Genomic DNA, 72,089 nt, shown 5'->3' with positions numbered 1-72,089 from the left:
ACTCAGTTAGGAACATACTTCTTTGGAATTTCATAGAATTGTAGAGTTTCAGAGTTGGGGGGAAGGTCATAAAGGTTAGCCAGATCCAATGAGATGATATTCCTACACCTTTCTGTAAACCTTAAAATACTATTTCAATGCTAGTTCTTATTGTCTAGGATAGGGGTGAGGATCCTCTGGCCTTGAGGACACATGTGGCTCTTTAGGTCCTCAAGTGTGGCCCTTTGACCAGATCCAAACTTCACAGAACATATCTCCCCTCCTCTCCCTTATCTTTTTATTTTTTTGATCTTGACCAGGGTCCTTCAGAGTACTTCTACAAACATTATCCTTCTCCAATTTCTTAGGACATGAAGTATTAAGTCACATTTTTGAGAAAGGAATGAAACCATGAGTGACTTGTTCAAACCACTGGGCTGCTTTGCCTCTTACCCCACCCTTCACCCTCTTCCACAGGCATCCACCCATTTCTACAGCTCTTTAGGGTGGAGTTCTGTATGAGGCACTGAGCCAGATGTTTTGTAAGGTTTGAAATTCTTTCCAAATAAAATATCAAAGTGGGCCGTCCTCATTGTCATAGGCAACATTCTCAGCTGTATAGCATCTGGCCAATGAGATCAGCTATGATAATAATAATGTTAACTATAACGAGTGATTTGTTTATAAAACACTTTATATTTACAAAACTTTACCTATTGTTTGACTATGTTTCCCTTCTCTACCATTCAACTTTGAACAGCCTGCCTTGGAGCTGGGTGACTGGTGAGTGAATGAAACCTCCTCCAGTCCTTTCTTCTTCCATCTCTCCCTCTCCCTTTTCACCTCTGATGCTGGGAACAGTTATCAAATCAATCATTCATTTGTTATTAGTTGTGTTGGACTCTTTGTGACTGGAAGAGTCCCACATGACTGAGAACAACTGAACATGATACTGGCATGGTTCACCATTTCCTTCTCTAGCTCATCTTACAGATGAGGCAACTGAGACAAACAGAGTTAAGTGATTTGTCCAGGGCCACACAGCTACTAAGTGTCTGAAGCTGGATTTGAACTCAGGAAGATGTGTCTTCCTGATTTCAGTCATGGGGTGTTTTATGCTCTATGGTCCCACCAAATGGCCCCATCAAATCAAAGCTACCATTTACTTTGGAAAAAAGCATGACAATTTGCGCTTGTGGCTCCACGCTGTGATGCTCAAGACAAAATCTCCTTTCCTGGACTACCTCCCTCTAGTATCTATTATTTCCCTCTGAGACAATATAAGTTCCTTGAGGGCAGGGCCTGTCTCATTTTTCTATTTATATTTCTAATGTCTAATACAGTGGCAGGAACATAGTAAGTGCTTAATGAATCCCTTTTCATTCGTTTATTTATTGTTGTAAAAACTTTCTTAGATAGGTAAAATAGATACTAATTAGTATCTGCCACTGTGCTAGACCTTGAGATACACCTAGAAAATGAAGTCGTCCCTGCCTTCAAAGAGCCCTATCAAGGGAGACAACACGTATGCATATAGGTGCTTGGAGGGGGAAGTTGGACCTTGACCGCCCTACCCTTGCAACCTAGAATGAAATCAAAGAAATAAGAGCTAGGTAATGAGTTGGCTCAGTCATGTCTGACTCTTTGTGACCCCATGTAGGGTTTTCTTGGCAAAAGCACTGGAGGGTTTGCCATTTCCTTCTCCAACCCATTTTACAGATGAGGAAACAGAGGTAAACAGGGTTAAGTGACTTGCCTAGAATCACACAGCTAGGAAGTACCTGAAGTTGGTTTTGAACTCAGGTCTTTCTGACTCTCTATCTACCATGCCACCTAACTGCCTCCAAAACTAAGTATAAAGATGTGTTTATACTCTGCATTCCTTTACAAAATGTGAAAAGATTGGTTTAATTAGATGAGCTAGCTGACTGGCTGAAGATCTGCACATCCCTGGTCTCCTTTAGAAATCTGCCCCTGCCAAGTCCCAGAGATAGTTTACAAACAGTTTGAGAGTCAAGGATAGTCGAGAGTCAGGGAGCAGCTCAGTGGAGGGGGAGCCCTGCACTGCTGCCCCATCTGAGCTGCAGAGGGGAACAGAGCCAGGCAACCTAGCTGAGCGACTTCCTCAGCAGAGAAGCTGTGCTCAAGGGTAGCAGGGCAAGGTCTCTGAGGAGAGAAGGGACAGTGTGACCCTGGAGGATCACAGTCGTGAACTGCTTTGGCTTCAGGTGTCTCACACATACACATACACACACATACTACATATACATATATGTATATATATATATATGCACACATACACATACACACACATGCACACACACACACATACACATACTATACATCTATATAGCCACATACATACATATAAACACATATTTACACACATGCTTATACACACATACATATATATGTTTCATTGATGGTGCACTTTAGAGTTCTGCTTATTCTTCCTTTGTGTGTATTTGTGGGAGAATGTGTCCCAGGGTCATGGAGGGAGGGGTAGGATTTCCCTCAGTTATTTTTCTTACCATGTCGTCCTAGCCAATACCTTTGCTTTAAGGTAATTGCATTTATTGGTTTACTAGGAAAGGTCAGCTGACCAATTGCAGGCTCATGCGCTATAATTTTGGGAGATCTACAAGGTGATCTTGAAACCCTTGAAATAGAGAATGGTGGCCCCTCTGGGAATTCAACATGTAGATTTCAAACTTCTTGAGAGAAGGGACTCTTCTTTGCTCCTTTTTGTATCCCCAGTGCTTAGCTCATTGCTTGACACACAGTAAGTGCTTCACAAATATTTATTGACTACATCTTTAGATAATAAGTGGGGTTGGGGTGTGCATGGTGATGGGAGCCCAGAGAGGAAACCACAATGTGGAGACTTCGTTTAGGGTATATTTGGATGTCCTCTATATTTGTAGGGAATGACTCAGAGATTCTCCATCTAAGACTCTTCTTGGGTGACCCAAGAGGTCAAGGATCCACTGGAGAAAAAGTAATGATTTTTTTCTCCTCTTCTATTTAGACTGTAACTGGACAGCTAATTTTCTGCTGTGTTTCCTTAACAAGACAGATCAGTTTTATTGAGATAACTTTTGCATGGTTGAATGATTAAGTACTGATACCAATGTATTACTTTGCATTTTATGAGTATGGAAGTTAATGTGCTTAGTGTCTATAAAGACACTAAGTCCTTAAAATACTGGTCCCTAGCAATGCCTCCAGAACCAAACAGGGGTCTCCTAGTTCCCACACCCATTACATCTGGCACCTTCCCTCCATAGCTGCCACCCCAATTTAGATCCTCATCCCCTTTTGCCAATAGAGTGCTGTGCCTGAAGTCAGAAAGACCCAAGTCCAAATCTTGCCTCCGATATTTACAAGCTGTCTAATCCTGAACAAGTCACTAGACCTTGGTTTAACTGTGAAATGAGGGTAGTAATAGCTTCTACTATGAGGGGGTTATGAGGATCAAATAAAATAATATTTGTGAAGTGCTTAGCACAGTGACTGGTAGATAGTAGGTGCTTAATAAATGCTTATGTCCTCTTCCCTCTGCCCCACTCTAATCAATCTTCCATGCAGCTGCCAAAAAGTGATTCTGTTTAAACTCACACCATTCCTCTACTCAGTATACTTCAGGGGCACTGTATCAAATATTAATTTATTTTTCTCTGTCCTTTTAAAATGTCTGTTTCTGTGTAAACTTTATAATATACACAATTGCAAATTATATAGTTGAATATAATTTATAAATATATAACATTATGTATAAATAATATGTTTCTATATGCATTAGGTATATATACAAATGCATATATCTTACATACATCATAAGAATATATTATAATTTCTAAATATATATTTCTAATATATAATTTATGAATAAGTAAAAATGCTCATATTAGTAGTAGTGTGCTCATAACTTTTTTTTTTAAGTGATGGAGAGCCTGATCCCACAGGTTTGGAGATCATGGTTCTCAAGAGAAATCCTGAGCTGTTCCAGGGCCACAGTAGTAGTTAGCCGCTGAACGCCCCGCAGGCTCTAGCTTCTTGGGAGTGACATCAGCAAAGTTCCCAGTTCTTCTGGCAGAGCTGGCTTGAGCTGTGTGTTTGTGTCTTGGGGGTTATTTGAGGTCACCACACAGTCAGCGCTCAAGTAGATGCCTTATGAGGTTTGCTGCTTTGTACAATGACTCCACAATTCAAATGTCAGAAAGCATTCTTCTTGTACTCTCATGTTCTGAAAGGACTCGCTGGTTTTGGTCCTGATAATGGCTGTCAGATCCACTGGGGTCTCTTTGATGGACCAAACATGTTTACCAAAAATTCTCCGTCCTTTAGCTTTTTCTCTTTGTCTCTGTTTCTATCTCTTTCTGGCTCTCTATTTCTTCTTCCTCTCCCTTCTTTTTTTTCTCTCTGCCTCTTTTTCTTTCTCTCTCAGCTGCCTCAGAAGAGGGAGCTTGGCTGAAAAGATACAATAGAATAAATGCTTGTTCAATGACTGAAACCGAATAAAAAGGCTTCTGGGTTTCAGTGCTGTCTTTGCCAACAATGTTGTCTCCTTAGAGCAAAGTTTCTTAATTTGGGGTCCATAAACATTTCTTTAAAAATTTTTTTTGATAACTATTTCAATATGATTAGTTTCTTCTGCAGTCCTCTTTCATCTTATTCATTGAAAAACATTAATCTGAGAAGTGGTCCATAGGCTTTACCAGACTGCCAAAGAGAGGTCCATGATGCAAAAAGAGCTCTTAACTCTTGTCTTAGAAGCTTTGCCTTGACTCTTATTTACAAATAATGACCTCCCTCATTCAGCAGGTCACTATAATTACTGGGCTCCAATCATTGTAATAGCCACTGGGCATTGTACCTCTATGGTCTTTTTCCATGGGTATCCCAAACACTTCATAGACACTATGTAATGAATCCCTGCAGGATTCTTGGTATTATCATTATACTTATTGATATAGAGGGAAATAGAGGACAGAGTGGTTAAGTGAATTGATTTAATACAATGTAGCGAAATCCTGGTAACACTTGGAATGACATTTTGCTCTTTTTTCACTTCCTTCTCCTATTATCAATTAGATAATTGTATTCAGTTCTGGGTACCATATTTTAAGGCAGAATCAACAAGTTGGAGCCAGAGGATGGTGGCCAGGATGATGAAAGGAAGCATAACCATGTCATTTGAAGATTAGATACAGAAATTGAGAATGTTTAACCCAGACAAGAAGAGAAGAGGAGGAAAGGGTTTGTTTGTATGGAAACTAGAATTGTCTTCAAGTTTTTGACAGGCTGTCAGAGGAAGAAGGATTGTCCTTATTTTGCATGGCACCAAGGATAGGACCATGACTAACAAAGTTACAAGGAGATATGTTGGAGCTTGGCATAAGGTGACTTTTTCTAGTGGTGTACGGATCTCATAAAGCTGTTACAGAGGTGGAAGGTACAGAGATGGGTCAGTAATTACTGATATATTCTTGGTTTTTTTTGGGGGGGGAGATAATAATAATATTCTTGAGTTTTTTCATTCTTTTAGAATCTTCTGTTTGAAGTATTTTGCAAATCAATCACATACACCAAGGTAAAATCCAAATAGATAAATGTGACATCAAAAATGAAAAAAATAACCTTTCAAATCTTTGGATGGGAAACAACAGTTCATGACCAAACAAGGGATAAGAGAGCATCAAGAAGATAAAATAGATAGTTTTGATCGCATATAATTAAAACATTTTTCACTAACAAAATGAACATGTTTAAAATCAGAAGTTGCATCAAGTTTACCTGATAAAGGCCTTTTTTATTAAAAAATTAAAATAATATTTTATTTTCTCCAATTGCATGGAAAAACAATTTTTAACATCTGTTTTTTAAAAAATGAGTATCAAATATTCTCCTTCCCTCTGTCCCTCCCTGAGATGATAAGCAATTTGATATGGGTTATACATGTGCAATCATGCAAAGCATATTTCACTTTTAGTCATGTTATGAAAGAAAACATAGACAAAAAAAAACTTCAGAAAAAAATAAAGTGAAGAATATTATGCTTTGATCTGCATATTCACACTCCATCAGTTATTTCTCTGGAGATGGATAGCATTTTTCATCACAAGTCCTTTGGAATTGTCTTGGATCAGTGTGTTGCAATCTTGTTGCTGTGTACAATGATTTCCTGGTTCTGCTCACTTCACTTTGCATCAGTTTATATATGTCTTCTCAGGTTTTTCTGGAACCATCCTGTTCACTATTTCTTATGGCACAATAATATTCCATCACAATCATATACCACAACTTGTTCAGTCATTCCTCAATTGATGGGCATCCTTTCAATTTCCAAATTTTTTTTGCTACCACAAAAAGAGCTGTTATAAATATCTCTGTAAAATAAGTCCCTTCTCTTTATTTTTTTTGAACTTTTTGAGATACAAACTTAGTAGTGATGTTGCTGTGTCAAAGGGTATGTACAGTTTTATAATCCTTTGGACATGTTCCAAATTGCTCTTCAGAATGACTGGTTCAGTTCACAACTCTACCAACAGTGCATTAGTGTTTCTATTTTCCTACATCCCCTCCAACATTAATCATTTTCTTTTCTGTTGCATTAACCAATCTGATAGGTATGAGGTGGTACCTTGGAGTTATTTTAATTGCATTTTTCTAATCCATGGTGATTTAGAGCATTTTTAAAATTTGCTTTCTTCTTCTGAAAACCGCCTATTCATATCCTTTGACCATTTATTAATTGGGGAATGACTCAAATTCCTAAAATTTGATTTACTTCTCTCTTGTTATATTTGAGAAATGAAGTAAAATCCTTATTTCTCAGATACATAAAGCAGTTTATTCAGATTTATAAGAATAAGAGCCATTCTCCAATTGGTAAATGTTCAAAGGATATGAACAGACAATTCTCAAAAGGAAGCAAATAATAACAAAACTCTCAATAATTGTAAAATGCTCTAAATTACAAAAAATTTTATAAGAGAAAATTAAATTAACTCTAGGGTTCTACCTAACTCACACCAGATTGGCAAAGTTGACAAAAAGAGAAAATACAAATGTTGGAGGGGCTACGAGAAAGTAGGCACTTTAATGTAACCTTGGTGGAATTGTGAATTAGTCCAACCATTATGGAAAGCAGATTGGAATTATGCTCCTAAAGGTACTATACTGCCCAACCTCTTTAGGTATCGGGACTCAGATGACTCTGGAGGAGAAGTGAGGCTGATGACTTGCACACCCTCCCTCACTCAAAACAAAGTCAAGTGCAAGTCATGCCATCATTCCTCTGATGGCGTGGTCTTCTTCGGCAATGAAGGACAAACACACAAAAAGGGATCAAAGAAAGAGGAAAAGAAATCATAAGTGTAAAAAATGTTTATTTAGTAGCTCTTTTTTGTGGTGGGAAAGATCTAGAAATTTATGGGGGTGCCCATCAATTGATCCAAATATGGTAGATGAAAATGGTGATAAGACTTTTGGGACACATAGTATTATGGAATACTATTGTACCATACAACAAAGATGTACGGACTGTTACACAATGAAATAAGCAGAACCAAGAGAATAGTTTATATCATAACAATTTTGTAAAAGGAACAACTTTGAAGACTATTACTCTGATCAATAGAAGGACTGCCATTATTGCTATGCCTGTTACCTACTCCCTGCTGGGCAGATAATGGATCAACTTATAGAATAAAATGCACACTTTTGGTTCTGACCAGTGTGGTGATTGGTTCTTCTGGGTTATGCATATTTGTTTTTAGTTTTCTTTTGTTTTGTTTTTGCAATGGGAGTGGGTAGGAGGGAGAGAAAAATAAATGCTTATTTGTTGAAAAATGTAATTAGGAAAAGAAAATCAGTCCTTGAAAGTTGTGCTGTCTACAAGCTGATTCTCCCCGTTCCCCACTTTGCCTTATGTATTTGCTTATGCTGCTTTCCCAGACTTGATCTTCTAGATGCTACAGTGAAAAGAGTGCTGGGCCTGGAGTCAGGAAGACCTGAGTTCAAAACCAGTGTCAGACACTAGTTGTGTGACCCTGGGCAAGTCACGTAATCCTGTTTGCCTCAGTTTCCTCATCTGTAAAATGAATTGGAGAAGGAAATGGCAAACTACTCTAGTATCTGTGCCAAAAAAAACCCTAAATGGGAGTCATGAAGAATCAGGTCATACCTGAAAAATAACTAAGCAACAAGGATTTTATCTCTTCTTATAGCACATTGAGAGCTGAAGTATTAAAGTCCAAATGTGGTGGTTCCAAAGGATGCAAGTAGATCACAATAGAAGCAATGACTAATTTGCTGTATTTCACATTCATTTGTTGTTTTCCTTTAGCTTTTTTTGTATATGTTCTTAGGTCTCTCTGGCTCAATGAGCTACATCAGTACCCATCCATTATTAAAAAGACCTAGAAGGTTTCAGGTGCATTTGATAGCTTTTTTATGAACACTTCACATGAGGATATGGCCCAGAATCAGACAGGAAGAGCAGGTATAAACCAGTTACTGTTCACGCTGTTCCAGAGTACCCACCTGTTGAAATCAGGGCTCCCATGAGCCTGGATGTCTCAAGTCCAGCTTTCCACAGGTTTGTTTCCCCCACACACTGGTTTTCCTTGTTTTGTGAGGTCATACTGCTCATCTCACATTGACCAATGTTTTTATTTTTAGCTATTTCCCCCTTTTCAATGGAAACAGCTTGTTTAAATAGATTGGATTGGGGTTGTTGCAATCTCTCGCTCTGTCCTCTCTTTATCTTTCCTTCTACCTTCAGTATTTGTTTTGACCTTTGTCCTAACCAGTCGATAATTGTGCACAGGCAACTGATTCTGAGTGACTTCCACACGAGAAACTAGGTTTGTATTTTTTTTAGCGTTGGAGATAAAAATCAATTTCTTTTTTCTTTTGTCTTGCTGTTCAGTGCTTACCTAGTTCAATATCTTCTGATTCTCTTGAAAAAAACAACCAAAATCAATCCTGTTCATATCAAGTCATGAGGCTTCTGATTAATCTATAAACCCTTGGTATACAGATTAATTCCTTAATCCGGAATCATATACCCATATTTGAAATGATGGTTTTGCTTCTGAAGCAAGTGGTCTAATAACTTACATTGGTAATGCACTTTATATTCATATTGTTTATAACATATATTATTTTCATCAGATTGTCCCAGCAATTGTCTGATAGCAGAAAGCATTTAATCCCCATTTTATTGATAAGGACACTGAGGCTCAGAGACGTTAGATAACTGATTAGCGTTATAACCACACAACTTGGAAGCAACCAAACTGAGTGTCTTACAATAGCCAAGAATTCTCCACAGAGCAAATATCATTTGATTAAGGAATGACTAACCAAATTGTGGTATTCAGATCTAATTATGAGGAGGGACTTGACTGAATCAATCACTCAAATCCCTCCTCCCATATACACAAACTTTTTTGTATGTATACACAATATACATAAATTTCTAAAAGCTATTAACTCTGGATGACATATATATGTCTATATGTAGTGCTAGCATTAGCATAGTACTTTAAGGTTTGTACTTCCCAAGTATCATTTCATTTTATTGATACAACAACCCGGGAAAGGAAGTGCTCTGATTATCCTCATTTTACAGATGAGGTAACTGAAGCAGACAGAAGCTATGTGACTTGCCCAAGCTAGTATGGGTCTGAAGTAGGATATAAACTCAGGTAGTTCTGATTTCAAATCTGGAGCTCCATTATCTATGAGCGTAGGACACAGGTGAGGTATGGTGAACCATAACCTTAGAAAAGATACTACCTCTTCCCCAACTCCTTAGGGCTGCCTCTAGAATCCTGAGGGGCCATATAGCAGCCTTGCTTTGGGGATCCAGCCTGTCACTGTGAGGGGAGATTGGAATGGTTGTCTCAGACCATGGACTGTAGTATATTATTATAAGAAATAATGAATATGAAGAATTCAGAGAAGTCTGGGAAGGCTTATATGAGCTGATGTGCAGTGAAGTAAGTAGAAACAGGAATACAACGTACATGATAACTGCAACAATGTAGACAGAAAAAAAACCCTAACAAAATAATATAAACTGAATGCTAGAGAATTATAATGATCAAGCTTGTATGTGAAGAAGAGACAAGAAAATGTCTCTCCTTTCTTGGCAGAGATGAAGGACTGTGACTATGGAACTTTTCATACAGACAGTTAGGGGGTGCCATAGAGCACGGAGTTGGGCCAGGAATCAGGAAGATCTAAGTTGAAATCTGCCTTACATATTTACTAGCTGTGTGACCCTGGGCAGCTCACTAAACCTCTGTTTGTCTCAGTTTCCTCAACTCTAAAATGTGACTAATAATAATAATACCTGCCTCTAAGGGTTGTTGTGAAGATCAGATGAGATAATAATGGTAAAGTGCTTAACACAGTCACTGTGTTATAGTAGGTGTTATATAAATGCTCATTTCCTCCCTCTTTCCATGACTGCTATCAGACTCAATCCATGTATGGGCTAGTATAACTGCTTTTAATATTTTTTCTTTTCCTTCCTTCCTTCCTTCCTTCCTTCCTTCCTTCCTTCCTTCCTTCCTTCCTTCCTTCCTTCCTTCCTTCCTTCCTTCCTTCCTTCCTTCCTTCTTCCCTTCCTCCCTCTCCCCCTTCCCCCCCCTTCCCCCCTCTTCCTCCTCTCTCTCTCTCTCTCTCTCTCTCTCTCTCTCTCTCTCTCTCTCTCTCTCTCTCTCTCTCTCTCTCTCTCTCTCTCTCCTTCTCAAGGAATAGCTCCTTAGGAAGAGTAAAAGGGAGGGTTATCCTTAGAAACGAAAGTGATATTAAAAAAACAAATGGTATCAATAAAAAGGAAAAATTATTTTAAAAATCTTAGGTTGTCACAAGCTAAAAAAAAACCCAAAAACATAGCAGAGCTGAGACTCCAGTCCTGCCTGAGATCTTTCTACTTCTGGCTGACTTACTGTACCAGTTTTTTACTTTGTCATTTCTTTTGTCAGTTTCATCAAATCAGTGAAAATTGAGTGGAAAATTTGTCCTCCTTTAGAATTTCTGACTTAAATTTTTAACCTGAATGATGCACCTGAACTGTCAGTTCATCCTGAGGCAGAGCACATTAACAAGTGGGGATCTCAGCCAAGGGAAATCAAATGACTTATTCATGGGTTCCCAGGAATTTTTACAAAGGATCCTTCAGCCTGGGTGACATCACTAGTGACAGAGCCTTGAAGGCATATTTTCCCAGTCAGGTCTCCCTCTCCTCCTTCCGTAGAAGGGAATTTACAACAGTATTTCCCAAGGCAGTGAGGTATAGTGGGAAGACAATGGAATTGGAACCTTCATTCTAATTCTAATTCTAAAAAAGAGATAGTAGATGTCACCTTCTTTGCAGAAAAGACGAATTGTGGGTACAGAATACTGCGTATAATATAATTTTTCAATATATTTGTTCAGTTTGCTGAATTTCTTTTTGTTATAGAGGATGGTTCTCTGGAAGGGAGAGGGGAGAAGGGTACACTGGGAAATGTAGGTGATGTAAAAACAGTTGATATCCATAAAATTTTACTTACTAAAAAATGAATCCATCAGTTGGATCTGCCTTGCCCTGGCAGAGTGAATTCTTCCTTGGCCTGGCCTTAACTCATTAGATTCTGTGGAAGAAATCTTCTCTGTGGCAGCTCCACAGTGTCCTGGCATCTCTACCCATAGGATTTAGTGTATCCCTTCTCCCCCCACCCAGCAAATAAACCAAAGAAAACATTTAACTATGCCAAACCAACAGAGTCTGTTTTCCTCAATGCAGCCTTCTGAGGTCTAGCTTTCTCCCTTCCTCTAACTAAATTTGTCTTAACAAACTGGTTTGGGGGCCCATTTCATGCTGCTTCCCTTGGGCACAGTTTCTGTTGCTTGCCTCCGGCTTCTGAATCCTTGTTTCTCAGCTCTGATAACCAACAGTCATCAACTGACTTCTTTTCTTGTTTTTTTTTCCAGAACACACTAGAAATTCCCAAGTTGAATAAATCTTTTTTTCCAAAAGACATTTCCTTTCTTCCACAAATTGACCCGTGCCATAAGGTGGGGCTGAGAAAGAGTTTAATCACTTTTCTTAGTGCCAAGAGGGTATAGGGAGAAAGGCACAACAACGTTTTCAACTTCTGACCCGCAAGTATACAGAGGTCTGAACATATGGAATTGACATATTGTAAGTCATATTCACAGTGACATTAGCTATTTCAATTATTACTAAACTAATTCCTCCACTAAAATCTTCCCTTGATAACCTCATTGGCCCATGGGGGTGACCCCATTTGCTCAAAGGCTGTGCTAGGAGGTCCTACCCAGTTGGAAAGACTTTGAATAATAGTCTGCTCTTGGGCTGAGTGTCTTTTATCTGAGGACAAGTCTGCATTTCATCAAGTAGTCCACAGAAAAAAAAAGTATACATATAGTTTGTGTATATGTATATATGGATATGTAGGTGTATATACATACATATATGCATATACATACGTATATATACACACATACATACATACGTATGCGTGTATGTATATGTGTATACACAATAACTGTAGTCCCTCTCAAAGATCATCTCCTAAGCCACACAGGGGCTATGACCTTCTCAGTAGAATTGACAGGAAGGCCTAGTTTTGGGTTCATATTCTCCTCAGATATTTGCTAGCTATATGATTCCGGACAAGTGCCTTAAACTCTCTCAGCTCCAGCATCCTCATCCATAAGATGAAGATAATGATAATAATGTAAGGATCCAATGAGATAATATGTTTAAAGTGCTTTGCAAACCTTAAAGCGTCTATATGGCTGTTAGCTGTTGATGGAATCCTTGGTGACTGAAGTGCTGAATGAATGCATGGATGAATAAATGAGTGCACACTCTGAGGAGGGTTTTACAAACCAAATGTGAATTAGCTAGAGCAGGAGAGGGGCAGCTGCGGCCTTGAGGCCACATATGGCCCTCTAGGTGCTCAAGTGTTGTCCTTTGACTAAGTCCAAACTTTAGAACACAAATCCCCTTAATATAGAATAAAACAAAAAAATAAAATAAAAAAAATCCCCTTAATTACGGAATAAAAGGATGTATTCTGTAAAACTTGGACTCAGTCAAAAGACTGCGCCTGAGGACTTAGAGGGCCACGTGTGGCCTCAAGGCCACAGGTTCCCCACCCCTGAACTAGAGTAATTTGTTCTCATGCTTGTTGTTTGTATACAAATAGAAGTTGTGGATTTTAGAAAAAGTTATAATTAAATTATATATGTCTATATTTTTGCAATTGAATCTTTATTTAAAATGCAGCCAGAGAGAGAGAGCTATTTAAAGGAATCCTAAAAAATAATTGTTCTCTAATCTCTATCCCGTATGAGTTTGGATTCTTGTATATAGTGTTTTCCTAACACAGTCTCTATAGGGATGGACAAATAATGCAGAACTGAAACTTTGTTTTCAGAGCTTACAGGGACCTTAAAGGTTATCCAGTTTAAGCTATCATCGCATGCAGGAATTCTCTGAAACATTCCATACAGATGGCCATCTGTAAAAAGGACTGCTAGAAGACTTTCAGTAACAAGGAACTTGCTATAATAACAACCCTAACATTAACAATTGGCATTTATATAGCATTTTAATATTGCAATATGCTTTGCATGTCCAAAACCCTGTGAGCTAGGTGCTATAGGTATTATAAACTCCATTTTACAGATGAGGAAACTGAGACTTATGGAGGTGAAATGACCTCTACATAATCATACAGTTCTTTAGTGTCAGGGACAGGATTTGAACTCAAATCATCACGAGGTTGCCTAGTCCATTGTTAGACTGCTACAGCAGGAGAGCATTTCAGGTGCAAATGATACACAGTTCATGTAAATTATATATTTTCTTTCCCCCTGAACTTGGGAGAGTTTAGGGTTGAAAGCACTGGACATCTCCCATCCAGGTGCTTTCTTGTAATCTCTCCTCTTTTCCATCTGCTGGCCCAGACTCTGGAGCCACAGTTTTCTCTTTGTGGTTTGTTCTCCTCCCAGTTCCAGGCATGGGCTGAGCTCACTTTCTCAGCCTTGTGGGTCCCTGGAGAAGAAGTTCTTTTCCTGTCTGGGTCCCAGGTGCAATCTCCACCTTTGACTTGAAGCCAGAACAGCTGTCCTGGCATCTGTGGGAAATCTCTGATTAGCTTCCCTTCCATCCCCTTCCTGGACACTCAACACCTTATCAGTTTCCTTGAGAGGAGTTGGGAGTCAGTTTCTCTGACCTTCTTTGGCACAATCTGGGCTCTATTTTCCCCAGTTCTGTTCTTGTTTTCATTCTTTTTTTTCTTCTGTTCCTACTAGCCTCAACCTTCTGTAAACCCATAACATATCACTTATAAGCTCCTGGCTCTTCTCCTTAGATTAATCACTTTTCTGTGTGTTTGTCCTTTGTTGCCGAAGAAGACCATGCCATCAGAGAAATAATGACATGACTTGCACTTGACTTTGTTTTGAGTGAGGGAGGGCTGTGCAGGTCATCAGCCTCACTTCTCCTCCAGAACCATCTGAAACCAGTGACCAGATATTCATCAGATGACTGGAGATGATCCAGGATGAGGCAACTGGGGTTAAGTGACATGCCCAAGGTCACACAGCTAGTGAGTGTCAAGTGTCTGAGGTGAGATTTGAACTCAAGTCCTCCCGACTCCTGCACTGGTGCTTTATCCTCTGCACCACCTAGCTGCCCCAATCACTTTTCTGTACCCTGGCATCATTAGCCAATCTTTTCTGAAGATTGCCTTCTCCATTACAGAAGCCATTGCATCGTTCCTCCTCTTTCTCTCCAGGCCACCCCTCAGGGATTCCTAAAGGAAAGGTAGAAATCAGTGCGGAAAGCAGGCTGAATCTGGAGTGAGAGGATCTTCATTCAGGTCTTTCGGTGTGTTACCTATGTGACTTTGGACAAGTGACAATTTCTTTGAGGCTCATTTTTCTCATCTAAAAAATTAGGGGTTAGAAAACTTCATCATTCTATAATGCTCTTATTTTATAAGCATTTGGATGCTTTTGGGGGGAAAGAGGGGTCTGGGTCTGTTGTTGAGTTGCTTTTTAGTCATGTCCAACTCTTCTCGACTCCATTTGGGGTTTTCTTGGCAAAGTGGAGCAGTTTGTCATTTCCTTCTCCAGCTCATTTTTTACATATAAGGAAACTGAAGCAAACAGGCTTAAGTGGCTTGCCCAGGGTCCCACAGCTAGTAAGTGTCTGAGGCCAGATTTGAACTCAGAAAGATGAATCTCCCTGACTGCAGGCCCGGCACCCTCTCTGCTGTGCTACCTAGCTGCCTATAATTTCATCGCTATACAGAACTCTTGGTAAGGAAACTGCCCCTCTGAATGCAGACAAACAACTGGTAGGCAATGTAGAACCTGAGAAAATTAGAGAGGTTAAGTAATTTGCCCAGGATGACAAGGCTTCCATGAGGTAGAGCTTGCTAGGTTTCCTTGACTCTTGGGCCAGCCTCCAAGTGGCCTTTCATGGAAATACTTACAACCTCAGGTTAACATGTTATCCAATCCATTCCTTGGCCTACTCCCAAAACACACACACACACACACACACACACACACACACACACACACACACACACACACACAAATAATGGGCCAAATAATTTTTTTGGGGAAAAGGCTATTTTAATTCCCTGAGTCCATAAGATTATAAATTTACAGCTGGAAGGGACCTTAGAGGTTCCTCCCTCCCATTCTACAGAGAAGTAAACTGAGGTCCAGAGAGGGGAAGTTACTGGCTCAAAGTTATATTGTTAGCAAGTAGCACAGTGCGATTGGATTCCAAATCCCATTTTCTTTTTCTTTCTCCTTTCCTTCCTCCCTTCCTTCCTTCCTTCTTGTTTTTCCTTTGTTTCTTTTCTTCTTCCTTTTTTTCTCTCTGTATTTTTTTGTTCTGAACTTAAACACCAAATAAAACGAAAATTTCCAAAACATAAAAGAGGATTATATGTGAAAGTGCATATTCTCATGATCCTTTGCTTGTGTGCTATGCTGGTGTGACAGCTGTTGGGGCACAAGGTGAGGATCAGCTGAGATATTTAGCACAGTGCCTGGCACAGAGTAGGATCTCTATAAATGTTAGTTATCCTCATCATCATTATGATCACTTTTGTGTTACAGTGAGAGATGACCAGAGGCCTGTTTTGACATTAGTGAACCAGTGCTTGGCTTAAGGTCCTGGGGCACTGTCCCTTCTCCCTTCCTAACTTAAAGCCTCCTCTGCTCTGGAACCACACTCGGGGTTCAGACTGGGCTTAATTTTAGGGGCAGCCTGGTCTCCAGTGAGAGGACAGAGGCTTCCTTTTCTCATCCTCTTCAGTTCATTACATCCGCACTCCAGAGCCTGAGGGAAAGATTGCTGAAGGCTTAGGTGTTGTCTCATGTCTAGAATGCCCCCAAAGGGGACTGTTGAAAGGTATTTTATGCACTGTACAATCAGGTATGTGACACACAAAAGAAAAGCTCAATGCAGAACATTTACAAACATAGATTTGATGGAAACAAACTTACAACAAGCAGGACTATTATTTTATTTTGCAGGAGGCTGGACACTTTCACCTCAGCTCTGCACTGTCTCCATCAACATCCATGCTTTGGGGAAAGTCAGGCCAAGGTGTATACTCTTCTCCAAGGGCACTGGAGACCTCTGCTACTACTCTGCTCTGATCAAAGGACCCAGGAACTTTAGATCTCTCAAATTCACAAGGTATTTTCTAAGGCTGACAGGGCAATTCTGAGATCAATTGTCATTTACCTAAGATCAGGAAAAAGAAAACACAGAAGCAGCAGAGATCCTAACTAGGATCAAGCTGAACCAAGAAGGACATGGGTTCTAGTTATCATGTGTTCATGACTGAATGGTGGCCAAGATAGAGAAAAGAGTGAGCTGACTTTTTCCCACCTTCCTCATATGAAATCCTGGAGTTTCATGATACCATCTGGATACCTGAAAGGAGAAAGGTGTCTCTTCTTTTTGAACTGACACAGTAAATTGTTCCTTTGTTGGTGTCACAGGGCAGGGGGAGGATCAAAGGACTGTTCAGGGTTTGCTGTATCACACCAAAACCCAAGTCCTTTCATCCCTGAGTCATGCCCATGTACTCAGTGAGATGCAGACAGGAAATCTCTGTAATACGCTGTGCCTCTCCAGTCATATGAGTATATGAGGAACATGGTTTCACCTGTGGTACAACCTTATGTATAGTGAGAATATAGATCATGAAATAAAGGAAGTTTTTATTAACGATTTTTATTTTCATGTCACTTTCATTACTGAATATCTCTTTCCATTCTTTACTCAGAAAGTTATGCCTTATAAAAATAATTCAAATAGAAAGGGGAAAAAAAGCATTTTAGCAAAACCAGTTAATGTGAACTCATGAGATTTTACTATGTATAATATATACATTCTACTATTAATATTAATAGCTAACATTTATATAGTACCAATTCTGTGTTAAGTGCTTTACAAATATTATCTCATTTGATCCTCCCAACAGCCCTGGGAGGTGGGTACTATTGTTATCTGCATTTCACAGGTAAGGAAATTGAAACAAACAGGATTAAGTGACTTGGTCAGGGTCACACAGCCAGTCAGTGTCTGAGGCTGGTTTTGAACTCCTCTCCCTGATTCAAGGGCAGCTAGGTGGTACAGTGGATGGAACACTTAATTTGGAATTGGGAATTCTTATCTTCATGAATTCAAATCTGGCTTTAGATACATAGGAGCTCTGTGACCCTGGGCGAGTCACTTAATCCTGTTTGTTTCAGTTTCTTATCTATAAAATGAGCTGGAAAAGGAAATAGCAAAATACTCCAGTATCTTTGCCAAGAATGTCCAAAAATGGGGCCATGAAGAGTCAGATAGTACTGAAACGACTCAGCACCTTCCAGACTCTAGGTCCAACCTCAATCCACTGTGGCCTTATCTTGCTGCATAGTAGACGTGTGATGAGGCAGGGGAGTGGCTGGTTAGGAAATGCCTCATCAGTTGCTATATCCTCAAGTCAACTGATGAATATGTGGACAGTAAGGGTTAGGTAACAGATGAAGTTTTTCAAGCTTGATGAAATTTGAAAGCAGTTACCCATTGGCTGACCCACATCCCTGGGGGGTTCTTTAAAAAGAAATACATTTTCTAAGGAGTAGAAGAGGAAAGAAATAGCTCAGAGGAGTGTGAGCTCTGTGAGTCAAGGAGTTAACCAGTCTTGGACTTTGGGAATTGAGTTGCTGATACAAAGAAACCCAAGGAGCCAAGATCAGCAACCTGCCCAGCAGAGACAGCGTGACCAGGGAGTAACATGAGAACACCATGAGAAAGGAAAGGACCCTGGGACCTGCAGTGCTGGAGGTGTGATGGTCTTGGGCACTTGCATTCTCTCTTTTTAGGACTCTCTTGGAGTACAGTCTGTGTGTGTGTGTGTGTGTGTGTGTGTGTGTGTGTGTGTGTGCGCATGTGTGCGCGTGCACCCACTCTTCCCACCTACACTGGGCATATTTGTGGGAGAGTGTTCCCCAGATTTGTGGAGGGAATGTTTTGTTACAATTGCTGTAAAGCCTTTGAATTGAGCTGTTTCCTACTGCTGACTTTTAAAGGTAAATAAATGTGTTGGTCGGGGCTTGTGAGCTGTAGTTTTAGGAAAAGAGTACCTTGAACCTGGAGGAGTTGCCGCTGGGGGAAAGTATAAGTCAGGGCACTGTTCCACACCATCCATAGTTCATTACCTAGCGGTCAATTCTCTGATGTTCAGACTCTTGGCACTTATGGCAAGGCTAATTCTCTGATGACAGACATCTAGTCAGTTACTACTACCATACCTGAAACCTGTCCAGCTTTGTTGGACCTGTCGGTGCTTATATCATTGATGTGACTCTAGAGATGCCAGCCTTGCCCCTATGCCACAATGAGCATGGCAGGAGGATCGCGGCCACTGAAAGACTTGGAAGAGCTCTACTTACCAGCTGTGGGACCACGGGCAAGTCACCTCAATGAGTCTCAGTTTCCTTATTTGTCAAAGGGTGAAAACTTCCCAGCATTATCCTGAGGGACAAATGAAATAATTTTTGTGAAATGCTTTGTAAACCTTAAAGTGCCCTACAAATATAAGCTATTATAATAGTTATCATATACATACATGTATACTCACTCATCTATTTGTAGAATTTTAATTATATATTTTAAATTGTTTATATTTATTTGTTTGTATTTAATTATATAATTTTGAAATAAGAAAACTACTTCAGAAGAGTCTGTCAATATGAGGCTCCTTTAAGACACTGAGATGAGCTCGGTGACAAGAGGCCAAAGGACCCTGGGAATCATTCCATCTTGTCACTTGACAGCCGGACTCTGCCCATACTTCCTCTCCTCTCACCCTCTTCTTAACCCTCTATAGTCTGGCTTTCAGTATCATCATTGAATTATATCTTCAAGTTCTCTGAGATGTTGGCCCTGTTTGCTTCTGGCCCTCATTTCCTCTTTCCTGTTTGGCTTCCTCTGCTCTCCTCCATATCATGCAATGGCTGATTTGGCTCAGACTCATGTATGGATGAGCTCATGTCCTTTGGCCTTGACACCTCAGTTCCCCTGAAATCCCCGTACTTGGACAAACCTCCCAGGAACCTCATACTGGTGAACTTGGCTTCTTTCAGACTTGGGAGTCAAATCTCAGCTGTCCCATGTCAATGGATCCTGCTTAGACTAGATCCAGATTTCCTCTGCAGGTTGTTGGCTGAGTAAAGCCCTCCTTGGACCTGCTGGCAAGGCTTTGACATCTACCATGAGAGAGGTTTCCCAATCACCTGACTTCTCTATTACCCAAGGAGTGTCATGTAGCATACTCCTCAGAGGTCTGTGAATATCAATACTTCTGTCACATTTCATGTTCGCCCATCACCTGATTTCACTTTCCAGAAATAGTAATGGCTGTGACCTTGTTGTATCTGCTATTTGGAAATAGGCTCTTTGCTGAGTCCTGGGGGAATGATTTGTGATGGTCTGTTTGCTGTCTTGTCAGTGATGGTTGCTCATCTGAGCAACTGGAACAGATCCTTTTTTCTTTTCTATTGATAAGACTCAGCCAGCCAAGGCACCACCAGCTTTATGTCGTTCCAAAGCAAGACCAGTGTGAGAAACTGATACTGGTCCACTAGCTTGGAAAAACTGTGAGCAGTCTTTTTGGAGACATAGAGCTCAACTGCTTACCTACCTTGTCCAACCTGTGGCAAAGAGAAAAGATAGACAACCACCAAACCCTGGAATTGTTTAACATAGGGGAGAAGGATTGAGAGGGATCAGTGCTCAGGACAATGGGACCTCTGCCTACACCTGATAGAATCTATATATGAACAGGTGATGATTGCACAGAATTCAATTTCAGCAATAAGATGGTGATCAGTCAGTTAATAAGTATTTATCAAAGACTTACTATGTGACAGGCATCCCACAAAGTGCTGGGGAAACAAAGAGAGTGAAAAAGGATGTAGTTTCTGCCCTCAAGGAGCATATATTCTAATGGAAGAGGCAACATGAAAATGACTGTGCATGCATGTTTATAAATGCAAGTGGAAGGTAATTAGACTGGTCACTGAAGTACTATGGAGACATTTGAGATCTGGCTGCTAAGGAGTGCTGGGAATGGGCCCAGTCTTGATGTGCAGACACAATTCAAAGTGCAATTGTTTCTCATTGCCTCTACTTCCTTCATTCTCATACTCTTCTTAACCCTTGAAAGTCAGGATTCCCGTCTGATTACTCCACTGCTCCCTATAAAATAACCAAAACCAAAATGCAGAAAAGCAGAAATATTAAATGCATCCTTTTCAGATCATAATTCAGTAAAGATTATATTCAATAAAGAACTGTGGTATGTGCTAAAAATTCATTGGCAATTAAGTAATCTAATCCTAAAGAATGAGTAGGTAAAAAAACAAATCACAAAAATAATAAATAATTTCATTAAAGAGGACAACAATGAGACAATATGTGAAAATTTATGGGATGTAGCCAAAACGCTATTTAGGAAAACATTTATATCCTTAAATGCTCACATCAATAAATAAAGAAAAAACACACCAATGAGTTGAATATGCAACTAAAAAACCTAGAAAAACAAAACTAAAAATCCCCAGTTAAACACCAAATTGGAAATCCTAAAAATCAAAGGAAAGATTAATAAAAGTGAAAGTAATACAGCAATATATCACAAAGGTCATATACAAAATGGATAATTTTGATTACATTAAATTAAAAGGTTCTGTACAAACAAAACCAAGCCAAAATTAGGAGAGCAAAAAAGCTGGGAAAAATTTTTTTTTGGAAAGTTTCTCTGATAAAGGCCCCATTCCCAAATATAGAGAGAGAACTGAATCAAGCAGTATGAGTGTCAGTCGTTCCCCAATTGACAAATGGTTGAAGGATATGAACAGGTAGTTTTCAGAAGAAGAAATCAAAGCTATCTATGGTCATATGAAAAATGCTCTAACTATTGATTAGAGAAATATATATTAAAACAACTCTGAGGTACTACCTCACACCTATTAGATTGGCTAATGTGACAGAAAAGGAAAATGACAAATGTTGGAGGGGATGTGGAAAAATTGGGACACTAATATACTGTTGGTGGCGTTGTGAACTGATTTAACCATTCTGGAAAATAATTTGTAATTATGGCCAAAGGACTATGAAACTATGCAAACCCTTTGACCCAGCAATACCAACTACAGGTCTGTACCCCAAAGAGACATAAACAAGGGAAAAGGACCTTAACATACAAAAATATTTATAGCAGCTCTTTTTGGTGGCAAAGAATTGGAAATTGAGGGAATGCCCATTAGTTGGTGAATGACTGAACAAGCTGTGGTATACGATTGTGATGGGGTTATATAAGAAATGATGAACAGGATGGTTTCAGAAAAACCTGGGAAGACATAGATGGGCTGATGCAAAGTAAAGTGACCAGAACCAGAATAACCAGTTCAGTGTGTTACTGAAGTCAGTAACAGTAACATTGTATGATCAACTATGAATGACTTAGGCATCCTGAGCAACACAGTGATCCAGGACACTTCCAAAAGGACTCATGATGAAAAAAATGCTATCCACTTCCAGTCAAAGAACTGATGGATTCTAAATGTGGATTAAAGCATACTTTGAAATTTATTTTTCTTTTGTTTGTGTTTTCTTTTGCATCATGGCTAAAACGGAAATATATTTGCATTATTGTACGGGTATAATCTACATCAAATTGCTTGCCTTCTCAAGGAAAAGAGTGAATAAGGGAGGGAAAGAATTTGGAACTCAGTATTTTAAAAATGAATGTTAATATCATTTTTACATGTACTCAGAGAGTTTTCCCAAAAATTTAAAGTTACCAATAATCTTCTAATTCTCAAATCTAATGTTTTTATGTCAATCCTCATCCTTCTTGACCTCTATGCTACACTTGACACCATTGACTTCGGGATACTTTGTCTTTTTCGGGTTTTGGTGATGATTTTCTCTCCTGATTCTCCTCCTGCCCATCTGATTATTCCTCTTTAATCTCCATCGCTAGTTCCTGTCACAGCCACTGTACACAAGGTTCTATCATTGGCCATATTTTCTTTTCTTTATCAGCTCTCTTACTTTGTGACCTCATCAGATCACATGGGTTCAATTATCATCTTGTTGCAGATTTTAATCAGATCTACAAATCCAGGTCTGGCCTCTTTCCTGACTTACTTGAATTACCAACTACCTATTGGATATTTCACATCAAATTTGATTTTGTATTTTATTAAATGTTAACTTAAGCATGTCAATCTTGAAATTCTTTTGCAAGGAGTCTGTTAGGCATCTCAAACTCAGCACGTCTAAAATAGAACTTATTGTATTCCCCCCCAAACATATTACTTTTTTAAACCTCGCTGTTGATGACACCATTGTCCTTCCCTTACTCATGTCTGCATTCCTAATATCATTGTTCCCTGTCCCTTATTTTATGATCACTTGCCAAATCTTGCCATTTCTACCTGTAAGCTATCTCTTTCATGGACCTACTCCCATCACTACCACCCTTGTTCAGGCCCTGGTCACCTGCAGCTGGCACATTTCAATCATCTAATTGGTCTCACTGTTTTAAGCCCTTTCTCATTTTAATTCAGGGCTGCCAAGAGGGTTTTCCTAAAGAACACATCTGACCAGGTCAGCCTTGCTATTCATTAAACTCCAGTGGTTTCCTCATTACTTTTAAGATTAAACACAAACTCCTCTGTTTGGCATTTAAAGTTCTTTACCACTTGGCCTTTTCTTACCCCTCTAGCCTCTTTATACATTACTTCCTTTCATGTACTCTTATGGTCTAATCATACTAGTCTACTTGCTCTTACTCCCATACAGTGCTTCATTTTCCACCTCTACGCCTTTGCCTAGAGGTGTATCCCTATGCCTGGAATGCTCTCCCTCTTCCTCTCCTCCTCTTAGAATTCTCAGCTTCCTTCAAGATTCATCTCAAGGGCTATATTCTTCAAAGAGTCTTTCTCAGTCCCATCATGTGTTAGTTCCTTCCCATCCAAGGTCAACTTGTGTTTTCTCTGTATGTATTTTGTATATGTGTACCTATGTATGGGTTGTCTCTATGGATAAGATGTGACCTCCCTGAGGACTGGAACTATTTGATATTTTTCTTTGTTCTTTAATCTGGTCTTTCATAAATGCTTGTTGATGAACTGAAGGAAGTTGAGATCAGAGAGCTGGACAGGAAGAAGGGATTTCAGCTTCCTAATTCTATTGTGTGGCTTTTTGTGGCTCCCTGGAGACTTGTTCACTTTAGCTGGACACTCATTATACTGCGTGTCAATGAGACAGTGAGTTCTGGAGAGCTCTGCTGGTCTCATCTGTCCCTGGGCTTTGGAGAGTGACTGAGAGGAGATGGGGAAACATCCATGATAGAAAGCTACCTCTTGGGCTCTGCTATCATCAAGGGCTTAAAAGAACCTATGTGGCAGCCCGTAGGCCTAGACATTTTCCTAGGAATGAAGCGACACAGAAAAAAGAGAGGTCCTTCACATTCTAGGGAGCTACAGAGTATACTTCGGTTTTAGAATTGTTAAGTTAGACCATTGTAAATTGTAACAAAGTTATCTGTTACATAAAATCCATTCCTTTTGTCATCAAGATTCAGTCTCTGACAGACGAACGCTCAGGTCATCTCTCTTGTTAATTATTATTGGAATCCTTTCCTCTACAAAACATTTCCCAGCCTATTCATACCAGACAAAGTTCAGCTAAGGAAACACTTTTCAACAGCTTATTGCTTTTAGAAAATAAGAATTGTATAGTGCTGGTTGATGAAGGCTTCTGCTTCTGAATCATGGAAGAAAAGTGGGCCCCACCTGTGTTTACCAGACTGATCTTCCTTTTTGGTCTGCATGGGCTGCACAGATCACAGATTTTTGGGTGGTTTGTCTCTCTGAACCTGCATCTTCTTCCTCAGCTATTAGCTGGCAGCTTAGCTGCTTAGCAGGCAGCGTGATTTTTTTTTTTAAATAAAGGCAATTTTTCTTTGATCCTTGGGGGAGGGGGCTGGGATCAGCTGAAGGGAAGGAGAGACTCCTGGTTTAGAATGGATGAGTGAAAGGATCCTGTGATAGGCTGGGAACAATGTGGCCTGCATTAGAAGGGAGTGGGGAGAGGAGTTTGAAATTGAGAAAGAACAGAAATGGGGATGTCTGTAAGTCAATGCTCAACATTCTGAAGCTTCTCTGTACTAGAGAGTGTACTGAGCACTGGGGATGCCAAGAAAGGAAAACCATTTCCAGCTCGAGGAGTGTGCTGCTCCCTTCCAGAACGCCCACTCTGATTCTGGGTTGACTTTCCCCGTTTAGAATACAGCTATGTTTCAAAATTCTATGTTTTGAAAACTCCTTCCTAGCACTTAGATCTGGTTGTCCTGGAACCTCTCTGGCTTGACTTGGCCTGCTGATGGCTTATGGATCATGTTCTCACTTCTCTTGACTTGAACCATACGCTTTCTCCCTATGAGATTCTTTCCCTCTCCCCATGTCTGGAGGGAGGGGTGAGGGAAAGCATCTCTTTCTCCCTAGAGTGTGGAGATTCAGTAAGTCAATAAACATTTATTAAACACCCACTGAATGCCAGGCAAGTGTGTTAAGCACCGGGGATACCAAAAGTGGCAAAAGACAGTTCCTGCCTTCAAGGAGCTCATCATCTGATGAAGGGAAAACAGATGTGTACAAATAAGCTACATACAGGAGAAATAGGAAATAATTGAGAGATAATACACTAGCATTCAGAGGAGTTGGGTCAGACTTCCTGTAGAAGACAGGATTTGAACTGGGACTTAAAGGAAGTCAGGGAAGTTAGTAAATCAAGATGAGGAGGGAGAGCATTCCAGGTATGGGGGATAGCCAGAGAAAATTCCCAGAACCAAGAGAGGGAGTGTCTTGTCTGATGAGCAGCATGGAGGCCAGTGTCCTGGGAGGACAGTAATGTGTAAAAAGACTGGAAAGTTAGGCGGAGACTCAGCTATAAAGGACTTTGAATGCCAGACAAACATTCTGGACTTGAAGGAGGTAGTTTGGGAGAACAGATGATGGAATGTCTGCTGCTTATTCGCCTTATAATCTGTTTTAAGTAAATGTCCTTTTGCCCTACTTGGATGTTACATGCGTAATACTGTCTATGTTGAAGGGAATCAGCAGGAAATGGGGCTTATGACCAATGGTTTTGAATAAATGATGGACCCCAACTGAGGTTTTCTTAGCAGAGATACTGAGGTGGTTTGCCATTTCCTTCTCTAGCTCATTTTACAGGTGAGGAAACTGAGGCAAACAAGGTGAAGTGACTTTCACAGGTCTTCCTGACTCCAGGATGGGAGTCTACTCTATCCATTGTGTCACCTGGCTGCCCCCAATGGGTTCTAGGAACCTGAAAATAAGGGAGGAGAAGGAGAAACTTTGAGCCCACCATATTCTTCCTCCTGCCTTCTCTTTTAACTCTGACATCATCTGAGCATTTAATAGAGAGTTCTGAGTTCAGGACTTGTCAAAAATAAAGTTGTTGATACCCAGCTTGGGCAATTCAGCAAACATTTTTGAGCACCTACAATGTACAAAGTCCTTCTTCAGAACCAAGACAGTGGAAATAGAGACTGAGCCAGGATATCTCTGAGGCTGATGGCATGAAGGACGTAGCCCCAGGCATTGCATCTCCTTTCTCTGAGCCTTCCACCATCTTCTCAAGGTTACTGAGGGGTTTGGTGGAATCTGGACAGAATGTAGGGTCAGAAGATGGGCACTCTGCCTTAACTCTGCCATTTGCTAACTGTGAGGCTTTGGACAAGTCTGTAAAATGTGTTCTAGCTATCTCACAGGGTGGCTATGAAAAAAGTGTTTTGTAAACCATAAAGTACTATAGAAGCTGGAGGTAGATAAAGCATTTATTTAGTTCTTATTATATGCCAGGCACTGTTGCCTCAGCTTTGAACCCCAAGCCACTGCCCTGGGCCACCTTGGTTCCTTGGGTCCAGATATTTCCCTTACCTAAATCCTAATTCAGAGGCAGCATGTTGTAGAACAGTGGTGTCAGACTCAAACAGAAACTGAACAATATACAAGGATCTTTGCAGGTCACATATTAACTTAGAAAACCACATATTAAAATGGTTGTTTTTCAGGCTTTTCAGTCTTTGTGACCTCATTTGGGATTTTCTTGGTGAAGATACTGAATTGTTTTGCCATTTTCTTCCTCAGCTCATTTTACAGATGAGGAAATTGAAGTAAACAGGGTTAAGTGACTTGCCCAGGGTCATACAGCTAGTCAGTGTTGGAGACAGGATTTGAACTCAGGAAGATGAGTCTTTCTGGCTCCAGGCCCAGCACTCTATTCACTTCACCATCTCGCTACCTCATATATTAGCATTAGCATTCTATTGTATTTTTGCTTACTTTGTTAAATATTTCCCAATTACATTTTAGTCTGGTTCCATAGCACTGAGGAGTATTGTGGGCAGTATGTGGGCTACCATGACTGAGTGTTTGACACTTCTGGTATGGTGTGGTTTGACATCTCTGACTATTAACCATGTCACGCTGGACAGACCATTTAACCTCTTACTCCTCCACTAGGAAACTCCTTAAGACTTATAAGTTGCAAAGCCCATATTGAACTGAATTGGTCATGGCAGTTAATTTCCTAAATGAATGACATTATAGTACTATTAAAAAAAAATCCCATCGCTGTTACTTTCCACTACAGAGTAGATTTCTGCATCAAGCAGGGGATTGGCTCATATGACCTCTAGCTCTAAGATTCTATAAAGCTACACACTACTGTGATGCTTATAATCATTTTAAGATTTAGGTTTGCAAAGACAGCTAAGTAGGTGGTGGTTATTTTCTCCTGGGTTCCTTTGCCTACAATTCAAGTTAACGGTCACCTGGGAAACCACGGTGCCTTGGGGTACCAGGCTAGGGATGAGGGAGATGCAAAGATAATTAAGACATGGTCCCTGCTTTAATGGGACTTACAGTATAGACTTTCCCTAATGTGTATGAGCCCTCACGTTTCTCATCTGGACTAGAACAAAAGCTTCCTCATTAGTCTCCCTGCCTAAAGTCTCTTCCCTTTGACGCATCCTTAACACTGTTGCCAGAGCAATATTTCTAAAGCCCAGCTCTGACTATTTCACAGTCCTTTATAAGAAGCTCCAGTTGCTTCCTATTACCATCAGGATCAAGCACAACTCTTCTGTGTGGCATTTAAAGCCTCTCATAATCAGGATCCAACCCATCTTTCCAGATTTATTATACATCATTTCCTTTTCACACATTCTATAGACTGCCATGTTGGTGTCTTCTGACTTTCCATCTGACTTTTTATCTCTCATCTCCATGCCTTTGCACAGACTTTCCCTCATGTCTTCTTCCTTACTTCTCTTAGAATCCTTGGTTTTCTTCAAAGTTCATGTCAGGGGTCACCTACTAAATAAATTCATACTGTTCCCCTTAGTTGCACTCTATCCACTCCATCCTACAAATCACTGTGTGTGTACACATGTACACAAGCAGATATATATGTATATACACATACACATGCATATACATATACACATATGAGTGTATATATACATACATGTACACACATATACATACATACACTTATATGTGTACATGTTGTTTCCAGAATGCAAGCTTGAAGGCCGAATCTGTTTCATTTTGTCTTCATTATCTCTGGTGCCAAGCACATAGTTGATCGATTATTTACCTGTGTGGATAAGCTTCAGAGCTTTTAGCATATGATCCTGTCAATTGTGACTCTTAAAAATTTCTCTCTTTATAAAGTTATACTTTTCAATATAGATATAATATTCTATATAAATTATTTAAAAGTGTTAAAGAGTACTACTTTTTAATGTTTGTATAGACATAATTCTTTAACAGTACATGTGTCAGCCTATTGCTGATGACTAATAAGATATGACACATTCAAATTAAGCTATAGAGCTTTTAAAAATAATTATGAATGCCCATGTGCAATATCGTATCTGCTTGGCTAAATTTCAACTCCTTTCAGCCCTTGTTTAATTCGACCTTGATTTTTTGTGCTTTCATTGAGCATTTACTTATTGTCAACAGTCTTCTAGGTTTCTGGTCCGTGTCTACCTCCTGGTAAAGCTTGGGATTTTACTGTTTCTGCCTTTTGGAGTAGGTTGGAATAAAATCCTTCCATTAGTTGCCTAACCCTACCAAACCTGGCGAAGATATTCTCTGTGTTGGTAGCCTAGCCAGATTAGTTGCTCAAACAATTAGTTAAACAATAAATTTGATTCAGTTCAGCTTGTCTTTCTTGAGCCAGGACAAATGCTTGGCATGAGTGGAGGTAGGAGCAGAACTAGGGGCTCCTGACCCAAGAAGGGTGGGCAGCAATGATGCTGCTCTTGGCTAGAGGCAGAATTCCCAAGTCAGATATACACACTATAGTCCCTAGTTAGTTAAAAAGCTAAAAGATTGGGACAATCCTTCTGCTTCAGCCTAATTATACAGTAATGGTCTTGCAGTGAGGAAGAATAGTGGCTGGGGAGTCAGGAGACCTGGGTTCTCATTTTGGCTGCATGAAATGGCTGGGTGACCTTGGGCCTCTCTGAGCCTCAGCTTTCTTGCCTGTAAAAGGACTGGACTGAACCTGATGATTTCTAACCTTGGAGATCTTCCAGGATTTAGTTAGTGAATTAGTTAAAAAGTTCAAAGGAATTACTTTCACTTTTAACCTTTAAAAGACTGAACTTAAAGTTAGCATGGCATCTGGTTGTGTTAATTCTAGGAATCTAAAGGACCAGTGACTTCTGGTCATAGTGGAGTATTGAAATAAACTTAGTTTTTTTCCTTTGCTTTTTTCCCCTTATGTTGAAACCAGAAAGATAAGTGCTGGGGAAGTGCTCTTAAATCACCCTGGCCTGGTTGTGTATCCCACCCTGTGATTCTCACCTAATTCAGAAAAGATTCTCTTTAGAAACAGGAATCATCTCTCTCTCTCAAGGTCTTTAAGGCTCAGAGTTTCTGTAAAGGAATTAGAAAAAGGGGCTAACTGTGCTGGGTGTATCCCCTTTGGAGGAAGGATGGAAAAATGCAGATTCCAGTTGCACAGGTTGGGAAGGTATGAAGTAATCCTCATCTGCATTGGGGACGGAGGACCCACTGGGGTAGAATTCATTTCATGCAAAGGATCAAAGTAATCAAATATAGTGCCACTTATCTTCCTAACTAGTTTGCAGAGGCCTTATGTAGTACCACAGTGGAATCAAAGTCAAACAGAAGTGGGGGCCACTAATCTATACGAAAGCATCTTCAGGGTTCCATATTGACTTAGTTTTAGAGTGTAATGTTATCGATGTCTTATTGTATTTTTATTTGCTTTGTTAAATATTTTCCAATTACATGTTCATCTGACTTGGGCCCCACTTGGAGTGGTGGGCCTTGTCTTTGACACCACTGTTGTGTGAAGTGAAAACTCGAAGTCTCCCTAGGGATTCTTGGCACAGCATCTGATACATAGGAGGCTATTAAAAAGTGTTGAAATTAATTCATTTCAGCAAATATTTATTAAAAATTGTGTGCCAGGCGCTGGGTAAGGCTGGGAATCTAGAGACAAAAGGAAGTATCCCAGCCATCAAAGAGCATATTTTGTTGTTGTTGGTCAGTCATTTCAGTTGTGTATGACTCTTGGTGACTCCATTTGGGGTTTTCTTGGCAAAGATACTAGGGTGGTTTGCCATTACCTTCTCCAACCCATTTTACAGATGAACCAAGGCAAACTAGGTTGACTTGCCCAGGGTCACACAGCTAGTGCAGTGAGGTCATTTGAACTTGGGAAGATGAGTCTTCCTGACTCTAGGCCTGGCATTCTATCCACTACACCACCTACCTGACTCTTGGGTCAGTATTATTAAAAACACTTACTATATGCCAGGTGCTGTCCTAACCACTGGAGATATTAAGAAATCCAGTCTCTGATCTCAAAGTCTAGTGGGGATATGACAGATCAGTAAGTAGCCTAGGTCGCTAATAGTGAGATTCAGAGATTCTTCATGAAGCCAGGAGCACTTCATCTATTTCTTTTCTTTTTTGTTTGTTTTGGATGCAATCACGGGTAAGTGACTTGCCCTGGGTCACACAGCTAGTAAGTGTCTGAGGCTGGATTTGTCAGTTCTATCAGATTTCAGAGCTGGTGCTCTGTCCACTGGGCCACCTAGCTGTTCCTTGAGCTATCTGTTTAAAGAGATTGAAGATCCTAAGAGTCAGAGATACCAAAAAGGGAGGATAGCATGTGTATATGTGTGTGTGTGTGTGTGTGTGTGTGTGTGTATGGGTGTTTGGATATTAGAGATGGTGTGTTGGGGGTCAGGGGATAACAACTGGACCACTTTGTCAATGATATAGAGTGTAGAAAGTGGAATAACACAAGTTAAGAATTAAAAAGTTATAGATTGGAGCTAGATTTGGAGGGATTTCAATGCTGAGCAGAAGACAGGAATGCTAAGCTTTTGTCTTCATATCAAAAGAGCTTAGCACAACATCTGGAACAATTAATAAATATATGGAGTGGGGCAGAATGATTGCCGTTTGCACTGGTGCAGAGAGGAGCTACCCTGATGAGAACACAGACTAGGCAAAACACCAAAATAATTTAGTGCTTATTGGTCAATTGATTATCTTAGAGCCAATAGGATGCTGCTCAAGGTTTCTGAGCAGGGGAGCCACCTGGTCAGGGCTACTGGAGAAAGTAGACACTGGAAGTAGGGAGGCCAGTGAGAAGATAACTACAGTTGGTTGGTTAAACAGCGATTAAAGTTAAAACTAGAGCTGGGGCCATGTCAATGAAGATACATTAGGAGAGGCCATGGAAGTAGCAGTAGCTCAGATATGGAGGTGAGTGAAAGGAAAGAGTCAAGAAAAACTCTGGGGTTTTGAACCTAGGTGATTGGGAGGATGGTGGTGCCTTCAACAGGAAGGACATTTTGAGGAAGGGTAGTTTCAGGGGACCTCGATGATAAGTTTAGTTTTGGACATGTTGAGACTAAGAAACAGCAAGTCATCTAGGCAGCTGGACTGGAATTCAGGAGTGATTAAGGCTGTAAACAGAAACCATCTGCAAAGCAGAATAATCTGCTTTAGACATGATCATTGGACATGAGGTCAAAATTGAATCAAGGAGGGCTTCACAGAGGAGGAAGCATTTGAGAAGAATAGAGGTGGCAAGCAGAGAAAGGCATCACAAATTAGGAGAATATTTAGGTATGAGTGTCCTTAAGGGACACCTACATTTAGGGATGGGATGATGGGAGATGGATGATGATCCAGCAAAGGTCTAATTAGACCGATAGGAGAAGAACTAGGAGAGATCAATGCCTGAGAAACCAATAGAGGAGAGAGGAAGCAAGGTGGAAGGTGGGATGATTTGCAGTGTTTAAAGCTACAGAAAGGTCAAGGAGGATGAGGACAGAAAAAAGACCACGGGATTTAGCAATGAAGAAATTGCTGGTAACCTTGGAGACAGAGTTTCAGTACAGTGCTGAGCCCTGGAAGGGATTGAGAAGTGAGTGGGTGGTGAGAAGGGGAAGGAACAAATAGACTCGATTCTTTCTAGGAGTTGGCAGTGGATGGAGAGAGGGGGCAATGGTTTGAGGGGATGGCAGGGTCAAGTAGGAAGGTTTTAAAAAAATTTTGCTTTGTTTTGAAGGAAAGGATTATTGGTAGGAAGTGAGGAAGGAGATACTGAATATGAAAGAGAGAGGGGGAGAAAATGATCAATGAGACAAGGTCCCAGAGGAGACTAGGGTGGATGGAATCAATACACAAGCAGATGCTTCAGCCTTAGGAAAGAAAGAGTTATTTCTTCTTGTGAGACTGGAGAAAAGGAGAGGAAAGTGGGTGAAGAGGTATAGAGTGATTATGAGGTATGGAATCAGGAGAGATGGTGGGGGTGATGATAGTTAACCTAATTTTTTCCAGCAAATTAGGAAATGAGGTTTGGATAGAGATTAAAACACTTTTTTCCTCTTTCTTGTTTGTTTGTTTGTTTGTGTTTAAGAATGTGGCTAATGCAGAAATACATTTTGCATGACTTTATATGTGTAATGGCTATTGTGTTTCTTGTCCTGCCAACCAATGGGGGAGGGAGAAAATGTGTAACTAAAAATAAAATTGAATGAAAAAAAAAATTCGGAGGTGAGGTAATCTGTTGAGAAAGTCATCTAGTTAACAAGCATTTATTAAGTGCTGACTAGATACCAAGCCCAGTGGTAAGTGCTGGGGATACAAAGAGAGGCAAAAATAATCCTTGCTCTCAAAGACCTCACAGCCTAATGGTTAGGATGGTGTTGGGAGCTTAAAGAGAAGAAAAGCTTTTGAAGAACCATCATAGGGAGAGCTAGACAGAGTTGGTGAAGAATTAAGGGATGAAGTAGTGAAGGCCCAGTTTGTGATGGCTGCAGCCACCATATTTATAACACTTTCACCAAAGGCATTCTGCAGCACTGGAGGAACATCTGAGAGGGTTGGCAGAGCACAAGGCAAGGTTGAGGACTGATAGGATAGGAATAGTGACTGAATAAAGGGATAAAGGATTCAAGGGTGAAGAACCATGTATGGTTGAACTGGTTAACTATTGGGCCAAGATTGGGAAGGGATGAAAATGAGGTTGAGACAGAGTGATGGGAATGGAATATCATGTAGAGACAGTGAGAATGGAGGCCATGGTTCTGGTGAAGGATCATAGATTCAGACCTGGAAGGGACCCCAGAGATCACCAAGTTCAACCCCATTATTTTACCGAGGGGAAAACTAATGCTTACAGAAAAGAGATGACTTCCTGAGGATAATACTAGTACCAGTGTGAGGGATGATTTTAGCCAGTCTTCCTGATTCCAAGTCCAACATTCTACTATATCACACTGCTTCTCACAGTTTAGTTTGGGAGGAGCAAGGTAGAGGGAGACAAAGAAGAGGAGATTGTGATCAGCGTGAGAGTCAGAGTTCAAGACCATGGAGTTGGTCAAGTTGTATGGTGGTGAAGTATAAGGTATTACTGCTTATTTAGGTGGCTGATGTTGAGTGCTGCGGTGCATGTAGGCCGTGGGACTTGAGGAAGCTGATGAGTTAGGAAGGTGTCCAGGTGTCATCAAGGCTGGGATGGAGAAGAAGACTGAGCCCAGCCCTGGACTCCTGGAGAAATGAGGGAGTTTATGCTTGTTGAACTGATTAAATTACATTTCCTTTTCATCTCCATAGCTCCTAGCTCAATATTAAACATACAGTGATTATTGAATATATTCTTGTTGAATGAATGAAAAGTGGGAGGTATAGATGAGTCTCTGCTTAGAAAGACTATATCTCAAATGGCTTCTGTGTATCTACTCCAGCGTGGACAGTGTGGCACAGAAACAAAAATACTGTACCAGGAAGTAAGAGACCTGGGGTCTGGTTCCCACTCTTCTGGTAACTCATTGTGGGGCTTCAACTAAGCAACTTCCTCCTTTTCTTGGGTTCTCAGTTTTTTCATGTGTAAAATGAGTGGGGGATGGTTTCTAAGTTCCTTTCTAGAAGTAAATATTTTGATTCTATAGTACTGACAAGCCAGTAGCCACATAATATTTCAATTTCCCCTCATAATTTCCATTTTTTCCTACTAGGACTCCAAAATTCCAATTTGAAAGATAAGTAAGACTGCCTTTTGTCCATGACTTAACATTTCAATAGAGCAACTAAATAATGATTTCTGTAGTGGAAGATTACTGGACTTGGATTCTAGAAGCCCTGAATTTGCCTCTTGCCTCTCATACTTACAAACCCATGACCAGGGAATTTCACCTCGAGACTCAGTGTCCTCATCTTTAAAATGAAGATGATAGCCAGGGTTGGGGGCACAGACTTGTATTTTCCAGTACTGGAGAGGCTGAGGTGGCTGGATCATCTGTGCTCTGGAGATCTGAGTGACAGGGGGCTAAAGCTGGTTGGGTGTCTGAACTAAGACCAATATGGCGAGCTATGGAAAGGGGGAAGTCCACTAGGCTGCCTAAGGAGGAGTAAACCAGTCAAGGAAGGAAAAACAAAGCAGGTGAAATGGGATTGGGCCTGTGAATGGCACTGTACTTCCAGTCTGGGTGGGCTAGGGAGACCCAGACTCAGAACAAAAAAAAGGGGGAAGGAGGGCTAAGACTATCCAGAGTACCTAGTTCCCAGGGGGTGTGTAATGCTACAGGAAGATAACTATACCGAGCACTTTGTGAACTTTGGGAAGTGTCTTGCAAATAGTAGTTGTTGCTATTTTATTATACTTATATTCATTATTCATTTTTAATATTGTATTTATTATTATATTTTGTTATTCTAAATTTAACATTTAAATTTAAAATGACCAATTTGACAGACACCAACAAATTATGAACTTTTTTCATAGATGAAGAAGAGCCAAAGAGGAGACCTGGCACATGGGAGACTGCGAATTGTTTTGTATGTAGCTCATTTTATTAAAATGATATGATGGATTTAACCTAGTAGCACCACCATTGCTCTGCCCGTCTGGTCTATTTTTATCAGGCCTGGTAGGCCCTGTTGCTTTACAAAGGCTTTGGGGTGTGGCCCTGGGGCCAGGTGGGACTCTTGCTTTCTAAGCTGGTTCAGTACTAGGAGGCAGACCCATTATCAGAAGGTTGGCCTCCACTGGGTTTGTTTTGGCAACAGTAACTTATGAAGTCCCAGTTCCTAAAAGGAGCGGTTGGTTTCTAGTGGTGGGGAGGGAACACTTTCATGATCGTAATTAATCTTCACAACATCGGGAGAGATCATCAGCCAAGGGATTGTTCTTCTTGGGTGAGGTCTAGTCTCAAGTGTCTGCCTTCCATCTATCCTCCCAGCAGCTGCCAAAATGATAGCTAGAAGTGGCTAGGTGGTGTGGTGGGCAGAACACTGGACCTTGAGTCAGGAAGATTTGGGGGCAAGTCACTTAATCTCTGCTTGTGTCGGTTCTCTCATCTGTAAAATGGGGTTAATAATAGCACCTACTGTACAGGGTTGGAGCAGCTCGGTGGTGCTAGGCCTGGAGTCAGGAAGACTCATCTTCTTGAGTCCAAGATGCAGCTTCGGGCATGTAATACCTATGTAACCCAGGGCAAGTCATTTAGCCCTCTTTGCCTTATTTTCCTCACCTGTAAAATGAGCTGGAGAAGGAAATGGCCAACCACTCCAGTATCTCTGCAAAGGAAACCCCAAATGGGGTCACGAGCAGTCAGACAAAGCTAAAAATGACCCAACAGCAAAAACAACCAAACACAGGCTTGCGGAGACAATGTATGTGAAAATCTTTGCAAAACTTAAACCGCTATATGAACACTAGCTATGTATTATATTCCTAAAGCCCAGGCCTGGCTGTGACTTATTTCATACCCCCTTATTCAATAAACTTCAGTGCCTCCTGGCTGAGCACGTGGATAGAATCCAGGATCCTTACAGTGATGAGATTGAAGGCAAATTGGCATCCTGAAGCCCTGGTGTTAATTACTCTAGCTCTATTGTAGAGTGATCTAGTCCTAATCCATACATCAAATGCCTTGCTGACCTTGGCATGCCAGAGAGAGGCTTCTTAAAAAAGAAAGTGAATTGACCTGGGTTACAAAAGACATATTCTCAGGTGCCCTGGTATTTCTCTGATGAAATTCTCTGAACCTGTATACACAGGCAGTCTTTGAAACACACTGGGGGTGAGATGGAGAAACTCGTTTGGTGGCTCTGGAGAGAGAGAGATAGGCAATTAATTGTGCAATGGGCCTGACAAGGGGAAGTGAGTTAATGACTGGGAGTTTTGCTTCAGCCTGGATGCTGACTTTTAATGTCAGCTCAAAAACCAGTTCCAGAGGAAAAAAATCTTTGCTCCTCCTAAGTGTGAATGTGAGCATGTTCATGTTGGCAGTGTAGGATGTATATGTGTATATGTGTGTGTGTGTGTGTGTGTATGTGTGTGTGTGTGTGCGTGTGTGTGATGAATTTCAAAGATAAAAAGAGTAAGTAAGGAAAGAGGACCAGGTTAGGAAAGGGAGACTGTCGAGAAGATGCCAGCAGCCGGCTGGCAGGTTAGCACGGTCCTAGCAGGGCTGTGATTTGATACCAAAATCAGGCAGCTCAGATCCTTGCCCGTAAGTGCCTGTCCCATAGCCTGCCCCAGTAACTCTTCAGTTTCTGATTTCCCCAAACCCGGCCCCTGCCCGTCACCTCACATCCCCTCCAATAGATACCTATTTTCCATGTTCAGCCAGACTCAATCCAAAATTCCCAAGCCACTCTGGGGCCATGGAAACTTCTTTTAACAGCGTGGGCAGCTGTCTGGGCACCTGTCAAGGCCTGTCCTTATCTCTGGCTCCCCCATTCCTGTTACTTAGGACACACCCTGAAGCTGCCAAACCCTAGAATTGGTTCCTGCCCTTACAGGAAGCCTCCAAGAGGATTCTTATTGACGATGAATTTTGTTTCCTCTTGTGACTCATGCTTTGATGATGTCTGCCTGCCTGGTTTCTGAGAATCACCAAGCTCTGAGGTAGAGTACAGCCCCTCTGTTCCACCAACCTGACTGTAAAACTAAGATTAGAGAGCACAGGGGCCATTTTTGGTTTGACTTCGTATCCCTAGAACCCAGCACAGTGTCTTGTGGTGTTATGTAAATACTTGCTGGATTGGATTAAATTAGGTCAGACTAATTCTCAAGGGGCAGCCAGATGGCATAATGGATAGAGCTCTGGGCCTGGAGTCAGGAATACTCATCTTCCTGAGTTCAAATCTAGCCTCAGATACTTAATAGCTGTGTGACCCTGGGCAAGTTACTTAGCTCTGTTTATTTCAGTTTCCTCATCTGTAAAATGAGCTGGAGAAGGAAATGGCAAACCACTCCAGTATCTTTGTCAAGAAAACTTCAATGGGGTCATGAAGAGTCAGATATGACTGAAAAATAACGACAAATTCTTGAATATAACCCTGGTAAGACCAAGAGTAGAACAGGAAGTGGTGTGAATTTGGCTGGAAGCCAGTGGTGACCTTGAGGCACAAACTCTTGGTAGATCATTTCTCAGTGCTACAATTGGTGGGAGCCTCTTGGGCATCTCAACAGGAAGGGAGTAAACATTTTTTACGCCCCTACTATGTGCCATCTAAACACTTTACACATGTTCTCTCATAAGATCACAGAACCATAGGTTTTGAGCTAAACATCATATTAGGGACCTCCTAGTCCATCTTAGCTCCCTCTCCCTCTATTTTACAGATGGGGAAACTGACATATATAAGACCTCTACTACGGTCATACTTGAAAAAAAAAGGAAAATACCCTACTGGTCACAAAAGAAAAGCTAGCCGGTTGCTAGTATTCCTCACCCAACCCTCCCCAATTGCTTTAAGTCAGTTTAGTATATTTTTATCTAATTTTCTATGTAGGTGTTGCTTTCCTCTAGGAGAGTATAAGCCCCTATAGGTCAGGGACTGCTTAGCATACCATAGGCATTGAATAAATGCTCACCTCAGCTTGGAGGCTTCCCCCACTTGTGGCAAGTGGCAAGATTCTTCCTGCTTTTCTCCCTAAGCACTGGGTCATCTGAGCATTAAGTGATGCCCATAGACCTGGGACCCTGAGATGGGTGCAGGGACCAGACCCTTGGCAATTGCACTGGATTCCATTTGGGGGAGTCTTAAAAATTCATCTCTTTATGATCTGTTTGCCTCTCTACCCAGAGGTTTTGTTGAGGAATTTGAATGTGGCTTGCTATTGAATGGTATATACGATAGTTTACCCACTAGCAGCTGAAACATTGGCTTGAAACATTTGGATACATTTACCATTTAAACACGTTTAGTATAAAACAGATAGACATAAATGGGATTTGGACTTGAGTCAAGTAGTAAGGTGTAACTTAGAGCACTGGCAGCGAAGTCCCCATAATGAATGAAGGTAGAGTTGGAGCTTCTGTTGCCTTTCATTCTGGTGGTTGTTCAGTTGTTTTTCAGTTGTGTCTGATTCCCCACGATCTCGTTTAGGATTTCCTTGGCTGAGATACTGGAGTGAGTTACCATTTCCTTCTCCAGCTTGTTTTACAGATGAGGAAACTGAGGCAAACAGGGTTAAGTGACTTGCCCAGTGTCACCCAACTAATGATTATCTGAGGCCAGATTTGGACTCTGGAAGATGAGTCTTTTTGACTCCAGGCCCCACACTCTATCCATTGTTCCAACATAGGAGGTACTTAATATATGTTATTAAAGTATTGAATTGTGTGCACAGCCCAATTGGATTACTGTTATTCCTGTAGATGTTACCTTAGCTGAAGAAGTCTTTCACACTGGTCTGACAGCTAATGTCTCTGCTTCTCCCTCTCCCTCAGCTATTGCTGCTCCCAAGATGCCTTGCCAAATGCCTTTGTCTCAGCTGCAGGCATATGGTTTCACTCCCTCTTCTCTGCCATGCCTATTCTTTGCCAATCAATGTCAGAAGTCTGTGCATTCTCCAAAGTGTTGTCAGCTCACCCAGAGCATCCTGGGAAATGTAGTCTTTTCTCTCCTCTAATCACTGCATACCCCATTCTTCCTGGAAAATCAGGGAGTAAGAGAAAGACTCCAATGTATGCTTGTCATATTCTCCCCCCAACTAAAGAATTTGCAGACACTGAAAATTATCCTGGGGATTTAGGTATGGTGTGTGAGTATGCATTACGTAATATCTATCTAATTATACATAGCACAGTTACATGCAAGTTATTCCAGATACCTAGGTCACATGCAGGAGCACTGGATACAATGTATACACTGGATACACTGGATGAATATACATATGTATCACAAGCAGGTACATGCTACATTGTATCTTATGTAGGAACATGTTACCAAAGAATTCAAGAAGGATCACACTATATAGCATCACATATGAGTTGCATACATGGGTTACATCCATTCAGTGATCCGAGCACCATACTGTTCTGAAGACAGGACACAGCTCTATGACTACAGTCACCACTGGGCTGTATAAAAGACATCTTTGCCATTTGAAAAATGGAATGTTTGAATGAAATAACTTCTAAGGATCCTTCCAGCTCTAAATCTGTATGTTCATGTGGTTGATTTAAAGGAGTCATTGCCTTCCCTCATCTCTTTGGTTCAGGAGGTGGGTCCTGTCCGATGTAGGACTGTGGGTGGAGTTCTGGGAGAAAGAAGAAGAGACACGAGATCAAAAACCAGAGATCAAATTCCCAGGGGTTTACAGATAAAGGCCTGAAACCTACAGATTGTTTTCTGACTGAAGGACACAGGTTATGGAGTACAGAGCTGGAAACAATGGGGATAAGTTACAGGAAAACCTTTTATTAGAATCAGTAGAAGGAAGGACTTCCTGACAATTGGAACTGTTCAGAAATAGAGTGTCTTTGCCTTAGTAGATGATGAGCTCCCCATTGATGGAGGTATTCAAGCAAAACTTTCAAGGTTTCTATATAGAAGGGATTTCTTTTTCATGTGGGAGGCTGGACTGAATTTCTGACTGCATCAGAATTCTAAAAGTCTGTAAATGGATATCCTTTCCTAACTAAACTGATAAAATTGTTACCCTGAGCAAGTATAAAGCATCTCTGATATGTGATTATTCAACCCTTGCTTGAATACCTCCAAGTATGGGGAACTCACCACTTCATAAGGCAGCTTGTTTCATTTTCTCATAGCTCCATTTGTTTGGAAGCATCCGATTATTAAATATTTTCCTCTGCATTAGTAGGAAATCTGCCTGCCTGTAACTTCCATTCATTGTTTCTAGTTTGGTCCTCTGGGACCAAGCAGAACACGTAGTCATTCCTCTTCCATGGGACAGCCCTTCAATACTTGAAGTTGGCGGTCACATAGCTCCTGCTCAAGTCTCCTTTTTTCCAGGTTAAACATGGCTGCCCCACTCTCAAGTCATTTTTAAAAAACATTTTATTTTTTCCACAATTATGTGTTAAAAACAATTTTTAAACATTTTAAAGTAAGTTTGAAGTTCCAAATTCTATCTCTCCCTCTCTGTCCCCCCACTAATGGCAAGTAATCAAATGTAGATTATACATGTGCACTCATGTAAAACATTTCCATGTTAGTCATCTTCTACAAGAAGGCTTGAATAAAAGGGAAAAAAATGAAAGAAAGTGAAAAATAGCATGTTTCAGTCTGTATTCAGATAATATCAATTCTTTCTCTGAAGGCAGATCTCAGTTATTTTTATAGGCAAGACCTGTCCTTAGTTGTTTGAAATCCTCTGAAAGCTTCCTGCCTTTCTCTCCTTGGAGAAAGGGAGGGCAATACCTGTTTCCACTTGGGATTTAGAACTCAGAGTCCCCATCTTTGCCTTCTTCTTCTTATCTGCTTGCTGTGTATTAAAATGTTTGCCTTAGCTCAAACTCCGATAGAACTCCTTGGTACTTCAGTCACCTAAGAAATTGCTAAGGAGCAAAATCATTTGGACAGCACCTTGACCAGCTGATCCCATCCCATACTAAAGAATTCTAGGACCAACCAAATTGCCCTAAATTCGGGGTTCCCAACTTTTAGGAGTCCATGTGTTTTTGACATAGTAGGTATTATATAAATGGTAGTTATTGTTGATAAACAATATTCAGTATGAAAGAAAGTCAATTCTAGCTTTCCTTACTCATAAGAAATCAGAGCAATTAATTTTTCATGAATAAGATTATTCAGTACGTAAGAGTTTTTTTAGTATTATAAGTTGTCAAATGTTGATTAGAACACAAATAAATTTATGTGACTATTAATTCCAGGGTTTTTTTGGGTATGGCAATTTCCAGTTTTATTTCAGGCATAATTTTTGAATGAATTATCCCCATATAATGTGTAGCCTTTAGTTTATTTCTTGCTTTGGATTTGATAGACATGAGAACCAAGAATCCTGATGCACAGAGGTAAGTTAATACAGATGGAATCCAAGCCTTGGGATCATGGTAGCAACAACAGAATCTGTGTTTCTCCAAGGATATACCTCACATTTTATAATTTCGTTAATTGTAAATCGCTTTGGAGTTCTGATGATTGCAGAGATTCATGAACTCATCCTTCACTGCTCCCTGTTGTTGGTTTGCTTGTTTGTTTCCCTTAGCTCAGTATGAATAAAGTTTTGTATTTGAGGCTCATTCATTTGATTTTGGTCAATGAGAAATATTCCTTAATTATCATACCTACCATTTATTTAATGCTTAAGCATTTACAGACACTTTACATATATCATCTCATTTTATCCTCACTACAAACCTGGGAGGTAGGTGCTATTATGATTCCCATTTTACAGATGAGGAGACTGAGGCTGACAGCGGTTAAATGACTTGCCCAGTGTCACTTAACTAGATTGTAAGCTCCTTGAGGAGCCAGGACTGTCTTTTGCCTCTTTTTGTATTCCCAGTGCTAAACACGCTGCCTGGCACATAGTATACGCACTTAATAAATGTTTATAGAATTGAATTGTCTGAGGTTGAATTTGGACTCAGGTTTTCCTGATTCTGTGTACAGCTTCTATCCACTGTATCACCTAGCTATCTCATCTCCCTTAAATTCTTCTTTTAAATTTTTCATCTGCGGTATAAAGCTCTGTCCCTTTCCAACATCAGCCCTACAGCCCTACTTCTTACCTTTCTTTCTCCACTCTGCAATGCCTCGCCCCCCCCCCAACATTTGATGCCATTTTTTTTGGGAATATTTCAACAGGATGATCGTTAATCACCAGATATTTCCCATGCCCATTTGACCAACTTATCATATCCTTTGAGATTACATGGACCTCAGGATGGAAATCCCTGCTCTAAATCATTTCACCAATTTTACTCCAAGACTAGATTGGAGAGAGAAGAGATGTAATACTTTTGGGTGAGGTGAGGCTGTGTACTAGGCAATTGCACAATTTCTTTAGAAACCTCAAGGACCAGAGGAATGTGAACTTCTTGAGGGCAGGAGTTAATGTTTTTATCTTGGTATCCCTAGCCCCTAGAACAATGTCTTGAACATAGGATGCACTTAATGAATACTTGCTGAACGAATGAATAAATGATCAGTGTTTTTTTTAAATCAGTATGAGAATTCTAGTAGATGAGAAGGTCATTGAGGTCAAGAATGGTTTTACCTTTTCTTTTCCTACCACCAACCTCTAACTGAGGAACTTGTGTATCTGCTATGTATGTGCTTAATAAACACTTGTATTTCATAGTCATTTCTAGTCCTTCTATACCTTAGAAGATGATACTCATGAGCTGCAGTGGTCAATACATCAACAACCAAACCCAAACCAACAGTCATTGTCTCATAGCCTCCTTGGACTTAACCAGGCCTGTCCTCAGATAGTTTCTGTATGAACCCATACACAGACTCTTTCCAGCTTAGTAGGACCTTCAAGAGCTCCACTGACATTTTTTTTTGTATCCCCAGCACTTAGAATAATGCCTGGAACACAGTAAGTGCTTAATAAATGTTCTCTAGCTGTTTGACCTTTGATGTCCTTTGTAGCTTCAGATTCTATGATCCTTAGGTCTAGAGATGAATGAGATCACAGACATCATTAATCCAACCCTTCATCAATCTGGCCTCAGACACTTCCTAGCTGTGTGACCCTGGGCAAGTCACTTAACTTCTGTTTGCCTTAGTTTCCTCATCTGTAAAATGGGGATAATAATAGCCCCCACCTCTCAGGGTTGTTGTGAGGATCAATAGGCACTGTATAAATTCCCTATTACTTTCCTTATTATCCTCCCTTCCTTTCACAGAGACCTTGAGAGGTAAAACAACTTGTAGAGGTCACATAGGTAGTCAAGGACAAAGCAGAAATTTGAATTCAGGTCCTCTGACTCAAATTCTAGCACTGTTTCCGTTATACCACAGAGATTCTTGTTAGAGTCATATTGCACATAACCCTTCCTTGACTGACCAACCAACAACCTTATGTAGCAATAACATATGTATTATCTATCTATACCTATATAGAGGACTGCTAGGTGGCACCGTAGTGCATAGAATGCTGGACTAAGACTCATTTTCCTGAGTTAAAATCTGGTTTCAGTCGTTTATCCTTCATTTTTCTTTTTTGAAGAGGACCAGTGACATCATGAATGTTGTCTTGTCTTGAGCGTGAAATGGATTTAAGTGAGGCGGAGTTGTACACAGTCATTAACCTTGCTCTGTTTTCCAGAATCATCAAAATCCAGTGGCAGGACAAAAGCCAAGATGACTGACAATGGCCCAGGATGCGGTGGATGAAATTTGAGGTCTGACCAAGCTCTAAGCGTTCCTGCTTCAGCCACCTTCATGACACTTGGAATAAATTGTTTTCATCCACTTATTCCTTGATCTTTTGGTCATTTTCAACCTGGTTTAGATTGTTTGCCAAGAGGTTTTACTGGGATGTAGTCACCATGCCCGCTACAGCTTCTTGGAGCCACATGTGAGAGTTGGATGAAAGTGAACCTCAAATGTGTATGAGCATCCCTGAAAAGGGCTTGGTAAGACTGCAAACCAGAGATGCTAGTCTTCTCTGAATACCCCTGGGTAAGTCACTTAACCCAGTTTGCCTCAGTTTCCTCATCTGTAAAAAGTGCTGGAGAAGGAAATGGCAAGCCACTCCAGTATCTTTGCCAAGAAAACCCTAAATGGGGTCATGAAGAATCAGACATGACTGAAAAACAATAATAACGACACATTTATACAGAATACATTATAAGTAAGTCCCTTGGGGTTTCAAGTAGTGCCACATTGTAATGTAGTCCACAGATTGCCTGAAACACAGATCACAGCCCCCCGCAGACTGAACTAAAGCTTGTGCCTTGGAGGCATTAACGCTAGATCATCAGGCTGCACATCACTATCCTGTTGCTTGCCATGTGTGCCTGATCATCACTCCTGTAGAAATGACTGTCTCCTGGAATGTTGCTTTACATCATGCTGTGTTGAATGGTATTTCTTGGGGAACATTCTAACTTAGCCCCTTGTTTGACCTGTAACCCACTTCTACTTCCCCTCAATTTATTTCCCACTGTCAACCCACTTTCCTGAGCTGGTTGGTGTACAGTTTACAATCTGACAAACTTGGAAAGTGTGGGATCATAGGGGTCTCCACTTGGATATGGAGGAAGTACTTTGAATTCAACGTTGGGTCATAGATTTCCTATATCTGGGTTCAATTTCTACTCAAAAGACTTTGAGTCTATCCCGTCCAGGATAAAGAGGAAGAAAGTGAGGCTAAAAGAAGGAAGTGACTTGTTTATGTATACAAAAAATAGAAAGAACATATACTAAGAACTCCATATGCAATGTACATGGAGTTCTTCACATACAAATACAAATAAACAAGTTAGCCCCTGCCCTCAAGGAGCATACATCCGAATAGGGGAAGAGAACATACAAAGAGGAGGGGGAGAAGTCTGGAGAGTGGAGTCATGAGCAAAGAGAAGCATGACTGTGGGAGATACGTAGCTGGTAAAGAGCGGAGTTGAGATTCCAACCCAGGTCTCCAAGGCTCTCCCTCTAACACTAGGTAGTCTTCCACAACCAAGTGGCCCAACCTGCCCCTCTGCTTCTCGGTTTTTGGTGGTGGCACCACCATTCTTCAAGTCACCCAGGCTCAACGGCTGTATCTTCACTGACTTCTTCCTCTACCTCTGCCCTATAGCTAATTAGTCATCAATCATAATAATAACAGTTATCTCTATAGCTCTTAGTATGTGCCAGGCATTGTGCTAAGGACATTACAATTATTATCTTGTCGGATCCTCACAACCACTCTGGGAGGTAGTCTCTACTAGTATCCCATTTTACAGTTAAAGAAACTGAGGCAGACAGAGGTTAAATAACTTACCCAGAATCACACAGATAGTGTCTGAAGCTGTATTTGAACTCAGGTCTTCCTGATTCTGGGTCTGGTGCCCTATACATTAGACCACCTAGTTACTTCCAATTTCTGTTATTTCTAGCTCATCAACCTCTCTCACACATATCCATTCCTTTTTATTATCACCATTCAAGATCCGGCCCTCAAAATCTCTTTCTTGTTTAGACCATCCCAGGTCCTGATTAGTGTGAACAATGAATCCCTTCAAGTGTTCATATCATTTGAATTCACATGGCATATTTCCATTTGGATTAGAACCAGTGACCATATTTTAAATAATTATTACTTTGAATAATGCTAATTTGAATACATCTATTACTTTAGGTGATTCATTATTGTCACCAACTGGGACTTAACTACATTGAAATAACCTCCTAGTCTTCCCCCTACAAAAGAATTCTCTGAAGTTGGTATTCAATATGGCATTCAAGGAGGTCCATAATCTACTCCCAAACTTCCTTTTCATCAATAGCTTTAAAGACCATCCAGCATGAACCCTATGTGCCAACCTAGCAGGCTAACCCTAACCTCTAACCCTAAAATGTACTTTCTCAACATCTTGCCCCTGTTTCTGTCACTCCCCAACATTTGTTTGTAGAATTCCTATCCTCCTTCAAAGCCCAAATTAAACATTACATTACCTCTCCCTCTTCAGGTCTCTCAAAACACTTTGATACTACTTCTGAAATGTACTTAACATATTCTAATTTCTGTTACAGTATCTTAGCTCCTGCACTAGGCTAAATGTCCCATGTCCTGGCTGAAAGTCCTCAGTACTGAAAGATTTTGCCTCTCTGGAAGTGAACCAGGGCCCAGAGGATCAGACCTGATTACTTCCATGACACATAGAATCAAGGCTCACAAAATCTAAGAATTGGGAGGGAGTAGGATTGCTCTTTCCTACTGTTCTGATAAACAGTCCATCTGGCATCTCAGAGATCTCTGCCAATAGGGTGCCCACAATCTCTGGATTTCTAAATATTAGGAGAATTTTTCTTTAGACTGAAATGTCACTGAGTCTCCCTTCACCTTCCACCCGTTGCTCCCATTTCTACTCCCTGGGACCAAATGAAACAAGTTTAATCCTTCTTCAAATATTTCAAGACAGTTAATTTCCCCAACCTGAAGCCATGTCTTCTCTTCTTCAGACTGAACATCCTTGGTTCTGTTGATCAGTCATGTATGGCGTGGTTTCTAGTCCCTTTACCATCTTGTTTGTCTTACTCTGGACCTGTTCTTAAGTTTTTCCTAAAATTTGGTGTTCAGAACTGGATGTAGTTAACCCTTGTGTCCCATTCTATTTTTTTTTTAATTTTTAAATTTTATTTAGTATTTTATCTTTTCCCAGTTACATGTAAAAACAATTTTTTAACATTCATTTTCTAAAACTTTGAGGTCCAAATTCTTTCCCTTCCTCTGTCCTCAACCCCCTCACTGAGAAGACAAGTACTTTATTTAATGTTATACATGTGTAGTCATGCAAAACATTTCCATAATAGTCATATTGTGAAAAAAAACACATCCCCCCAAAAGAAAATCTCAAGAAAAATAAAGTTAAAAAAAGTATGCTTCAAACTGACACCATCAGTTCTTTCTCTGGGGATGGACAGCATTTTCCATATTAATTCCTTCAGAGCAGTCTTGGATCTTTGTATTACTGAGAAGAGCTAAGTCATTCACAGCCGATTATCCTAAAATATTGCAGTTACTTCGTACACAGTACACTTCACTTTGCATCAGCTTATGTCATTCCAGGTTTTTCTGAGGGCATCCTGTCATCATTTCTCATAGTCCATCATACTCACCAATAACTTCAGCCATTCACCAATTGATGGGCATCCCCTCAATTTATAATTCTTTGCCAACAGAAAAGAGCTAGAACACATATTTTTGTAATATAGGTCCTTTTTTTTTTTAATTTCTTTTGGAACACAAACTTAGTAGTGGTATTTCTAGGTCAAAGGTATGCATAGCTTTTAGTCCTTTCGGTATAATTCCAAATTGCCCTACAGAATGTTTGAATCAGTTCACAACTCTACCAACAGTGCATTAATGTCTCATTTTTCCTACATCCCCTCCAACATTTGTCATTTTCCTATTTGTTAACCTAATAGGTATGAGATAGTGTTTCATAATTATTTTAAATTGCATTTTTCCAATCAATAGTGAGTTAAAGCATTTTTTCATTTGGCTAGAGATAGTTTTGATTACTTCATCTGAAAACTGTTCATATCTTTCGATTATTTATCAATTGGGAAGTGACTTTTTAAAAAAAATAAATTTGACTCAATCTTATGTTTGAGAAATGAGGCCTTTATTAGAGAAACTTGCTTTAAAATTTTTTCACAGATACTGTTGTTAATTATATTTCCCTCCATCCTATTTCCCTTCATTTATTCTGTTATCTCTCTCCTTTTACCCTGTCTCTCTTCAAAAGTGCTTTGCTTCTGATTCCCCGCTCCCTTCTATCACCCTCTCCCTTTCTCTTATATCTTTACCTTCCTACTTTCCTGTAGGGTAAGACAGATTTTTATACCCAATCAAGTGTGTATGTTCTTCTAGTGTTGCGTTGTTAAGGCTTCAAACATTATGGGCATCAATAAATCAATGGACATTTGGTGATGACCCCTGTGTGTCAAAAATTGTTAGACTGCTGGAGAGAGACAAAAGTTTAGATAAGGCAGGTTCCCAGAATACATAGTCCTGTAGGGGAATAAGAAAAACCAGAGGCAGAGAGGTCAATTAAGAGGCTATATACAGTTAAAATGATTGTCTTCTTTCCAATGAGTGTCCCATCCTCCAAGGACCTATGCAATCCTCTAGACTTATGGTACTACCTTGCAGTGGAGGCTCCCTTTTAAGAGGAAAACACTTTAGGTTGATAAAAAGTTGGCTACTCCTTCCTTGGGATCTATGTAGTCCTCCAGACTTGTAGGAAAGCTGCCTTCTTTTTCCTCCTCTCTTCCCACCAGTAAAAGAAAGTTCCTTGGGATCATTAAAAAGTCAACTTCTTTCTAACTCATAATATTAAGGAAGGGCAAATTCTGATTTTCCTCTCCCACATTGTGGCTTTTTTTTTTCTATTCCTTGTTACCAGCTCCAGTGCCATATTGGTCTCAGAACTCCTTTGTTTGCTCTAGAAATTCTTCTTCTATCTAGAAAGATTAGTTCAGGATCCTGGCATCAAGTGTGATCTCCTCTTTCCCCCTATTTCTGTGTGACCACATGGAGGGAGATTCCCAGATGCCTTTTTTCCCTGGGACCTGAATCTGGGTATTCCTTCTCTGAATCTCACCTCTCTATTTCTCCACCTCTTCGTGTATCTAACTGCCATTTAAAGGCCAACTTCAAGGATATAGCCCAAAGTATATAACTGCCCATGACTCAACCCTTAATGTGATATCAATAAAGTTTAATACTTTAATCAAAGAGACATTATTAATGCCAGAACAAAGATCTTATCTGTGGGTAGCCATGAGGACTTTTATAGTTTGCATAGAGAGACGTTAGTGAGTCAATAGACAAGCTCTTCTTTGTACTGTGCTAAGCACTTGGGATACAAAGAAAGGCAAACACATGGTCCCTGCCCTCAAGGAGTTCCCGTTCTAATGGGGGAGACAACATATAGACAACTATGAACCTATGAGCTATGCACAGTGTAAATGGGAGGAATTGCAGAGAAAAATCACTAGGGTTAAGGGGAGATCTCAGAAAGTCCTTGTGCAATACTGGAACAAAGAAGGAAGACTTGGATTCAAATCCCATCCCAGTCACTTCCCCAGTCAAGACCCTGGGCAAGTCACAGTCTTTCTATGCTTCTGTTTCCTTATCTGTAGAATGGGCACAACAATGGCACCTATCTCCCAGGGTTGTTATGAGGATCAAATGAGACAACTGTAAAGTGCTTGGCACATAGTAAGTGTTACATAAGTGCTAGCTATTATTATTGTTTATTATAATTAATTATTGAAATGGGGATCATAACACTTACCTCCTTGGGTTGTTGAGTGGATCAAAATGGATAATGTATAGACGGTGTTTTGCAAACCTTAGAGACCTATAGAAATGTAAACCGCTCAGGGTTGTTGTTGTTAACCTGGTTAGCCTGATTAATAAAGAATAAACCTAGAGTAGGTTTACCCTGTACATTATCTAAATGATTATACATGGGGAACAAAGCCCCAAGCACCTGTCAGTTTCCCTTTTAAGAAGGCAGGCAGCAGCAGCAGCAGCCTGTGAGAGGTGGGAGGGCAGAAGCAAGGCGGGACAAGCCCCAGGTAGCTGGTCCTGGGAAGCCCTGGAAGCTCAGGGGTCCTGAATTCATGAAGCAGGAGGGCTTCTTGAGCTGGTTCTCTTTGACATGGGGTGATGCTGTCACTGGGAGTAACATTTCTGTGCCACAATGAACATGATGCTCTTTGAAATTGTGAGCTGGAGAATCAGCAAGGCAGGTCTAGGATTGCGGGATCATAGATTTAGAGCTGCAGAGGAACTTAGAACCTTTCATTTTACAGACAGGGAAACTGAGGCCCAGAGATATTAAGGGACTTGCTTAAGTTTAAACAGTTAATATCTGAGGCAGAGCCTAGGTCTTTCTGACCTCAAGTTTAGTGCCCTATCCGCTATGGCAGATGAGGTCTTCCCTCAAGGTCTCACAGAGGCATACAAACAACAATCTTAGGGCAGAGCTGTGAGCCCATTTGTCTTAGAGATGGAGTCTGTGCCTCCTTCTCCACTTCCTTCAGTACAAGCTCAGGAGGGCAGAATGGCTCTGAAGGGCAGCTTGGATGTCAGGAAAGGTTGACAGGCCCAGCCTGTCCACTCTGTAAATGGTGGGCCTGTCTTGCGGCATCTAGCAGGGCACTGGGACCCTCAGCAGGCATCTGTCTGAGAGAGCACAGCCAGGGTTGTGCATTAGCTGGGCAGCTCCTGTCTGTCAGTCCCTTTGCTTGCTGCCAGGCTTCTGATGGAACTGTCTCTGTGTGATGGGTCTGGCACAGAAGAAAAGGACAGCAGGATCTACCTTATGTTCATTCCTTTTACACCTCATTCTGTTATCTGGAAACAAAATGGCAGCCAAAGACTCTTCAAGCGGGAATATTATCGGTGACATTTCAGGGCTCAGTGGCATTTGATGCATGGGTAGAGGTTAACAGAGATGCATCTCAAACTCGATGAGTTTTATGGGTCACCAGAACTTAGATTTAGAGCTTTAAGGAACCTTTGAGGCCATTTAGTCCACCCCACATATTTTACACACCAACCCTGGGAAGGAGGTGCTATTATTATCACCATTTTACATTTGAGGAAACTGAGGCAAATAGTGATTAAGTGACTTGCTCATGTCACACTGTTAGTATTCATTCATTAATTCATTTAACTTGTGTTAAACTGTATATAAGGAAGACCTATTCACCTACTGATTTGACATGAAACTCCCTTAACGAATCATATATTTAGAATTAATCTGCTTTACTGAGTTGCTTCCCAAATCAGTATCATTTGAAGCTCAATTATAAAGAGAGGCCAGGCAGTGAAGTGTAGTAGATAGAGGGCTGACCTGGGCGTCAGGAAGACAGGGGTTCAGGTCTTCCCTCTGGCACATACTGGTTGATGACTACGGACAAGTCACAGCTTCTCAGTCCCCAAAGCAACTCTCTAAGAGTGTAAGTTACTGGAAGAGTCACTGATTTGTATCTTTGGGGGAAGTTTCCATAGTGGGAGTTCTCATACTGGCACCCCTCAAAAAAGCCCCCATAAAACCAAACCAAAAGGAAACAAAGTCAATGTCAAAGAGGAGCTAGTATTGTGTGGTATAAAGGAAGACTGGAGTTCCATCACTGATTCTTCTATTGGTACAGGAGAAGAACTATGACTTTGACCATGTTGTTTTACCCATCTGGGCCTCACTATAGTTATGCATAACAGGAGAGTGACAGTGAGGAATCAGTGCCTGGGGCATGTGCGGTGTACTTTACTGGATGGTGATCCAAATGGGAGCTTGGTGAACTTGCTTCTGAACATGAGTGATGGCTCATCATGGAAAGACTGTGCCTCAGTGGAGAGCAGAGACAGATATCCTTTGACTATTTCCCATTGGTTTACTGCATGGTGATGGAAAGCCTTTTAAATGGCTGCTGAGATGGGACTGAGTGTGCATATAAGCACAGATGGAAATTCTCATTCTTCCCTAGAGGCTTTCAAGTGACAAGGAAGAATATCATTGGGCCGTGGGTTGGGCCTTGGGTTCTCTCCCACCCAGCTGCTGTGTGGCTATGATCTCATAGCACTGTGGTTGTTGTTGTTGTTGTGTTTTTTTTTTGTCTCTATTGTGTTTATTCTTTGCTGAACTCAGATGAATATGTACTGGAGTTAGAAGGACCCGATTATAACTTTGTTAGCTTTGAAAGATTGGAAGAGCCATCCAAAATCCAGCAACTGGAGTTCCTGGCAAAATCTGCCAGTAGCCAGAGCAGCCAAGGATAGTGAGGAGCCAGTCATCAGGAGAGATTGTTTGACCCAGCCCAACAGGGGAAAGATATGACAGTTGAGACCCCAAGTCCTGCGAACAAGGGAGCAACTTGTCCAACACAAGTGATCTTTGTAGGAATAAGAATGTTTATAGCAACCACTTTAAATTTGAGCCCATGTTTTCAGGGACTGATTAGGCCTCACTTGGAGGTGGGGAGAGGAGATGGCTTTATAATTTGTTCTTATGCATAAATGCCACTTTTTAGAAACTAATGGATGTTAATTGGTTAAATACTATTGGGGCAGTACTCACTGGCTTGATGATATTGAGGAGACTGTAGATTGTTGATTGATATGGGGGAGATATACTAGACAGGGGATCATGAATTAGAGTCTCAGAGAAAGATAGCCCTTAGCCCCGTGGGGTACCCCTAGAACTCTGAAGGGAGATATAACTAGCAATGTTCTGGGGAGCTGACCTACCAGTGCCAGGGAAAGCTGTGATAATGACCCCCCTCCCCCTCCAATCTATTTGTGCTATACCATCAATCACCCTCCTGCCCACTACAAAGTGGCAACAAATCAGAGACTCCCTCAGCAAAATCTTCTTCTCTTGGTTATTACTGTTCTGCCTAGGCTCCAGCTGCAACTTGCCCCAACTAAACCACAAACCTTGTGTTCTTTGGGATTATTTTCTTTTTCCTTTCTGACTACCGACATACTCTTCTATTGTCTTGGAGCGAGAAATGAGTTGTTTTTGAACTGAAAGCAGATTGAGTGCTCTGACTTGCAGAATGGGTCAGATAATTTGGTAAATTTTGCTGAAGCAAGCATAGCTGATTATAAAAGACTTTTAAATTGGGCTGATGTTACTTAGGCTCACTTTCTGAGGTTGACAGAGCACTGGTGGTGTCCTTGTAGGCAGAGTCACCTTTTGAGGACTCATAAGAAAGTTCACACTTCAGTTGGTTGTTGTCATTCTTTTCCTTTGGTTTTGACGTTTTATTTCTTTAATGCTGGGAACTTCCTCCATCATTGCCAGTCATTTTATTATATCTGGAGCTTATATAGAGTTGTCTGGGGCACGGAGCGGTCCAGTCCCTAGCCCTGTCTCTATTTCACGATATGACTTCCCTCTTTATGGAGAAAGGTAGAAGGGAACAAGCATTTATTAAACATCTACTACGTGCCAGGTAAGTAATTTACCTATGGTCACACAGTCAGTATATAATCAGATGTAGAATTTGAACCCAAATCTTTTTGCCTCCAGGACCTGCCCTTCTATTTACCACATCACACTGCCTCTCACTTCTCTCTACAATTTTTTTTACGGGAAAACTTCTCTAATAGGAACCCTGTCAAGTATGTAGAACAAATATTACCACATCCATTTTGCAGATGAGGAAATAGAGTTTCAGACAGACTAAATTATTGTTCCAGGTCACACAACTGGTAGGCAGTACAGTTGGGACCTGACCCTAAGTTTTCGACTCCAAGCCCCATTGTCTTTCCAATCTACCAATTCAATTGAAGATACACTTATTAAGAACCTACTATGTGCCAGCTACTAGATAAAGTGTTGGAAATGCAAAGACAATGCTGAAATAGACCTTGACCTTAAGGAGCTTACTTACACACAGAAGCTACTACTTCTAATGATCCTACATGTTCTTTCTCCTCCTAGTACTTAAAGGGTCTTAATTAGAACTTGAATGTATTGTTTTTAAAAAATTCTTTAAGAGACAACATGACACGGTGGATAGAGGGCCAGCCTCAGGACCAAGAAGGCCTGGATTTAAGACCCACCTCTGACATTTACTAACTGGGTGACCCTGAGCAAGTCATTTAACTTTTGTTTGCCTCAGTTTCCTTAACTACAAAATGAGGATAATAGCAACATCAACTTCACAGGGTTTTTGTAAAGCTCAAAGGATATCATATTTGTAAGGCATTGGCACAGTGCTTGACACATAGTAGGGACTTAATAAATGCTTCTTCCCTTCCTCTTCTCCCTTCAAAGACTAAGTCAGGTAACCTCTAGACTATTCTCTAAGACTATAAATTGTAGCGAAATTCCTGACCTGCACTGGTAGAGGGCGTGTCCTCACCTGGGAGTTCCCTATACCAGTGAAGTCACAGGTTTAGTCCCTGTTCCTGTGTCTAGTCCATGGTATGACTTTAGAGTGCACAACTCTGCCTCACTTAAATCCAAATCACTTGCAAGGCAAGACTTCACCCTCCTGGTGCCATTGGTCTTCTTGGAGAATGAAGGTCAAACAAAAGCAACAGTGGGGAAAGGAAAAAGGGAACAAACATTTACTGAACTTCCACTGTGTGCCAGGTGCTATGGCTAAGCACTTTACAAAGATGATCTCATTTGATCCTTACAACAACTCTAGGAGGGAGGTCCTCTTAATTTCCTTGTAATTTTCAGGGCTGTTTAGTAATGATACACAACTAGATACTGTCCAAGGTCCTGTTCCAGCTCCATCCATTCCTAGCTTCATGGATAATAGATCATCCAATAACTCAGTCTTAGACTCATCTCTTTTAATTTTTATTCTCATCAAAATAAATAAATTGTATGAGTGCTGTTGTATATGTAGTGAAATAGACAAAAAGAAGATTGTATATGAAACTTTGAGTCTTTGTTCTATACAGCTGCTTTTCATTCAAAGTCTATAAAATCAACCCGTTTCTCAAAGCTGTCCTATTTATCTGTGCTTCTTTCTGGCCTTTCTTCTGTTCTTTCTCACCATTGATTTTGGCTTAGATTTCACTATGACCAGTGAAAAAGACTTTTAAAAAAGTTAAGGAGGTATTTGTAAACACATCACATAATAAAGACCATCTTGAAGTTCTCAAATGCTGCTAGTTCAGATGATCACAGTAATGGTTCTCCTTCAGAGGGTACTTTCTGGTTATATACAACACTTTCCATAAACCATCAAATTTGATCTTTCAGGAGGCAGAAGTGTGAAAAGAAAGTCATAGCTGAATCCTAAAAGTGGAAGAACCTGGGTTCTAGTCCCAGTTCTTTCATCACTGACTACGTGACCTTAGGAAATTCCACAGTCATAACTAGCAATTATTACACCAGGGACAAAGACAAAGAAATTTGTCTTGGGGCAAGCAATATGACATGGTCTCAAGTAAACTTTTTAGGACAAATTCAACTGGGAATATAGTAAGGAAGGGAGAGATCCAGGGACACTGCCTGATTGGGGGAGAAAGCTGGGTAGCCAAATGGTAGTGTAGACAGACTACTGGGTCTGGAGTCAGGAAGCCCAAAGTTCAAATTTGACTTTGGACACTTACTAACTGTGTGGCCCTGGGCAAGTCACTTAACTCTGGCCTCAGACAGTTATTAACTATTTGACTGATTTTGGGCAAATAACTGAACCATGACTTTCTTCAACTGTAAAACTGGTATCATAATAGCATCTGCCTTGCAGAGTTGTGAGGATCAAATGATATAATATTTGTAAACTGTTTGGCACAGTGCCTGATACATATTAATAAATACTTACTGATTAACTATCTAGATCCAAATTCAGTGGTTTCTTTTTAAAAAACATCCTGAAATTAAACAGAAAATAAAATGAACATTGCTTAGTACTGACAGCAGAAAAAGAAGACTATACATGAAATTGTAGGTGCTTACTACGTACAGCTTGCTTCCTAGTGGGTGGGGAAGGGGCCTGAGGGAGGGAGAAAATTTTGAACTCAAAATTTTAAAAAGTGAATGCTGAAAATAAATGAAGTGTACAATAAGATCAGCTGTAGCTTTGAAACGGAAAGTCTCTATTATGTACAGCTTGCTTTTCTTTTTAGGTATACAACATAACAGATATCATTTTGCCCGCCTTCTCAATGAGAGGGAGAGGGGCAAGCAGGAAGGAGAGAATTTGGAATTTAAAATTTTAAAAAGTGAATGTTAAAAATAAAGACAGAAAGTATATAATAGGATCAGCGGAAGCTTTGAAAGGCATTTTGTTTGTCTTTGCTTCTTTCTGGTCTTACTTCTATTCTCTGCATTTTCTAAAAAGATTCCTCAATGACTTTCTTTTCTTTTCTTTTTACTCAGATTTTCTATGCTGTTGAAGGACTACAAGTATTATCAAGAGTCTGCTGAATTTCAGCACCCTGGGTGAAAGCCCTAATCACCTCTCCTTAGGTATAGTCATGGCTCCCAGAAATCCCTAGATCCTGGGATTGCAGCAAACAAAGTGGTTTATAAAAAAGAAAAGGGCTCTGTCAGACCCATCCTGATTTGAGCCTCATTTTTCGTAATTCTTTAAGTGCTCTGAAAACACAATCTCTAAAACTGGTCATATGTTATTGTTTTTATTTAGTAGATGAGGAAAAGCGGGACTCACATAAAGGAAGTTAATGACTCGCCCAAAGTCACTCAGCTAGGAAATTGCAGAGGGAGGGACCTGTTGTTAGCATCCCTGACTCCCAGGCACCACACCACCCTCTCTCCTGTGCTATCACTTTCACCCATTTTGAGAACTGCCCTTCTTTCCAATGCAGCCTGGATTGCTGGAAGCTCATTTTCCTCTCCCTACTTTGGAGACTAAACCTCCCTCCTTCTTGAAATGTCAAATTGATGACTTTTGGAATCTCATTGAAGCTGCAGCCTGTTCAAGAGGAATGATAGTTTCCTCCTGCGTCAAGATTGTTTGCCCAAAGCTGACTTAGGATAGTAATTAATTCCCTGTAGCTCTCTGCATTCTCATTAAACTGCAATCTGGCCTCCTGCGTCTTTCTGTATTCTGCTTCCATTTTTGTTTCCGCACCCAAGAAAGCATTTTCAATTCTTTGTCGGAGGGCCTGCTGTAGTTAAACATGGTGGGCACCAATGGAGGCGAGAGCTGGTCTCCTGGCCAAGAGAGGGTGTGCTTAGCTTAGATAAATATCCAGCCTGTTGGCTCCCTTTGTTGGCCAAGTACAAGGCTTAAACCAATCTTGGAGAAAGCCCAGGAGGTGTGACGGGGAAAGAATGACAGTTAATCACGTTGTTAACAGCCCTGGCTTAATTAAGAAAAAAAAGCCCATGTTTAATAATTCATTTGGAACAGTGTTGTTTTTGAAAAGACAGAGCTGTTCCTTGTCTTATTGGCAGACTTTGCCTAGGGAAATCATGTACTCTGCTCAGCTTTGGGCATGTTTTAGTTTCACGTAGGTTTGAACCTCTATAGCATCTTGCCCCCAGAATCCCTGGTGGGCCTCCTCCTAGATTTAGCCCATTTCCAGCTTCAGAAATCCTACCCACCCTTTGAAGCCTGTGCAAAGATTGCCTCCTTCATGAAGCCCTCCCTGATTCTTCTAGCTACAAATATTCTTTTCTCTCTCTAGTACTTTGTACCTCCGCTATATGATTTTTCAAGGGGGTTTATGGTGGAGAAGGGTAATTGTGGGAGGGGAGGATTCATCCTGTGATTTCATTAGTGTGTGGAGATCCAGGTGTGGAAATGCCTTCTGTGAATGGAGATGTATTTACTAGTCTTTTGCTACTTAGGGTAGAGATTCCTTACCTGGGATGTGTGAAATTTTTTTTTTCTTTTAGACAAATATAACCTGATATTTTAAAATATAATTTGATATTTAAAATAATTTTGATAACTGGTTCTCAATGTACTTGTTTTTCTTTAGGATCCTATACATTTTATTTTCTGCATTTAAAAACATGATTCTGAGAAGGGGTCAATAGACTTCACCAAAGAGGGTCTGTGAATACAAAAAAAAAAAAAAAAGAGTTAAGAACCTGTGATCTTAGAGTCTTGAGAGCTGCCTGGAGGCAGGGAGAGAGTAAGTGACTTGCTGGTGGTCACACAGTCACTGTGTATCGGAGGCAGACTTTGAACCCAGATTTTCCTGATCCCAAAGTTGGCCCTCTAGCCATTACACCAAACTGCCTCTCCTATGCACTTAGCATGTTCCATTTTGAGCTTTATGTCTCTCTCTCTCTCTCTTTTGGTATGTGTGTCTTATCTTTCCTATCGGATTGTAAAAGTAATTCTAATTCATCTTTCTGTATCCTAGTACCTAGTATTGAACCTTGTATAGAGCAGGGGTTTAATAACTGTTGGATGAATTGAATTTATTGAGTGGACCAAAGAGAAGCCCTATAGACATCTAGGACTTGTGGAATGGTGTCCACCATGGGTCTTGGAGTCAAAGGACTTTGATTCAAATCACCCCTCTGATACTTAATATGACCTTAGGCAAGTCACTAGGCCTCAGTTTATTCTTTTGTAAAATGAGTGGGTTGGACTAGATACTCACTGAGGGGAGGCTTCTTCCAGTTCTGATCCCATGACTTGGCTGTACTTTAATGCCTCAGCTGAAAGAGTTTGGAGAGATTAAAGCTCTTGGGTCAGCCCAAGATGGGTTTTTTCCCCATCAAGGGTACCGGAGGAAATCCTTTGTGAGTTGGTTGACACAGGATAGCAGTGAGATCAGGAGGCAGTTAATTGAGACACAAAGGATTGGAGAGAGGCTGAGTCATGGGGCCATGGGAGAAGAGACAGTGTGGTAGGTTTTACTCCTCTCCAAGGTTGCCCCCTCTACTGGTGGAATCAGAAGACTGGCGTAAGTCTGAAAAATAGTACAAGGTCTGTTATGATCAGACGAGATCTAATAATCAAATCAGGGCAGGACCCACCTCTGGGTCCCTCCAGTCTCATGCAGATACCCTATAGATATTTATAATGAATTGCATTTTACTCTCTTGGGGACCCAGGAGACATTCCTACCTCTCCTGAACCAAATAACCAGGCCCCCTCAAAGGAGCATAGAAGCATGCCCAAAAGACTGGGAAGGGAAGGGTCTGCTATTAGATGGTATGAGAGCAGGGCTCTTCAGCTGAAAGAGGGTTTCTTTATCTTGCGCATGTTCAGAAGCACACCAATGGGGCTAAAGAATAGTTAGTACCAATGCAATAGGCAAAAGTTCGAATTTTGTTGATGGTTCCCATGGTGATCTGAACATAGCCAGGACTATAACTCAATTGATGATCTCAGCTGCCTGAAGGAAGTCAGAGGATGATAGATTTAGAGCTGAAAGGCTTTGGGAGTATAGAGTCAAACCTCAGAAAGGGAAACTGAGGCACAAAGTGGTTATTGTTCTTGCCCTGGTCTGAGGTGGTATTTGAAATCTGCTCTTCCTGACTCCAAGTCCAAGGAGTGAGGGGCTGTCTACAAACTCTAGGTTATACAGAAATTAGGGAATAAATAAAGGAGTAGATAGATTTCTTGATAGAAGGATGAGGGAGGAAGAATGATGGATAATTCCAGAAATAGTCAACAGACATTTAGTTTACACCTAAGGGATAGCACAGTAGCTTAGGGGCAGAAGGAGAAACCACGTTCCTGGTGAGGGAGGGGGAAGTGAGAAGAGGAGAAGATGTAACCCTGAGCCCCAGCACAAGGCAGGAGGGAGGAGAGAGGGAAGGATAGCAGCTGTAAGAGATCTGGCAGCAAGCTTGAAGAGGGAAGCTAGAAATGAAGAGGAATGAGCTGGCAGCTGAGACTCAGGTTCTCGCCATGCCCAGCAAGATACAACCAAAGTGCTTTGTAAGCACAAAAAGCACATTTGGTAACATGGCTCACCAGCGACCATTCCAAGTGTGTGTATATGCAGTGCCCAGAAGGCTGTAGTAGAAAGCACAGCCTTGTGGGGAGGAGGGGGGAGAGAAACAGAAGATGCATCTACCTCATGGGCGAGCACTAGACATGCTCTCAGCCCTGGGATGGTTTGCAATGTGTTTGAGAACACAGAACAAGGAATCAAAAATTATCATGAATCTAGAGAGACTAATTTTGATGGAGCCAGCTTTATTGAGGGGGCATATTTACAAAATAAGGGGATGATAAAGGAGGATTGAAGAAACAAGTCATGTCCCTTGGGGTGAAAGGGCATGGGTTTTTATTGGTCTCTTAGGCATTGGGGATGGGGGTGGGATGAAGGGGAGGAGGGAGATGTAGGTCAGGGCCCAGGACTAGTGTTGCTTCATGCTGTGGGTTCATATGCCAGCTCCCAGTATGGGAAACATTTGTGGTCGGGGAAGTTACTGTATTCCTCATACAGGTAGTAAGCCATAGCTACAAAATTTGAATATCCTGTCACTGCAAGGTCAGTTTCATTTCCACTGTGATTCGCTGTCCACCCTGAGGGGCCACATCAACACAGAAATAATGGGGCAGAACTCAGATACCCACAAGGCCACCCTTTGCATTTTCCAGAGAAGAACCTGACCCCCTCCACCACAAAGGGAAGGGACTAGCTGAATTTTACGCTGTGAGTTAATTACTAAGCCAGGATTCAGAGTTCAGCCTGCATGGCTCACACGCCAAGGCTCTCTTTACTGTCCTATAGTCCTCCAGATCTATCAAAATGTATAAATTAATACAGTATAAAAACGATAACTATGTGGAGACAGAGCAGGGGGGCTAGTAGATAGGTTTTAAAAGCCAAGGTAATTGCATCCGCTGATATTCAATTTAATTCAATTCAGTTTCGTAAACATGTAGTAAGTGCTTTCTCTGTGAAAGGCCTGGTCCTCTGGGAAGCAGGGATTTAGACTAAGTCTCATTTCCAGCCCTATTGGAGCTGATAGTCTTGTAGCAGAGTTAAGACATGTATGCAGATAACTACCATATAAGGGAGAATGTTCTAAGTGCTTTGAGCTAAAGAAAGCAATGTGAATTCTTGGGAGGGAATACTAAATAACTGCCGTTTATAAAACCCTGTCAAGTTTGTGAAGGACCTTACATCCATTTTTTCATTTCAGTCTCAAAATAACCCTGTGAGATAAGTGCTGGTGACTATTCTCCCCATTTTTTACCTATGAGGAAACCGAGGCTGTGTTTCTCAAAGTCATACATCGAGTTAGTGTTTGAACTGGAATTCAAATCCAAGTCTTCCTGAATCCAAGTCTAATGCTCTATCCCTATGCCAGGCTGCCTCACTGAAAAAGGAAGAGACCACAAGGGCAGATGAGCCAGGGCTTGGTGGTTGAATTTCCTATCAGGAGCCAAAGTAGGGGAGGGCATTCCAGCCAGAGAGGTGATAAAGAAATATTCAGAACCAAGAAAAGACAGGATGAGTGGGGAGAATATTGAAAAGTCCACTTTGGCAGGACCCTAGGAAGGGAGTAACATTCGCTACCAAATGTTTACCATATGGAAAAGATCATTGCTGCAGTGCGTAGTTTTTAGCCTGACAAGAAGGTTAAGCGTTTTCAAAATGCCTCCCAGATCTCAGAGGACTTTAGAGTCCTTTCAGGTCTCTCTTGAACTCTAGTTCTGTACCATCAACTGCCTATTGAATATCCTAATTGAGATGCCCTATGGGCATTTTAAACTCAATACATCCAAAACAGAATGACTTACTTCCCCACCCTTACTACCCCACCTCCAACTCATCCTTCCACTTAATTTCCCTGTTCCTGTCAAGGATACCACCATCCTTCTAGTCACCCATATTCACAACTTCGGAGTCATCTTTGACCTTCCTTGCCTTCATCCGCCATGTCTAGTTGGTTGCCATGTCTTGTCAATTTCACCTCCATCCACAACATTTCTTGCATACATCCTTTTCTTTTTTTAAATTAAATTTTATTTTTTAATTATCAAACATTTATTTCCCTTCCTCCCCACCCCTGGAAAAATAAACAAATAAACCCAAACTCATAGCAACTAGATATCATCAAGCAAAACCAGTTCCCATGGTTCTAAGTCCAAAAACGTGTATCTCATTTTATCTATTCACTTCTCTCTCAAGAGATCATCCTCTTCTTTCTACCTACATAACAACCACCCTAGCTCAGACCCTCACTACTTCTCAACCTGGACTGTCGTAATAGTTTATAAATTGGATGACCTCCTTGAATCTGTCCTCTCTTCACTCCAGTCGATGGTCCACACCATTGCCAAGGTGTTTTTCCTAAAGCACAGGTCTAACCATGTCACTACACTGCTCAGGAAGCCCCAGTGGCTCTTGATGACCTCTAGCATAAAATGCAAGTTCCCTTGTTTGACATTTAAAGGACTGTCTGATTCCATTCTCCCTTACCAGGCTTATTGTCTATTATTTCCCATCATTCACTCTAGATTTCAGTCAAACTGACATATTTACTGTTCCTCATACACAATACTCCATCTCTGGTCTCTATATCCCTGCCTCTTTCCCTCCTCTTTAGGTGCTGCTGAGCAGAGCTGAAGAAAAATTCCAGTACTGTGCTGACTGGGTTCACTGCAAATTTACATTCCATAAACTCACTTGGGCCCTCACTGCAGCAAGATAATCCTTTTATACCTTCCTTAATCAGTTCTCTAACCCACAAGTGAGGCTGGTGACCTTGCACAGCCCTCCCTCACTCAAAACAAAGTCAAGTGCAAGTCATGTCATCATTTCTCTGATGTCATGGTCCTCTGAACATAATCTGTGAGTAGACCAGGCTGCCTAAACAGGGACCCAGCTAGCCTAGTAACTCAGCTTATCTTCTCTATCAGCCTAGCCCTCTCCTTTTCCTTTTCCTCTCCAAAAGAAAGTAAATTTGGATGGCCAAAAGCTGCTCACTTAACTTGGGGTATATTAGCTAGATCCTTTCCCCTTCCCTCTCTTCCCCTCCCTCCCCTTCTTGTCTCCCCTAAAACCTTAGCCCCAGTGCACTCTGAAGTCCACGAGTTGAACAACAATGGGTCCTTGCCCAACCTCCACTCAATGACTGTTTTTGGACCCTTCTGGTTTAGAGTGAATGTCATTAGTAACAGTTTCTCTTGGATACAACAACCCTGAGGCTCCTGCCCCTCCCAGTGTGATATATGTATTTATTTTTTTCTGTTCTATTAAAGGGGTCATCCCCCTGACTACTTTTTAAAGAGGCCTAATCACTGAACGGGCTTTACCTCACTTTAAGTGAGTACCTGAAAAGGCCTTAACCTGAAAAGCCAAGGTCTCCCAGTGCATCCTGGGCTGTCTCCAGTCATCCTGATGAATATCTGGTCACTGGACCCAGATGGCTCAGGAGGAAAAAGTGAGTTTGGTGACCTTGCATAGCCTTCCCTCACTCAAAACAAAGTCAAATGCAAGTCTTGTCATCATTTCTCCGATGTCATGGTCCTCTTTGGAAATGAAGGACAAACACAACAAACAACAATCTTTAACCCACACACCAGACAGGGCTATTCCAAACATTCTTATCTTTCCTCAAGTCCCCCACAAAACACCTTCTCTTCAGCCTTTCAACTGAGTATTTCATCCCATATTTCACTGAAAACATTGAGGCCCTTTGCTGAGAGCTCCTGCTTCTCTTTATCCCAGTGTCTGGCACATAGCAAATGATGAATCTTTGTGGCTTTGACTTGTCCCCTCTTCCTCATCTTAGTTTGCTCAGATATCCCCTCTACTGTCTCCCACCTCTGTGTCTCATCTGAAGAGGTGGACCTTCATATGGCCAAAGTGAGCCTTTCATCATATACCTAAGCCATCCCTTCCCATTTTCTCCAATACACTGTCACCTCTCATACCTCCTCTTTCTCTAAACATCAGCCTCTCTGTAGCTACTGCTTCTTCTCTACTGGTTATAAACTTGCCTACTTCTCCCTCTTCCTAACTTGATCTAGTTATTCTTGATAGCCTCAGTCCTATATCTCTCTTCCCTTTTTGGGTTAAATTCCCTGTAGAAAGCCATCTACTGTATGTACTTCTGCCAGGCCTAGAGGCCTGAGGGCTACCCGAGTCTTACCTTACCTATCGCAGGTCTTCGGCTGGCCAAACCGGATAAACGTATGAGAGAAGAGACCTTCCGGAGTCGAACAAGGGTTAGGCTTTATTCAGGGTCTTGGTTACATGTGCAGGGGGAACTCTTCCTTAGGAGAGAGAGAGAAATCTCCCAAGGAGGCAAAGATCTTACAGTAAGAGAATGAAAGCAGAAGTGGAAGTGGGGAGAGAGGGGGGAGGGAAGAGCGAAGAGAGGAAAAGGGGCCTTCTGTCCTGTAAGGGCCCCTCAGCGCTAAGAGAGCCTTCGGGCTTTCCTGACCCTACTTAAGCTCTCCTGCCGTATCGTTTGCACCTCAATACCGTGCCTGTTAGATAACAATAGGTGTGCCCAGATCCGGGCCAGTCTCGAGGGCAGGGATGCTCTCTCCCATCATGTTCTCATGGGAAGAGGCGGAAATACACGAGATCTCACTCCTCAATTCCCTGCTGTTTCCTGGGGGGCCTCATGAGAACTCTAAGGTTTAGAAGCTCTCACCTTTACTCCCCGAGACTGTCCACATGGAACTGAGCTTACACCCCCAACATACTTCTACTTTCTTTCTTCTCATTTGATTCTAAACTCTGAAATTTAGCTTCCCGCTTCATCATTCAACTGAAGTTCCTCACTCAAGTCACCAGTGATCCCTTAATAGCCAAATCCAATGGGCTTTTGTCCATCTTCATCCTTCTTGGCTTCTGGGCAGCCTTTGAGACTATAGACCAGGGGTGGGGAACCTATGGCCTCAAGGGCCTTGCTTGACTTCTAGGTCCTCAGATGCAGCCCTCTGACTGAATCTAAACTTCACAGAACAAATTGTCTTCATAAAAGGATGTGTTCTGTAAAACTTGGACTCAGTAAAAAGGTCTCACCTGGGGACTTAGAAGGCCGTAGGTTCTCCACCCCTGCTGTAGACCCTTTCCTCCTTCTCTGCCTTCTCTAAATCCCTGGGAAGGGGTGAATGGGGTTCATGTTATTTCTGCACACAGAGGTGTAGTTACTAGCTGTGCCTGCATTTGTACCTCCCTGGGGAAGGGAGCTGTTTCCCTGTAAGGGTCAATTTGTGGTTACTGGTCAGCTCAGGGCAGATTCAGAGCTGGCTGCACTCCTGCCAATGGAACTCATCTGACCCTTGCCCCCATTTCCCTAGGGGAGCTCTTGGGGGTGCCAGAGGATACCTCCAACACCTGAAGATACTTAATACTCCATGTAATAATCATATCATTATCTTCACTGATCTGAAGGCTAAGGTCATGGGATTTAGAACAGGAAGGCAGACATTTAGACACCAGGCAGGCAAACCTTCTTAGTTGAGGAGGTGAAAGCCTCTCGCAGGTAGTAAGGCAGTCAGGTAGGAAGTAACAGGGATGATCTTCAAATCTAGGTCCAATGACTTCAGATCTAGAGCTTTTTTCTGCTAATTCATACTTAAGTTTAAGCTATTTTTGAAAGTATAATTGTAATAGCCAGCATTTAAATATCACCGTAAAATTTACAAAGCAATTTGCATGTTATATCACTCGAACCTCACAATTCTAAGAGGAAGGTATTTTTATAATCCCCATTTTACAGATACAGAAATTGAGGTAGAAAGAAGTTAAATGACTTATCCAGGATCGCACAATGAAGAGTGTGAGATAAGATTTGAATTCAGATCTTCCCGAATCCAAGTCTGGTACTCTTATTCACCTAGTTTTGTTGCCTTGTGCAGCTAATTTGAAAGAGTAACAAAGCTAATTATAGTTGTACTTGCAATTAATCAATTCAACATTTCAAAAATTCATGATTTCCTGGATGTAGGTGGTGCCGCCACTGCTGTGGATGAGAGCATTAGGAAATTGTTTCTGAGTTGCTATGGACAAAACAAATCCACTCCCCAGGGGCCAATCGTATGATCCCCTCTTAGCTCTGTTGGCCCTTAGGTAACACAAACATTCTGTAACTTGGCCCGTACCTAAAGCCTTTCCAGCTTGGTCAGATCTGCTTTACAAGAGCAGGATCACCTCCATGGCAATAAGAAAACAGAGGAAGAGCTTGGGCAGGGGAGATACTTAACCTCTGAGGGTTCCTCTCTGAGGAATACACGCACATGCACATACATATACACACGTATATATGTACACATGCGCACACACATGAATGTGTACATACGCACATGTACATGTATGTATGCATATGTTGACATATACGCACATACATACATATGCACATGTATACATACACATATATCCAGGACACACTTTTAATCTATTAGTATTAACATTTTTTCCATTACATTCTTAAGTCTAGACCATCAACAAAACAGTAACTCAAACCCTGATTTGTAGTGTCTGCTGATTTCGTTCTAAATGCTCACACTGAAAATTTAAACAATTAGCTCTTGTCATCCCATCTGAACTGGCTGCAGTACACTCTTGCAACTTAGGGGGAAAAAAGGCCATCAGGATACATTGATCTATAACTTAGAAGTTTTGTTATTAAAGTCACTATTTTCATGCTTCATGGTTGCACAAAGGTGACCCTGGATTCTTAAAATCTTGTCTAGAATGATGTCAACTCTGGACCTAGGGTGGACAATATGGCTCTTAACTGAGGGCCAGCCTAACTAAGCTCAGAGTAGCTCATCCTCAAACTGGCTGTGTGGCGATGGCTTTTTGAGCCATCTACTAAGTTGAAGAAGCCTTGGTGGATGGAGTACCCACCCTGGCAGGACCACAGATCCCTAATTTATTGAAGTAACTCATTGTCATTTCTTCCCTCTGTTTCTTCTCCCTTAGCTTTTCCTTGTTTATTCATCCCATCATGTGTGTATATGTGTGTGTATACATATATATGTGTGTGTGTGTGTGTGTGTATATTCCCTTTTGCGTAATTTGGTTCAATCCATTCAGCAAATATTATACACCTACTGCATCCAAAGAGAAAATTTTGTTTATCAGACCTAATCTTGCCCTCAGAGTCTAGTATGGAATGAGATCTGATGTACAGTGCTTTGCAAACCTTAAAATGGTATATAAATGATATATTATCATTATTATTAGTAGCAGTAATAGTAATAGTAGTAGTAGCGGTAGTAATATATATCTGTAGTCAGTCAATGTAGAGTTACTCCATGGTTTCTGTTTTCCTCATTCTCTCTGAATTATTATATCCTGCATTTTCCACATTTCCTTTGATTCCTTATCCTTATTGTCCTTCATGTCTTAGAATAAGCATGACTTAATGGAGAGCAGGCTCAGCCTTGGAGTGAGGATGAATTGGATCGAGATCCTTCCCAGGACCTCAATGAGCTAAGTGATCACGGGCAAGTCACCACCATAAATTAGATGATAAGGTCTGACCATGGCATGCTCCTGTTCCGGAAGGCTTAAGGGCTCCCCTTTACCTCTAGGATCAAATACAGACTCTATTTGCCATTTAAACTTGGCATCCATAAGCTGGCTTCAAACTATTTTCCCCTTCATGTACTTATTGATCTACTTGCTGCTTTTTTAAAATGATATTCTAGACCTCTGTATAGTCTATTCCCAAGGCCTAGAATATACTCACTCCTTTTTTTTTTTTTTTTTTTTTTTTTTTACCTCTTAGAATTCCTACCTTCCATCCAGATTCCAATTAAGTGTTAAGTCCTTCAGGGAGGCCTTTCTGATGCCTCTGGCTCCTACTCCCTTTTCCCTCTTGAAATCACGTATGATTTACTGTGTGTATATTTTCACCTGCTTACATGACTGCATGTAGTTTCCCCTGATAGAATATAAGCCTCTTGAGGGAAGGCATTGTTTAATTTCTGTCTTTGTGCCCTTAGCACACATAATAGGTGCTTAAATTCTTGCTGCCTGATTGATGATAACCTCTCAGAGTTACAGGCAGTTCTCTCAGATCAGAAGTTATGAGAGAGTGAATGACATGTGACAGGGGAGGGAGTTTCCAAACCCAGGATTTAATTCTGGAGGCCTTCATTCCATTATACTGACACAACCCAGTTCTTTCAGCCTTCCCCAGTTATTGAACATTCAGGTTGCTTCCAGATTTTCTAAGTTTACAAATAATGTTGCTATAAATATCTTGAAAGGGATAGCTCTATTTTATAATCTGGGTAATGGGATTATTGGGGTAAAGAATGTGATTATTTTGGAAAGTTTTATGATATGCCAGATGGCTTTCCAAAAAGACTCCACCAATGTTTTATTTTAATGGGCCAGTGACCTCATCCTTCTGGGCATTCTCTGAAACAATACAGATTACAATCCATCCATGTCTGTTAATCCTATGCCTGCAATTCTGATCCACTAAGTCCCATACGTCTGCTATGGGGGATAATAGGAGCCACCCAGCATGAGGACGGCCTTCCTTCCTTTCTCCTGACCTTACAAGAATGTGAGTGGAGCCCTTCGGCTGCGGACCATTTATCTCCTGCTCTCAACATGCAGCTAGGCCATTTTTAAGGGATTTAGGTTAAGCATCTGGCCTTCTTAGAGTTTTATTGGACATGTTCACCACAGGTACTCTTCCACTAAGCAAATGAGCTATAGAAGGCCCTGGAAGGTGGGTCCCATGTCATCTCCTAAGCACGCTTCAGTCCATCAAGGCTTTGTATGTTGCAGTTGGAGTGAGAACTATGTATTTTTTTGTTATACATGAAAGAGGACAAGATGATTGGGATCGTATGGCCTCTCTGTTCTTTTATGTGGGTGACCCTATGTGAAGAGTATTGAGGGGAATGTACTTTGGCAAGGGGAACTGGGACTCATCACTTAGAATGTTGCTCCTGTAGGGCACTGATGGTTCTTGGAGGGCATGGGGGCTGTCACTGGCCCAGGGTGAGGCAGCCCTGATTGGGTTGTTTCAAAGAAATTGCTTTTCTCTACGCACCCTTCAGCCTCCAAGCTGAGCCACCACACCCATTGAAACTGGTCAGTTGTTGCAAACTCACAAGCAAGGCCATTATCTTCCTCTTTGCTGTCCCTTTAGCCTAGCTTTGCTCTGCTTCCTCAGACACTTCCTAGACTGGCTAACCTGAAATGTGGTTTCTTTACCTTTTTTATGGCATCTAGTACACTGTAGGTGCTTATAAAATGCTTATAGTCTAACCACAACCAAGAGCAAAATTGAATACTGTTTAATTCTAAGAGCTGAGTTTGACTCCTGGGGAAAAAGATGAGAGAGAATCCACCTCCTTCACTTTCTGTAAAACTTTGCATAAAGCTATGTGAATTGAATGATGCCAACGAATTTTGTGGAGCTATTTATTCCCCTCTTTCTTTTTTATTCTTTGTTATAAAATGTAGCTCTCTGGGTGGGGGAGGGAGGAAAGGATATACTAGAAAATGAAGATATAAAAAGCAAAAGAGATGTTAAAAATGCTTGCTGAATGGAACTGGGTATGAAAATGCATGGATAATAAAGAGACCCTTTAATAAAGTGGAATTGGGGTGCCAAAGTAAGGAGAATCAGTCTCTTAAAAAAGCCAAATAGAACCCTCTGATGCCTTATTAGTAAGCAAGCATTCTCACCCCAGGCTAGATCTTTGGCAAGGCCCTGCTATTGATTGATCCTGGTTCCAGTTAAGATTTATAAATGTCATTTCCCTCCCTTATGCCTCAGGCCCATGGGAGCTGAAATGTCAGAGAGCTTTCTCTCTGTGGCCTGTGATAGTACTGGCATATTGGACTGTAAATTGGGCCATAGCTTTGGAATCCTTTTCATTAAACTAAAGCCCAGTAGTCAATGAACCGAAGCATTTCTCAACTCAGGACATAAATATCTCTTGTTGGGACACATAAGGGAGTGCGAATGATAATAAATAAATGAAACTTGACTATCAGAATTCTCTCTGCGTTCAGATTAACTTTAGTGGGAGTTGTGAGTAAGAAATGGATATCCTGACTTGACCCTATGCATAGAAAACCTGCTCTTAGACTCTGCGTATAAAAAAAGCTTAGCTAAAATATCTTGCAGTCCTGGAGCTAGAAATGTCCCTAGGGGTCTCACCACCCTCTTACCCAGCACAGGAATGCCTAAGAATCTAGGGATCTTGTTCATTTTTATCTTGTTGAACAACGTGGGCAGTGTGGTACCTCTCTAGTCTTAGAGTTAGAAAATCTGCGTTCAAATCCTTGTTCTGGAGTTCATTGACTATGGCTTTCTTCTGAGCAAGTCACCTAACTGCTCTGAGTATCAGGCAACTTTATAAATTTAGATTAGCTGATGAAGAGAATTCAAAATCACAGATCTCTGGCTTATCTGAGCGCCATCTTGGGCAAGGAAGTTACATAAAATGAACCACCATTTGGTTACTCCCTACTACTTCTCCTCTTTATGGTGTGGTCTCAGTTGACCTCACGTTAACTTCCCTAACTTTTTAAACCATTGACAGACCCCATCTCCCATCTCAAGGACTAAAATCGGCATTGCTAATTTCCTTTCTGGATTTGTCCCATTCCCTGTTGGGTACGATTCAATAGTTAGTTTTGGTTCATTGTTGCAACATGTTGGTATTGTTCTAAAGCTTAATTTTTTTTTTATCTATCCCTCCTGGCTTCCTGTTATCTGAATATCTGATGAACAAACTTTTCATCAAAATTATCAATAAAAAATATTGGACAGCAGAGGACCAACAAACTCATCCATAGGGCATTCCACTAGAGTCAACCAGCCCGCCCTTTCCCTCATCACCCTCTACCCTGAGTTGGTACTTGTCAAAGGAGCTTATATTTACAACTAGCAAAGAACTCAGGGGACTACTGAGTCTCCCTCCCTCATTTTATGGAAGAGGAAACGGCGGCCCAGAAAGATGAAATGATTTACAAAAAGAGACAAAGCTAAGGGTGGAATTCAGGGCCCCTAACTTCCAATTCAGCACTTTCTCCATTATTAATGACCATTCTTTGTATTTACTATTCAGACTTTCCACCTAATTGTTCTGCCTTTTAGCTCATCTTTTTACATCTTTAAGGATAACTTGCTAAAACCTAGGCATGGTATGACAAGAGCTTTCCTCTGATCTTTCCATCTGCAAGATCAGATGAAGAAATGAAAAGGCAAGGAATCAGTACGACACTTACTTATGAATATTTCATTAGCAACGATGCCATTTCTTTTCAGGATAAACAACCTTGCAGTTACCAGATGTCTGCTGATGGAGCAGGCTTAGACCATCCGAACCCTGTCTAACCCAGCTCTGCAGGAAGGGACATGTCCCTCCCAGGAGCCAAAAATCGACCTTTTGGTAAATTTCAAGCTGCAGTGGGGCAACCAGACACACTGGGCTAACTTCTGTATATTTTATTCTAAGTACATTATGAAAATCTTCTAAATTTGATTTTAAACAACAAAATATACATAGAATCACCGACTGTTAGAACAGAAAGAAATCTTAAAAATTGTTTAGTTCAACTTTATAGATCAGGTAAGTGCTTAAGTGTGGAACTCTCCTAGAATTCCACAGCTAATGGCTGATAAAAGTCAGAATTTGAATTCGAGTCCTTTGATTCCATGCTCTATCCCTGTTATCACATATGGAATCATTTAAATGGGGTAAAGGAGAATGGAATTAAAATTGACTAATGTCAGCTGATGTGTGCCCTAAGTGATGGAAAGGAAGGAAATATACTTTGGTTGTTGCGTCGTTGCTGTTGTGTCTGACTCTGTTTCTCCACTTGGCATTTTCTTGGCAAAGCTACTGGAGTGGTTTGCCATTTCCTTCAAGTGACTTGTCCAGGGTCACAAAGTCAGTAAGTGCCTGAGGCTGGATTTGAACTTAGGAAGAGGAGTTTTCTTGATTCCAGGCTCAGTGCTCTACCCACTTTCCCACCTAGTTGTCCCCATTTATTAAGCACCTACCATGTTCCAGGCACCTAGTACTTCACAAATATCTCATTTTATCCTCACAACAACCCTGGAAAGTAAGAGCTATTATTGTCCTCGTTTTACAGTTGAGGAAATGGAAGCAGACTGAGATGAAATGACTTGCCCAGGGTCACGCAGCTAGGAAATATCCAATGCTGGATTTGAACTCATATCTTCCTTACTCCAGGTCTAGGCTCTCTCCATTGCCACAGCTAAGCATGATGTAGAGCAAATAAGGATGGAGGGATACAAAAAGCAAAAGAATATCCTGACCATAAAGGCCTCTCAGTCTAATTTAGGAAATAGTGACCATGTTCTGTAGGAATCAGGGAAAGGATCTGACTTATTCCCTGGAGCAAAGGAAGGCCAAGATGGCTCCCAGATGGGAGTGCTTTATCTGAGCTCAGCAGATGCTTCTATGAATTTTTTCTCACTCTGAATTCAGCCCTAAGGCAATAGGGTATAACGGAGAGAATATTGAACTTGAAGGTCAAGAACACCTTTATTGAAATCCTATTTTAGCCACTTGTTTTGACC

The 72,089-nt window shown here is 41.0% G+C and overlaps 1 long non-coding RNA gene across 1 annotated transcript; it reads left to right on the top strand.

Annotated features, from left to right (window-relative positions):
• Positions 1 to 17,863: 17,863 nt before the first annotated feature.
• On the top strand, positions 17,864 to 43,921 carry LOC140510669 (uncharacterized). The gene is made up of 2 exons (XR_011969330.1): positions 17,864 to 18,385; positions 43,772 to 43,921. It is a non-coding gene; the product is annotated as an uncharacterized lncRNA (long non-coding RNA).
• The last annotated feature ends 28,168 nt before the right edge of the window (positions 43,922 to 72,089 follow it).

This window comes from Notamacropus eugenii, chromosome 6, assembly GCF_028372415.1.
Source record: "Notamacropus eugenii isolate mMacEug1 chromosome 6, mMacEug1.pri_v2, whole genome shotgun sequence".
Lineage (NCBI taxonomy): Eukaryota > Metazoa > Chordata > Mammalia > Diprotodontia > Macropodidae > Notamacropus > Notamacropus eugenii.
The sequence above is the reverse complement of the archived record's forward strand: the minus strand, read 5'-3'. Positions and strand labels throughout refer to the sequence as shown.